The 72,089-nt window shown below is 38.3% G+C and overlaps 1 protein-coding gene and 1 long non-coding RNA gene across 4 annotated transcripts; one reads left to right on the top strand and one right to left on the bottom strand.

Moving 5' to 3' along the window:
* Positions 1 to 25,146: 25,146 nt before the first annotated feature.
* On the bottom strand, positions 25,147 to 37,880 carry sall3a (spalt-like transcription factor 3a). Its single transcript, XM_086079433.1, has 4 exons — positions 37,645 to 37,880; positions 28,183 to 31,296; positions 27,283 to 27,623; positions 25,147 to 26,793 (listed from the first exon to the last, which is right to left on the bottom strand). The coding sequence occupies exons 1-4, from the start codon at positions 37,724 to 37,726 to the stop codon at positions 26,362 to 26,364; spliced, it is 3,969 nt and encodes a 1,322-aa protein (XP_085935559.1). The 5' UTR covers positions 37,727 to 37,880; the 3' UTR covers positions 25,147 to 26,361.
* Positions 37,881 to 40,358: 2,478 nt separating this feature from the next.
* On the top strand, positions 40,359 to 53,451 carry LOC147171870 (uncharacterized). Of its 3 annotated transcripts, none has more exons than XR_015095424.1 (3): positions 40,359 to 40,622; positions 51,172 to 51,264; positions 53,078 to 53,451. It is a non-coding gene; the product is annotated as an uncharacterized LOC147171870 (long non-coding RNA). The 3 variants fall into 3 exon arrangements; XR_015095422.1 differs by having other exon boundaries at positions 52,978 to 53,451; XR_015095423.1 differs by having other exon boundaries at positions 50,995 to 51,264; positions 52,978 to 53,451.
* The last annotated feature ends 18,638 nt before the right edge of the window (positions 53,452 to 72,089 follow it).

Raw genomic sequence — 72,089 nt, 5'->3', positions numbered from 1 at the left:
GTAAACGTCTATTTCCTTCGTATACAGTACATTTCCAATACTTCCAGATGTCCATGAAGTAGTGGTTGACTTTCTTTCGGGGTTTTTTTTGCTTTTTGTTTTGGGGATTTACGTCGTAAGTCTCCTGGCACCCTGGCAGCACATGAGGATGACAATGACAAAACTGGGCTAAATACCTATATTCAAGTTTTTCTTTTTAATCTTAAAATGGCTTACCTTAACCGGAAACCAGGTTACAAATGGCCACAAATGAAGATCGAAGGATGAATCCGCAATAAATGAACAACAACGTTCAGAGTTGAAATCCAAATGTTTGATACTGTAGAAAGGCATGTGTTTGTTTATTATTGTAGTTTGCGTTGGTAAACAACTGCACAACATAATTTAGCTCAATAATGAAACAAAAAAATATTCAAAGGAAATGTACATAAATGCAGCCTTTTACACAACTGTGAACTGAAGTCACAACAATAAGCATATTGTTAAATTATTACATTAACCCGCCACCACTAACCACCCAAGCCCCAGCTCCCACTGTTTAGGGGAGCCAAATAGATTTTAGGTAGTGAGAATTAGTATTTTGTGATGAAACTAGACTGCACATCATCAGGAAGAAACTTTTTATGACAAAATTCTGACATGACGAGTCTAATGTAACATTTATTAGGATGTCTTTGGATTTCTATCACAGTGTTGCCACATGGCGGATTTTAATTTCTACTGACTGCAAATTGTTTTCTTCTCATGCTTTGACACATACCCACAGTTTCAAACATGAAGCGCACGCCAGGTTATACGATTGAAGCCACTGCTGTAATCCAGTAGTCATTACAGAGGCCTATCATTGCACCATCAAGCCCTCCTTCCAATGACAGTGCTGACGTTTTTCCCGTTGGCCCGAGCCTCCTTCTGACAGCAGAGCCACGATTGCCCCCTCCCCCACCTCCACCCCCACCCCAGATCTTCCTCCTTGTGGAGTTTGTCATTAGATGAAATAGCACAGTGCTGTAATGAAATCTACAGGCTGTATTGATAGTGTTTTACTGTTGCCAGTTTGCTTTGCTCTATGCTTTTCTAAATTTGTTGTATGGTGTTCAGTACAGCAGTACCAGTAATGTTTGCACTTGACTGCCGTGTGATGATGATCATACTGATAACATCAACTCTGATCTTCACAAATGATTTACATTAAATAAGCATTTCCACAGTTTTCATCATTTTTGATCACTTCAGTAATTCCATATTTGTGATGAAAATCATCACTTGTGTTACGCTGCACAGGATCTCTACAGCCTCGACTGACATTAAGAATTAATATGTGAGAAGAATGTTGACGTTTTAAATGTATGAATTTAGACTAAAGCAATAATTGTCAAGTTATTGTAATCATGTGGAGCTTCACCACTTCAAAGAGATTGAATCCACCAAATAATTAATTTGGCTTTCCTTCAATCACCAAGCAACATTTCCTTTTTTCTTCTTCTAGTTTGGCACTCAATTTGACAGTTCATCGAAAAGGTGCATTCCTCTTAGTACTTACTGACCTTAAAAGTACTTCGTCAAATTCGATTTAGTTTTAGGATTGGGCAAAAAACACAAGAAAGTATTCCATAGTAAATAACTGCAAGTACACCAGCCCAAGATTTACTCATTTCACCTTTCTCCACACAAATATAAATAAGCTATTACAGCTATTTTACCTGTGTATTTTTACATCAAACAATGTACATGCTTTTATCGCCCTTTCATATGATAAAAAAATTTTTTTTTGATCCATTCAAATTAATTGTTCAACCATGACATCATTTTAATATAACTTTTTTGCTGACCACATATACTATTTAAAGAGCAACTAACATCATGCATTTATAAATATACTGCAACCAACAATACTAATTAAGCAACCTGGACACTCAATAGTTAATCCAAAGCACTGTGAGTAACTCAGACAGCCACAGTGAACAATCTCCCATATTTAACCACTCTCTTGATTATAAAGCAGCGTCTTACCAGCTGTCTCCTTTAACTCATGCAGATGACTCAATCCTGTACAATCTGTTCCACTGCAGCAGTAGGCCAACCTATGCAGAGCCTCTTTGTTCCACTATATTTGATAGCTGTGTTTGTTTACCTCTGCTTTGCCGTCAGCTGTGGATGGGGGTGTCGTCTTTTATGCTCCGGGCAGGAACACTGATGGAAAACGACTTCACCCTGCTCCTCTTTGCTTTTTTTAATTAATCATTTATATTAATTTTAATTATCTCCTCTCTCATTTCCACATAGCAATTGCTTTGAAGCAAAGACAACTTTATTAATGTTGTTTTATGAGATGTTTGGGGGCCCTGGAAATCTCAAGGCTCCAGGCAATTGCCAGTTTTTACCTAATGGTAGGTCCACCCCCCAACTGCAGTTAATGGCAAGTTAACTAGGAGAGGTTCTGTCACCTTTGTGTAGTCTTGTAATTAGGTAGCAGAGGTTGAAGAAACAGCCAACAGGAACCACAGTAGACATGCTTTGTGGCAAAATAACCATTCACTCACTGTGACCATTTCCTCAGACGGGTGTCAAAAACACCTCTGGTCTGCCTCTCATCAAGCCCCCTGTGCAGAAATTGGAAGTGAGATTCTGACCGGAAATATTAAAGTTTTATTTTTTGAATGCAAACACTGTTGGCAGCTGGACGTGCCCTAAAGATAAACTTTATCCGGTCTCATGCAAAACTTTGCTGGGGTCATTTATAATTTTTAAAAGTTAAGGTGCTTTGTATTTAAGACAAGAACAGAAGTTGGACCACTCCAGGGTGGCCTGCTGCTGTATCATTGTGAGCAAGCAAGAGAGAGAGACTTGTTTTTTCTTGACGTCGTGTCGGACACGCGGCCTGTTTAAAAGGGTTCACGGACGAAAGGAGGAAGTAAGTGGCGACCGGTATTTACGGTTTGGAACATACTTGCCTTCCTGAAGCACTGATTTATCTTTAACAAAGAAAAAGTTTCAGCTGAGAGTCGATCCTGCAGCATGCTATGCTGAACTTCTTGCTAGCTGCCGCTACATTATAATGTTAGTTACCTAGTGGTGACCCAAATATAAATAAATTCACATTTGTATCTGCTACGCCAAGCCCATTGAAGGGATCCAGTTGAAAATTTGTCAGAAAAGCTTGAAGATGTTGATCATCAAACTGAATATTGTGATTTTTCCGCAAAGGGCGTGACCATTACAGTGCTGAATAATTTAATGATTCACCTTGAAAGTAAAAGATGCTGTAACTTGACCCAGATGATTCCGTCTTCACAAAATTTTACATATTTGATGACAGTTCAGGCCAAAGACATCTACAAACGTATTTTTTATCGTAGTGGTAGTGCCACCTACTGGCACAAGGAAATACATGTTTTTTCTTTGACGATTTTCTTCTAGCGGGTTCACCAGGACAACACCATATTAGCTCAGACCAGTGTTTAGCTCTTCATGATGTTGAAATAAAAACTTTGTGTTTTTTCATGATATGCTGTTGCCGTGACAATGCATTGTTCGGGGAAAAAAGCTGATTTTGAAGGTCTTAAGATGGACAAAAACTCACAAAACTCTGCACACTCATCACACCTGGCAAACAAATTAATAAAACCCATATGTAAATGTTTATTGTGCCAGTTTCAAAAATTCTAATTCCAATGGGCCTGTACCCCAACATGCAAGTACCCCAAAGTGGATTATTGACCATTTGTACCTACGTCACGTGATCATGCGACTCACCAGTGCGGACGGCGGAAGTAAATGAATGTTGAATTGAAGTGGATGGGACACGGAGCGACTTAGGGACTGTTATTATACCAATTATAAGTTATTATTTCCCATCTTGCCATGACATCTTCTAGTTTGACTGAAGTTCGCCTGTCGGTGTTCATTTAGTCGGGGCTCATTTAGTCGGAGCTCATAGAGCGTGGTATTTACAGAAGTTCGAGATTTGAAAACAGACCCTTACCTTCTACCGCCTGCTGTGTCCACTGATTTAATAAAATTGCAGACTTTTCCAAAATTCGCACGACCTATATAATGTAGTCAATGCCTTATCCCATTACACTGGAGCTAATTTAAAAGTTTAAAAAGCCTGGACTCGTACCAGTTTTTTGCTTTGTTTAGTTTTGTCGCAGGCTGGGTCTCCAGGATGAGATATTACGCTCAAACCAGGGAGACAAAATACTTTGTAATGGCGAAGGTAAAACTTGTTTATCATGTAACTGACATATTTTTATATTATATTTTAATTTTATTTTTTACACATTCAGTCCTATATTGAACTCATATGGAACTAAGCAAAGTCTGTGTGTGTGCAGTTGGAGTGGACGGTAATTATCTGGCTCGTTAATGTGATTTGAAACATCCATCCATTTCCCGAACTACTCATTCATCACAAGAGTCGCGGGGGTGCTGGAGCCTAACTGTCTTCGGGCAGTAGGCGGGGTACACCCTGAACTGGTTGCCAGCCAATCGCAGTGATTTGAAATACGTTAGTGTAATTTGACACCTCCGTTACAATCTTTTGTTAGTAAAATATATGAGCAGTGATCTACTAACCCCGTAAATAATGATAGCTGAAAATTCGTGAATAGGCCTACTTTGAGGGGTGCCAGTACTTTCGGTTGATCGCCGTCTTCTATCTTCACCAGCGGGTATCTGATAAAAAGCCAAGTTTGGAACACCCTTGTCTATTAGTACAAATTACTGCATGGCAAGATATGACCATTTTAGAAGCTAATCAATTATGAGATATAGGCCTCTAGCTTTACGAGTTGTCAATGGTTTTGAGTTTCAAGTGATGTGTGTATCAGTATTGTGGTATTGCAACACAATATTTGAATCGATTCTATTTTAGCTATATTTATTTTAACCTCCAAAATCAACACACCCACAAACAGTCTTGCATTATCATTGATTCACTAAAGTGTTGGTCTTCTTCACTGGCATCCTCAATCGTTCTTTTGTCTGCCTCAAAGGACAATGGATTTAAAAATTACAATCTTCCCTGTATGCTGCATTCTTGTAACAGAGCTTATCAAATAGCTCTGAAATGTATAGCATGTTGGGGTTAATAATTAAAAAAGAAAAGAAAAGAGGGGGGAGCACTTATTTACCAGTAAAGAGTACTCCAACAGCTTTCAACACCAAGCCAAACATGTAAGATAAAGAAAATCATGTATAATCATAATTCATGTACCATATGTTACTACATGTGGGTCATTACAGAATTGGAGGACGGTTTTTGTCCCTCTGAACAAATTTTATGTAACCCACATACAAAATACTAAAACATGCAATATCTGAGTAAATGTACTTGTTCTGAGACCAAATCTTAAACAAAAAAAAAACCTAACAAACGAATGCTTGCAAATAGTGTTAAAAATGCCAAATAAGTCTGAAGTCCACGCCGAGACGGACCAAACTGAATCTCACCTAAAACAGATACAATGTTTAGCACCCTGCTATTTTCTATTTTATAGTCTATATTGTAAAGTTCACTTAAGTTATAATATGAATAATTATAGTAATATTTCATTGCTTCATTATAGAGAAAAGAGTTCATGTTAAACGACACTGTAATTTCCCATATTTGAGTGGGAGCTTGAATGCCTCAGTGAAGTGTTTTTTTCCTCACTCGTGCATTCATTTGAGCAAGTGTCTTCGATGGACAGTCAATCAGAGTAAAGTGTGGTGATGAACACTGACCTGCGGTCATGAAAAGCAAACCGTTTGGCTTTTTCTATGTATTTAAATTATTTATTTCATTTCAGAAAGCCTACACTATCTACAGGTTTAAAAGTGACAACATTTGGTGATTTTCATACCTCAATTAAAAATTACTAATTACTTCGTCTGGCCTGCAGGCAAAAATGCTGCAAAAATTATCCTCCTGAAGGCACACCACTACTATGCTTTTCCCAGCCCTGACCGCGTAGCAACGTGTGTTCGCGCATGCGTAGTCAGTTTCCCAGTAGAAGTCCTTTTCGCAAATAGGCAGATCGCTACGCAGCCTTTTTACGTCGCTGTATTATTCCAATGCGAACGTACGTACAGTGCATTCGTGAATTCAAAACAGTGCACAGCAAAGCGGTAAGATGACGCCACTCAGGAGAATATAAAACTATTTCCACGCCTTTCTTTTGAGGGAAAACGCCATCTTTTGAAGGATGGGAGACCAACGCCTTAGCTTTACTTTTCACAAAGAATGATGCAAAAGGAAAGATTGGCTTTGTGGATGTTCTTCGATTAACTGGCTGTTTCACTTTACATGGCGTTTGGCATTACGATTGCTAGCTTGATTTTGTGAGGAATTAGGCTGTTTTACAGGGAGATATTAACTTTATAAAAAAAATTCCAGGCATCCGGGCGGGTTTGAAATTGTCCATTTTTCGTTGTGCGGCAAATGGGAGGAAGAGTACACGTTTACTGTGGCTGGCAGACTGCGCACTGGCTGACGGAGGCCCAGAACTTTAGCTGAGTGGGCAAGCGTGGCGATGGCTACGAACCCCACTCGAAGTATAAAAAAAAAAGATTGTGGAGCAAAATTTTTTTTATGTTTTTTTGTTTTATGTTCTACCCATACAGAGGAGGCATATGTTAAAATAGTTTAAATGTATGGCATCTTGTATCTGTGTATTAAGTATCTCAAGGTCAGGTTGAGTGTCTTCAGTTTTCGGAAATGAAAATATGGTCACCCTAGGATACGTTGTACACTCGCCTACCAACACACTAATTTGTAATTGGTGTGTGCGTCTCAGTTTGCGACAGCCTGCCTATCTAAACCTTGAGCTCACTGCACGTCACTGGTGATGAATATTAGCCAATCAGATTACTGTTGGGGTGGACCGTGGGACCTAAAAGAACAAGAGGGAAAGAAAAAAGTACGAGGGACACAGGAATCAGAATTACCAAGAATTACGGAGTGAGGAAGGAAGAGTGATAGAGAGTTTTGTCCCCATAGTTAAGTTCTACTGGTCAACAGGGCAGACGCTAGTCTTTCATTGACAAAGAAGTTTGCTGCTGACTGGACAAGGGAGTCCATCTCCTGCAGGCTGGACACAAGATGCCTAAAATGCTGAGACCATCAGCTGCCTCTCCGATGGCGCTGTTCGCCTCCTGGACTGCCAGGAGAGCCCACACCGCAACCTCGTTTGCTCAACTACGAGCTGCTAAGTATGGCCAGGCGGCAAGAGGGTTAAAAAGCCAGTCTTGGTGGACAAGAAAAAGCAAGATGCCTTGTTTTGTTATTAGCCAGTAACAGGCTACCACAGTTAGGTTTATGCTCAGTGACTGTTGTTTTGTAATTAGCCATTAGCCGCGGACTCACAGTTAGCTTAGTGTACGGTGTACCTGTGTGTTTCTGCTTTAAGTTGTGCGTCAGAGCGTGTGTTTCGCAACATCAAGGCTCATTTGCAACCCAAGAAGGGCAAGACTTACCCAGGAGCACATTGACATGCTTGTCTTTATTGTAAACAAAAAAAAAATCTTCCAACTGCAAAGAAATCCTTGTATGTTTTAATTGTATTTTTTTTTTTTTTTTTTTGCACTCACTCACACAAACACACACCCATACAAACATGGTCTCCCAGGCGGGGAAGCAAACCCATGCCAACCTGCATCGCAGGCAAGTGACTCCACCACCTGGAGCCCCCATGTATCCCTTAATAGATATTTGCACTTTTCAATTTTAGCATTTAAAAAAAGGTGTGGCTGAGTGCAACTGCACCATATGATGTTCATTTTTACTCATTGTTTATTTTTCGTGTAATTACCAGAGGTGTGGACTCGAGTCATGTGACTTGGACTCGAGTCAGATCGACTTGGACTTAACTCCGCATGGGCGAACACACATCGCTACGCGGACAGGGCTGAGAAAAGCACAGTAGCGGTGTGCCTTCAGGTATGAAAATCACCAAATGTTGACACTTTTAAACCTATAGGTAGTGTAGGCTTTCTGAAATGAAAGAAATAATAAAAATAAATTGAAAAAGCCAAAAGGTTTCAACTTTCATTACAGCCTGGGGCAGGCAGTGCCTACCTTGTCTTGCTGCCCTGACCGCACGTCACTGCTCTACAGCGGGCAGGCCGTAGATGGCGGGGCTTGCGGGATCTCCACGCCCTGCCACGGACCGGAGCCCCGGTGTGGGAAGGTGGCCGGCGGTCGGTCAGTGGCGACAGAGCGGTGACGCACCGAGCAGTGTGCCAGTGGTTCCCGCCGGCGGCGATGGCGTTTGGTCAGGGCGGCCCGGCCGACTCGGAACCCTACCTGCAGCCGTCGAGTACGCAACTCTCCCTGGGCGATGTTAAAGGCTGAACCCTGTGTTGTTGTGCGCCCACTAAATGGGCCGTGTGGTAACAGAAAAGCTATGAACTATGCCGCATGGCTCTTTTTGCGGCGCACATGAGCGGAAATAACCGGTGTTGATGAACGGCTGCGGTTATTTAATCCTGACGTTTAAAATCCACAGTAAATCGTAAAACACAGCGCAAGTCGCACCGTCTCCGCTTTACACATTAAAGATGATAATCATCTACTTTTAAATACCTCTGCGAAATTTCCTTGTTTAGCCCCGCTGCTCAATGGCATTATGCAAATAGTGTCACTATAGCAAAGTGACGCAATGCCGCACGCTAATGTGGAAAAATTAAGTCTCACTCTGTGCCACCGCGCAACTCCAGATCTAATAAAAAAAAGTTATAAAAAAAACCCTCATATTTATCCAAGTCCTGAATGGTAGACAACGTCTGATTCCGATCGAGTCAGCAACCACGTGATCGGGCCCGATTTCCGATCACGTGATCGGATCGGGACATCCCTACAACCTAATGTTGTTTTACTTTAGGAAGAAGAAGTACAGTATTATATGTGCGTGAAACAAGGCTGCATTTGAAGAACAAGCAAGCATAATGAATTTAATCTTACCATGCGCCGGGCTCCCTTCAAAGGGCGTCCAGAGTAGGGCTGCACTATATATGGAAAAAATACTGTCATCGCGATGATCGCGCGTGGAATATATTCATCGCAATGACGTGTGATAAATTCATACTTTGTTATGGTACTCTATGCTTCATTCCACACACTGGCGTTTATCCAAGTTCGACCAATCAGATGCGACCTTAAATACGCATGCCGCAATCACCTCCCTAGATACTGCTATCCTATTGGCTAGAGCGGACCACAGGCGTCCTGTAAGACATGGACCGGTTCATACAAGTCCACAACTTTCGTGGACCGGCAACCCAGTAGATTGAGGGGATGCTTGATTGTTCTTGGTTGTAGAAGACCCAGGATTTGTTATCTTTATGGAGCATTTCGAACCCTGATTTGCAAAAGTTACTGTACTTAAGTAGTTTTTTCAGGTATCTGCACTTTACTTGAGTATTTTTTAATCTGGTGACTTTTTACTTTTACTTTTGACTTTTCAAACGCAAATATCTGTACTTTTACTTCTTACATTTTGAAAATGGGGTTGTTACTTTTGGGGTGTGCGGCGACACAATGTAAGCCACGCAAAGCTCACCGCGCCATGCACCGGAAACCAGACGAGTCGCTAGTCAACAAGCACACGCATCTTTGTCAATATTGAGGAAAGTGAGATCCCTAATGCCGCCAGTCTTGAAGCATCTCACACGGAATGGATCCTCAAAGGGAATGGATCAGGAAGTGGTGATCGTGTTCACTGGAGGTCTTAACAACATTTACAAAGCGTGTGAGCTGTTAGTCATCCCGACTGCTAATGTTTTATCATCTGGGAGCTAGTAGCAGTGGGCTAAAGTAAGTAAATGTTTTACTATCCCGTCTTAAGTCAACTTGTCACTGGGAATAAAAAAGAAAAAAAAACTTTTCTGTCGCGGTTGACACATATCGTTTTTGTAAAAAAAAAAAAAATGTAGAAGTAAAGTTAAAATACCACTGATTGTCACACCCACCTAACCGTATACAATTTGCGTGTGGGATCGTCATGGAGGTTAACACAAAATGCAAAGGTTGCCTTCATTAGCATAAAGGGTCAATAACGTGAACATTTTGACTTTTTGGAGCTTTTAGCCATGTTAATATGGCAATTCCTCATCAAAAACGCCGCCAAAGTGGTGTTTTCGTCCATTCGCCCCTCTTTGAGAAATTCTAAGTCATTCTGCTCTCTAAGCACCAGCCCCTCCCAACCTGAGAAAATGAGCGGGTACTCAATCTTTGATGTCATCAGTTGTGTACCCACCCCCGCACCGCCTCTGCGTCCAAACACACGCCCGCTTTCTGTGAGACCTCCATGCTCGCAGGATAGTGAAGTAGCCTTATAAACGTTACAGTATGTCCAAGTGAATTCAAAGCAATCAATTATCCTTCACATTTGCAATGCCAACGTTCAATGACAATTGGCCATCTTAAATTCCCAGAAATTTTCTGCTGCAGCTAGCGCTTGTGTAAACTACAAGAAAAAACTTTGCGCCGTTGACCTTGTATGAACGGATGGTGTAGTGTTAGTGTGCTCACCCTGTAAGCAGCATGTCCCAGGTTCGCATCCCATGCAGCGCTACTTTTTTTTTCTTCTTCACCCCTCTTTCTCTACTACGATCTCTTGCAGTAATAATATACGACCTATTATTTATGAATATCAGGCAGAAAATAAGAAAAGTGAAGGTTTATTTTTAAACAATTTTGAAGCTCATATGTCTTCCAATTCTGGAATGACCCATATATCATGTTTTCTGATTTCAATGGTATGGTCTTTGTTGACCACTTGTAGGGTTACCAAAATAAAATTTAAAAGTGCACTTTATAATCTAAACATGCTTTTTATTCACTATTCTAACCCATTTAATCACGCCCTAGTAGATGCATAGATACTGTGTGCTTACATGTGCATTTAAACATATGTAACACGCCCAGTCATTCCAAGCTCTGGTGCCAAGTTGCCATCTGGTCAGAACATGATCATCATATGCAATCTACCCACACTAGCTGGCACTGATTCACTAGACTAGACCAACACTCCAATTACCCTCATCATGCCAACAGTAGAGCACAAATCCAAACAGGCTACACACCACAGTGAGACCCACTGGTGCAGTGCGTAGGTGGAGCAATCACAAGATAAATGTGTCAGTGTAATGAAGCTCTATAGTTAGATGCATTTTATAAACATAGCCCATGGCTTGACATAACAATTGCTTTTATGTCACAGTAGGCAGAACTCAAATCATATGGTGAAAGGTTGGCCTCACCTTACCCCAAATCATGTCAACATTATCATATTGATTAGGGTTGTAAGTTCATGACCTTTTAAATGATCAATAGGCAAAACTAGCCAATGGCCTCTTAGAATAGATCCATAGCTGCTCATAGAAACATTAAAGAAAACTAAAAACACCGGCATGATTGATGGTTTCCTAAATTGAGCAAAAGTTTCCAAATCCTGTCTCATGATTCTGACTTTTATTTCATCAGTGAATCTGTGACCATTGCTCCTGTGGCCTCTATTAGGTATAAGCCCACTGGCTCAACATTGATCCATCTCCCTGCTCATTTGCCTTTTCACCATTTTAATTTTGCCATTCTTACTCTTGCAAATTTGGCCTCTCTGCTGTATGATCCATGAACCGGAGGCCTCAGCACTGCCGGGTGCCAGGAAGGGTCACTGTCAATTATATCCATTTAATACCTACTTATGTCTGAAACGACGTCTTCTTACTGAGGTCACACGGACTTCGCCCTGCACTTTATCCAATAATCTCACAGAATATACGCTTGGATATTTCTACGGATCAATGTCATTAACAAGGGGGCACAAAATGCATTTGATTATAGATGTAATTAGTACAGGCTTGAGGAGACTTACTCCTTTGCAAAAAGAGGCACAATCCACTTAGTATCAAAAATACCTCCTCTTGGAGATCATTTTTGCAACTGATGACCACCATAATATAATTAGTATCACTAATGATACAGATTTAGGGCTCATATACATAATACTCATGCCTAACTTTGACAAATCGAGAAGAGCATTAAGTGTGCCTGAATGCAAAGAGAGGGTTCATTCTCCCATCACGACCCACAGTGGCTCGTGCCAACCAATCTAGGTTTGTTCACGATGAATATACCTAGAGAAAAAAGTAGTATAGTTGGTTGAATGTCTTTGAGTAAAAGGGGATACTATGAATGCATTAAGAGGATGAGCTTTTAATAATTCCGCCACAAGGTCTAAGAATATCAGACATGGGTCATATTACGACCCATCTGATCATCTGGCCATGTCTCCATAGAACGGTTTCATTAAATCTCCCACGGTGCCATTATATTTTCTCCTACTTTAATTGAATTTTTATTCAAAGTGTTTTATATATATACAGTATAGCATCAAACATCAAAATTATGCATGCTACTAAATCTTTCAAATGATGGTTTGGGATTTTGAGTTAAATATTTACAAGAAACCACCATAAGCTTGTTGCACGTCCCTCTTTGCTGAGAGCAATCTTGGCCTCCTTTGGAAACCTGTTGCAAGAAATTTGGAAAGGGAAGAGACAAAATGACAGGACAGATGAGAGTTTCTGTTGCATGTATTGAATTGCATTGTCCTGAAACTCAAGCCTCAATTGTATCAGGGTACAACCACTTAAGATGGCAAGATAGCCATGTTGATGGACAGTTTAATTTTTTATATAATATCCACAGGTCATACTTTTACAACCCAGAGATGGAGCATATTGCTGCTGCTGTGACCAATACACTTTTGAAGTGTTTAATGTGGAATAGTTATTTATGGGATTATTCCCCAGTTTAAGTCATTTCAAATGGGTACATCAGTTAATGAGAAAGCAGGATGTGGCTAAGACCACAATGCATTTATTGGCACCAGTAAGAGTTAAAGGGGGGGGGGGGGCAGGAACAAATATGGGCTTGTGTACATGTGTACTTTGATCTGTACAAAACCCCTCTTACTTCCATCAAATGTCACATGACAATTATAGGTCAGTGTATCTGAAAGTTGTGTGTGTGTTGGGAGGGGGATGCCGTTGCTGCAAAAGGTCGATCTGAATTTCCCTTCTAGTACATCACAAAACCACAGTAAATGCACACATGCAAAAGCCTTCTGTTTCCCATCAATCTGCTGAGTAACAGCTATGTTAAATGTAGGTGGTAAGATCATATCCAATTATACAATAGCCAAACATTTTTTGTTAATGAAATAGAAGGAGTGTAAATGAAAACTTCAGTATTAAGTTTTTTTTTTTTAATGCAGCCCACCTTGTGTCAGGTATCAGAAAAATAATAGTTATATTATTACTCATCTGTACCTCCAATTTAGTAATATGTACCCTTACTTTAGTAACCCGTACCCTCCGTTTAATAATCTGTACCCTCTGTTTACCAATCTGTTCCATCCATTTAGTAATCTGTACCCTCTCTGTTTATTAAACTGTACCCTCAGTTTAGTAGTATGTACTTTGTTTACAAAAAAATACCATCAGTTTAATAAATTGTAACTTCAATTTAGTAATCTGTGCCCTTAATTTAGTAATATGTACCCTCAGTTTATTCATCTGTACATTCAATAGTAATATGCGTCTCTAGTTTGAACTGAGGGTATAGAAATAGTCAGCTGGCATCTATCCCAATTGACTATTGGCGAATGGTGGGTACACCCTGGACTGATTGCCAGCCAATCGCAGGGCACACTTAAAGGCCTCTAAATACACCAATCAGGCGTTTGCCAAATGTGACCAACGCCTAGAACCTGTGGCGTCGGCCTGGCCATCGGCACGTCGCATTGGAAAAATTACGGAAATACACACCGCACCGACCCAGACTATTAAATACATTCAGCGCATGCGTGAGAATTGGACAGCTTAAGTAAAGCTGCCAAGACATAAAAAGCCAAGCAAAAAAGGTTTGTCAGCCATGGTAACAATGTTTGTCACAACTCCCCTCTTTTTAGCCTTAGCTCAAATGAACGAAGTCCAAAAATATGGGATCACTGTGACTTCTATTTGCCGCTGTAACCCAAGAAGCCTCTTTATGAAATCATCTCTGTTGATTGGCTGTTTCTGCGCTGCGCAGCGTCTTATATGATTTCAAATGGTTACACATCAAAGCCATTTGTGTGAAGTAAAGGCAGTTTGCACTCATTTAATTAAATTACAGATGTTTATCAGCATCTTGCTGATTGACATGAGCAGACTGTTGTGAAAAAGATACTGTGGCTGTCATAGTCATTATGGATTTTTGTGCCCAAAGAACAGCTGTGAGAGAGGAGTGTATGGAGGTTGACTCTTAGGACAGTAAAGCTAGAAAAGCAGGCATATTATTTATGTTACTTTTACTTTTTCTTTTTAAGAATGATGAAAAATATATTTTTAGATGATTGACCATGCTAATTTCCATTGTAATTCCAATATAATAAATGATGGTGGACTATTTTAGTTTTAGTTTATAGTTAATTACCTTTTTGACCTTTGGGAACATGCACACTGCTAACCAAGTCTTTAATAATTCAGTTATCGTGTAGGATACAAGTTGGACTTTACTCATTTCATAGAGAAGGGATATAGTTTCATCCAGACAAAATATTTAAAGGGATACGTGACTCATTGAGCCATTTTCAGCAGTAAAAAAGTTAATATTTTGTCCAGAATTAATTTGATAACTTCATTATTTTTCATGTACAATTAATACCTTTAAAACCTTATTTTATTTCACTTGCTGTTGACTAAAGATGACATTACCTGTGCTGAGGAAGTAACGACCAATCACGACTCACCTGATTTCTGGGTTTGGTCAGCAAACTGAGAAATGATTGGTCTTTACGTACTTTCTCAGCACAGGTGATGTCATCTTCAGCCGACAGCAAGTGAAAAAGACAAATTATTTGGCAGTAGAATGTAAAGTACTTCCAAGGCTATGCTATCAAGTAAATCAAAATTATTTTCATGATTAGCAGAATATGTTAAAAATAATTTGTCTCCAATACATGTATTGCAGGATATGATGCATTGCTCGAAATGACAAAAACAATATTGCACATCTTGTTTCTGTACCTTAGCTGTGGGCACATTATGCACACTCTCCACTTTGCTGCTTAGCCACTTTGTCATAAAATTAGCATATTTAGCGTAGCCATGAACCACATGCTTGGAAGTAACTACAGGATATCTGGGTTTTGCCTCAACTGTCATTGTTTAGAATTTTCTTATTTTAAACGTACATTTTCAATGGGAGACAGGTGTGGACTGCGGCAGGCCAGTCCCACTCTTTTACTATGAAGTAAATGTGGCCTGGTATTTTCTTGCTGAAATAAGCAGGGACGTCCCTAGAAAAGACATTGCTTTGATGTCAGCATACTTGTGTTGATACAAAACTTGTATGTAGGATTCAACACTAATGGTGCCTTCAGAGAGTTGATCATGCCATGGGCACTAACAAATCCCCATAACGTCATTGATACTGGCTTTTGAACTGCACGGATTATAAGTCATTTGGTCCTTTCCTCTTTGGCCCAGAGGACATAAAGTCCATGATATCTATAAACAATTTGGAATGTGGACTCATCAGACCACAGACCACTTTTACACTTTGCGTCAGTACATCTCGGTTGAGCTTTGGCCCAGAGAAGCTACTTGCGTTTTTGGGTGTATATGACTTTCGCCTTGCATGGTTGAGTTTTAGCTTGTATTTGTAGGTGTAGCTATGAACTGTGTTAACTGACAATGGTTCTCGGAAGTGTTCCTGAGCCTACGTGGTAATATCCTTTACACATTGATGACAGTTTTTAAAGGGTCAGTAATGGACGCATCTGTCGAGGAAGGACGCATCTGTACTTGCTCCTGCACTCGCTCGTGACTTCTAACTATTTTGTTGACATTAGGATTTTTAACTACATCGCTGCAATATGCCTTGCAGAAAAAAAGCTAACGAAATTGAGGAGATAAAATCTCCTCTTACAAAACTTAAAGAAATGGTCACCGAAATACTTGATAGTTGGATTTCGACCTTGTTGCTTACATGCAGAGATTTTTCTAGCTACAAAGTATTTCATTAGGTTGTGGTCAGGCTCCTATGCAAGTTCTTCCAAACCTATATCACCCAAATCTGCCTATGTTGAATTTGTTTTGTGTACTGGGGAAAGTCATGCTGAAACAGAAAAAAGGCCTTTGCCCAACTGTTCCCATAAAATTGGAAGAATGCAATAGTCGAAAAAATCTCGAATGAAGTATTTAGGTTCAGAGTGATTTACATAAATTTAGATTGCATTATTCCTGGTTCATTAATTGGCTGCATACTTTGTCTACACAGTATTGTGGAATAACTTCATTATATGCACTATAAATTTATTAAAGGCAAAACATATGTCAAGGATTGGGGAAAGCCTACTTAGACATCTTGATTGTGATTGCAAAACCCTTTGCGATTGCTTCTGATTCTGTAGAGGTGATCAATACCCTTAGGTAATTTTAAGCGTGATCAGTTTGGATGGATTATTGCTTGGCAGGAAGGGTTTTTGCATTGATCCTTTCATCATGTCAATCACCTTCTGTGACAACTAAAATCTTCAAATTCCAGACCTCACAATGAATTACATACATTTAAGCTACATTCACACTGGAGGGCGTGATGCCCAATTTGGATTTTTTGTTAAATCCGATCTTTTTATGTATTCGTTCACATTACAAAAACAAATGTGACTTATATTGTTGAACACAATGTGCCCGTGATGTGACTCGCATGCGCAAAGACCATACGGCAAGTGACGTGCACCCAAAACAATGACGTCACGTTGCATTGTTCACGGAAGTAAACATGGTCCCAATTCGCAATGCTTTACCTCCAGCCAAGCCACCGACGGTGCCGAGGCAAGCGACTTTCAAAACTGCTATATATAATTTAGCTGTGCGTTGACTGGTGGACTCACAGACGTGTTAGAAGTTCTATTCATGTGTCTTGTCTGCATAAATTATGCGAATTCATCTGTGCCAACGCCTGCGCACCTGTTTGGTGGACTATTTTCACGCTCGTTCTTGGTTGGCTGCTGTCCTCGGCTTCCTCGAGTGTCATTTTTGAATGCGGTGTTTCCAAACAGTAACAGAAATCCGTCTGACTCATTTTTTTCATCTCATATCGCCAGAGTAACGAAGTTGGAAAGGTTAGAAATATTTTTGGGGAAATGAGGAGTCACTCCTCGACCTCCTCATTTCATTGAGACGTTTACGGAAGATGACGTCATGTCATCGCCGTGCGTGATGCAGGGCTGAATTTCTAATAAAAAAAGACAAATAAAAATGTAACACTGTTACTCAAAACATCTTTGTATATATTCACAGACGTGTCAGTTGTCTCCCTTCCAAGCACTCTCTCCCGCCCGCAAGAGCGCATATCAGGCTTTTGATGACGTATAGATCGGATGTGTGCGGATTAGCGTTCTCAGTGCAGACACATCGCATACATATCCAATTTATATTCACATACGAATGAGGCCCAGGTCGGGTGTGAAAAAAATCTGAATTGTACTGTTGACACTGAATGAAAAAAATCAGAATTGAGCTGCAGTGTGAACATAGCCTTAGGCAGCATCAAAATATTAAATGACTAGAGGGACCAAAGTGGCACCTTTTCTTAATTAAATGGTTTTGGTGTGCACTAATGTCATTCTGTCATTTTCCCAAAAAGATGATACTCTATTAGTGCAGCAATTAGCATAACATTAGCATTGTCCTTACCACATTGTAAAAACCTACGATCCAACCTACGTACAAATGTGGCACCACTTAAAGGGGACATTCCAACAGCGCAAAATGTATTACTAAGCATTTTTATTATATTGTAAAATCAATTACATTACGGTGTTCTCTAAAATATACAGAGACCAAATGATATTTTGCATATGTAATGCAATCATAATCCACATAATTCACAATTATAGAAGAGGTTAGGTGCTACAGTTGTGGTAACATCATGTCATTCATACTAAAGCTATGAGTTTGACTAAAATCAACAGAAAACAAAGACCCTTAGGTATCAGATTAGATTTAAAAAATGTGAGGCAGTAGTGATACCTTGAATTTCTGTAAACTGGAGTGGGCCAAAAGCATGTACAAAGTGATGAGTGGACTTTAAATATAAATATTTTATACTTGTGTTCTGATGTACATTTTCAGCACTTATAAAAAGTAAACAGATTTGACAGATTATGTGGAATGTAGAATGACATGATGGTATAATGCCACAAGATGATGTGCACAACTTGTTTAGCTTTTCTTTTCTTTTCAACATCACTGATCACAAATCTGTTGTTGTTTTTTGGATTGCACATAGCCATATGGCAAGCATGAGTATTAATAAATCAAAATGTTCATAGCACGTTTTAAAGTTGTCCGTTAGAGTAGAATTAGGCAATGTATATATCTGCATGATTCAGTTGGAAAACTTGATTTTCTCAGAATGGCCTGTGATAATGTGGAAGATCTCCACGTGAGTGAAGTGGCTCCTAATCACTGGACTGTTACAGTAAGTCATCACTGCTTGTTGGCGTGGAATTTCATAATGACACAGATCAATACCAGCCAGCCAGGAGGCTTTTGTCCTGGAGATTTGACACTTTGAATTAGTACCTCGGAGTGGAAGTGAGCATGGTGTTAAGAGGATTCAATTCCACCGTGGGCAATACCATGTTAACAAGAGTATAGGCATGACTGGCTAATAACAGATGGAGAGCCCTATGAAACACTCAAAATTATCTGCTTAGGGGAAAAAAACAAAATCAAAGTTCTAACAATTATTGCCCATATGATGTGAGAGGAAAACACTCCCCTATCCTTTGAGATGTATTTGCTGAGAATGATAAAGGGCTTGAAGGAGCAGGTTGTGAGATAAAAGGCCACATCACAATGATGATCTCTATCGATTTGCAACCTTGGGCACACAGAGGAGGTCCAGCATTTGTCACGTCGAGCTGGACCCAATAGCTGATCCATGCTGCACTCTGATGAATTGGCCCTGTTTGCCAAGTTTGTTTAATTGATGACTTGTTCTTCTTCAGGTAGACCACCGCTATCTTCCATGCATTTATTGATTCACCAAAACACCCCCACTTTCCTTGGGTAACCTTTCTCTCATTTTATGGACCCAAGATAAACTCACCCCTGCTTCTATGCCTCTACAAGCATGCCAACAATATGTCCTTCATTGCACCTCTTACTGATTAATTAGACTTCCAGAGCAGTCAGTACTTATACCTTCAATGTAAAGCAGTGAAGTTTCCTTCCTTTCATGTATCTTCAGAAATGTGGTCAGTTTGAATGTGTCCTATGTTCAAATGATGATATTTAGACGATAAAATAATTATTTGACGACAGTTTTCCCAAAGAAAATTACCAGTAAACTTGCTGGGCCCTATTTTCGAGCCCAGTTGTAGTGTGCTAACTGTGCGTATAGGTGGAGTTTTCACTCTTTTGGTATTTTCCTAGACTTTGTACTGGTAGAATTTGGCTTAAGGGAGTGTTTGCGCCATTGTGAGAAGGAACATAGCCGACTATATATATTTTAATCATAATTAATCGACTTCAATAATTAACACAATTAATCGCAAATTAATCACAAATTTTATATCTCAATTTAAATCAAAATTTACAATTAAATGTACAATTAAATTTTATTTAATTTTCATACATAACAAAAGTGGGAAGAAATGTTAACCTAATAGAAATATGGTTACAATAAAATGTACAATAACATATTTGTTTCTAATTTTTCATACTCTTGTTAAGATAAAAGTTTGATCAAACGTTAACCTTCGTTGCATTTGTTTAGTCATTGATACAGTAATTTCATAACAATTCATAAAATTGTTTTAACGTAAAAATATGTACTGTACTGTAAAAAAAAACGAGGGTGACATTGATTTGTGTTTTTTCTGTCACTAAATGACATAATGGAGTTTGTAAGACCATGGTGAGAGCTCAGTGCATTTTTCTTTTCATATTAAGAGCTGACTAATTTTTAAACTGAAGTAACTTGTGAAATTCTGCAAATTTTTCAAATTGTAAAAACAACAACTTGACCCCAGTCCCCACAAATATATGCATTGTTATTTAATTTATTACTGCTAAATTGTGTTATAATGACTTCTTTGCACAACGTTGAATGCTTTTATTTTGTTAAGTTCGATACGGATGCACATTGTAAAATGACGCAACTTTACTGCATATGAACCAGACAAGATCGTTGTGTTCTTTTCATATTAAGAGCTATCTATTTTTCTTTAACATGAATTAACTGGCAAACTTCTGCACATTTTTAAAATGGTAAAATCCAACTAAACGCCAGTCCTCACAAATATATGCATTATTATTTAATTTATTACTGCTAAATTGTGTTGTAGTAACTCCTTTGAACAACATTGAATGCTTTTATTTTGTTAAGTTCTTGGATGCATTGTAAAGTGACGCTCATGCTTTACTGATACGAACCAGTGACGCTGCTTTACTGCAACGAACAAGAAGACGATATCGATGTTACACTTAACGAGCTATTTTCTGGAGTTGCTGGATAAAATACGCCTTACGTGAAAAGGTCAAATGGCTTGGAGTCACTCCAAGTGACAAAAAGGCATCCAATCGGCTCTTGGTTCTCAGAGGGGTTGAGATTGGACACCTCTTGGAGAGCTGTAGCAACCTAGCTCTGTGCTAATCGCTAACACTGGCGCTTACCGAGTGCGTTCTGTCAAAGCAGGGAATCGGTGGAAGTGCTACACAGTCCAAATGGCTCCTCCACTTAAACATTGTGAATTGTAGCTCAAGTGCAAAACAGTGCATTTCTATTGGGTAATTTTGACGTGAACCTTTCTGCTGCATCGCGACTGGAATTCCCTTACCAGTAGAGGCTTTCTAAATAATCGGGGGTTTAAAAAAATGGTGCCGTTTAAGTAACTTTAAGTTAACACGAAGTGTGTGTGTGTATATATATATATGTATATATATGTATATATGTATATATATATATATATATATATATATATATATATATATATATATATATATATATATATATATATATATATATATATATATATATATATATGTATATATATGTATATATATATATACACACAGTGGTACCTCGGAGTTATATAATTAATATAACATAATTCGTTCCTGCAAAGTGTTCAAAGTCCGAATTGTTCAATCTCTGAATATATTTTTCCCATAGGAAATAATGTAAACGCAATGAATCCGTTCCCAAGCTCCAAAAACAGAAAATTCCTATTCTAATTTATATTTATGTTTTTTACATTTACACCCTGTACAGTATTTAAACAATAAAAAATACCTAACCTTTTTTGTTGTGGTGTGATGGCATCAGTGGATGATAAATGATATGTTAATGTTTGCTTTAGTTCAGTGCTGAGTTTGTGTATTTTACTTTGGGAATATTGTTAGACTACTAAGTGGTCCATGTGTGCGTTGTTTAACGTCAGGCACGTTGTTGAACAGCTAAGGGGGGTCCTCCTGCCAGTATTTACAGACGTATTTCACGGTACTTACAACGGCGCGATTATCTCCTTCCTAATTCCACTATGGTTCTTAGCACTGTATGTTTTTCTTTGCTTTCACTGGCACTGCTGTCTTTCTTTGAGCCCATAGCGAAGAAAATTGTTGTGGAAAAATCAAAATGCACTCGCGAGTATGGAGCACCTCCGGGAGTATTCACGATCTGACTGGAAATGAGCAGTGCAGCGTCTCAACTACCGCAACGTGACCATTCGGCATTGCTCGGCTTCGCTCGGCTTCACTCGGCTACCCGTTTTCAAGGTACGTTCAGCTTTGCTTGCTTTTGCTTGGGTGTTCGAACTCCGAAAATGAGCTCTCAGAACTCAAAGACATTTTTTACTGGTTGAAGTTCAATTCAACCATTCATATATGTATATATATATATATATATATATATATATATATATATATATATATATATATATATATATATATATATATATATCATCACTACAATATTTTCAGATGCACATCAACGAACATAAGGCCCAATCGGTGCTCCTTTACAATGTACACAGTACAGTATAGACCTGGAAAAAACCTCTGCACATCCATGCAACACAATAACGACAAACATACAATAAATTACAAATTCCCAAGATTTGCACATGTGGGAGGAGGAGATGGAGCGGGGAGGGGGGGATGTAGCGGGGAGGGGGAGATGTAGCGGGGTGGGGGCATAACAACACAGACACCCTGATGCATCTGCGGCCTTTTCAAGCCAAGCACATCCTCAGCGCACCTTTGCCAAATTTTGTTTTATTTTTTAAAAGCTTAACTTGCGAGTTCAGAAAAGGAAACATTTCACTGAAAGCCAATGAAATTTTGTAACTGCTAAATGTTAACCAACTGGAGATCAAGGTATATCAGGTTTCACTCTTATGAGACTTTTGGAGAATATCTGTGTGAATCAAAACATATATTTCTGGCATCACAGGTCACTCATCATTATCTTGAATCAAGTATTGGATGGGGTTCAGGGCTCACATGTTACTTGCATGATTTTATGGACCTCACTTGGATTGAGAGATTTTTAAAGAACCATTGCAATTATTCCATTAAGTTCTAAAGTTTGAAGAATGGTCTGGAATTGTAATTTTTGAGTACTACAGTTATATTTATCTTCAAGATTGGTCAATTTTAAAGGACAAACTATTGGGTTCTCTAGTGTGTGTGTTTTTTTTCAGTATTCCATATATATTCAAAGACAAAATGTGATAAAAGCACATTAATCTATATTCATTCACGAGGAGTGCAGTGCATTGTTTTTAGACAAGCAGGTTTTAGTTTGGTAGTGGAGTTTGACAGTACGATCAACATGAGGCTGAATTTGTAGCATCCTCATCATAGACTTTCGAATTAAAACCAGCATAAAGAATAGCTCCTGAAGCGCCTCAGCAAGCTATTGACTCTAGAGCTGAGGCATGAGGTACAACACGAGAGAAGCAGCACCAACATGAAGGGAAATTCTGCAAAAAGACACACTTTTGGATTTAAAGCACCTATCTCAGATCCCAGAGCCTTGAGAATGGGATTGGATTACTGTCGGCTAGATTTACTCCTGTGGCTCTTTGCCACTACATCATCATAGGGCCCCCTGCCTCTGGATCAATGGGGATATTTACTGCACCTGTTTCAGAGAGACTTTCTCAGTCGGCAGGGCATTAAACAAACAGCCTGGACAGCCGAAAGCCCTGTCTCAGCCCTAGCTTGTCTGTTCACACTGTGCCATGCCCAAATGCAGCACACATTCACCTTCAACACAGTTCTCTCCCTCATTCACACAAACACGCACACACACACACACACACACACCAGAAAATACATTACATTAGGATTTTCCATGTCTAAAATTATAACGAATAATGAAATATTATCCATTTTCGGAACCGCTTATTCCTCACAAACGTCGCGGGGGGTCTTTAGCCTATCCCAGCTGGCTTCGGGCAGTAGGTGGGGATTCCAAAAAAAAATAAAAAATTTAAAGGAATATGTTTGTTCCCCCTTAGTTGCTCATTCAGATCAATGTTTACAATGGAATTAGAGAACATATGAATAAATTGAAGCTTTTGTTATGGAAATTGAAATTTTGATCATCATCTTCATTATGATAAAGATGTCTTTATGTGACAGTGAAGACCTCATAACTGAATCGCTTTAGGCCTCAACAGGACTCCTTTATGAACTATCCAAGTGCATCTCCAGTCTATTAAATTATATGATAAATTTGAGAACAATTGCCATTTAGATTGTGAGACAAAAGTCTGTACATAAACCTATACTGGCTGTCTCCATTCGCTAAATGCAAGCACATGAGTTGGAGAATGGGTGGAATGTATTTGGTTTCCTCTCAAATATGAGCTTGATTATGCCTGAATTGAGAATAACAGTCCCTATGAAATTTCTTCATTACTTGACTTGTGCCATTAGCTGACATGGCAGTGTCAAACAAAAGGGCCTCTAAAAGGCAACGCGTATTACCGTTTTTGCCTTGGGAGCGCACAATCACAGACCAGGTAGTCATCAGCAGGATTATCCATGGTTACAGTATGACTACTGAAGAACTGTATTGAAATATAATTTCAAATAAAAGTAAAAAGAAAAACTCCTGTTTAAATATTCAGTACTTCAATAACTGCCAATAGAATTTATTTTAATGTAACGGCAAACTTACATTGACATAGATACAGAAAATTTTGAAATATTTGTTCAGAGAACATATGTAGTCTTGATATTTCATTTTCAAATCAAGTTACATCATATTGTAAAGTGAGCGAGAGAGAGATTGTTACTTCAAGTACATTTCTATAATGTCATCAGCGCAGCCAGATCTATTTCAGCGTCTGTCATGAATGCATTCACACATCATATTCATGAGCATTTATTTTATATTTACATATGTCAAAATGTAATTCAACTCTACATTTGTGATTCAAAGGGGTGTTTTGTTTCTTACACAAAGCATTGAGTTTGTATGTGCTGTGTGTGTATGTCTAAATGTAATGCACAGTTGGGAGGAAGCCATCATCCTTCTACCACACACACAAAATGCACAATGACTTTAGTAATAGTGTGCATTCTGACATGGCAACATTAACTCAAAAAATAATCTCTGTGGCAATTTGTACATTGTCATCAACAATATAGTTTTTTTTTTTTTCAAATGCCCTTAATCATCTTTTTTTTGGGGGGGGGGGGGTATATGTATTTGTATCAGGATGCGTTTTTGGTTTTTGTTTTTCTATCAATTTGTAAACATTTAGTTTTTGGTGTGAGCATTAAAACACTTCTTGACAGGTGTAAATCAAGGCAGATTGACATGGCACACAGATTTTTGTTATGTCTTGTTTTGTCCTTACCTTGATGTAGTCCCAAAGAAATTAACAAGGGCAAAAAACGTTTCTCAAAAAGAGAACAACAAAAATGATATTTAAAACACACATACGCCTAGTGAATAAATTATTCAGCCAGTTAACAAATGTATACATTTACATTTTTAAGGACATTGACTTTGCCTTTTATTTTTGATGAACTCCAATTTAAACTGGCACTGTGATGCAAAGGATGAACAAACGTCAAAAGACACCATTGTGGTCATTATTTTATTTACGAAGATTTTTGATTGACTTATGGGTTTGCACTCCAAAGAGTAGCACTGATGCAATAACCAACTGCAAGTTGTAGGAGTGATAAGCCGAAAACAATGAAAACAGCACATATAGATAGCTCAGTCGAAAGGTTAACAGTATCACAGACAAAAAGTCTTATTTTTAAAAAGTGCATTCACAAACATGACAAATACTTTCAACTCATGATGTCTATCTTTGTTATACAAAATATGCATACCTGTTTTAGATTTGTTTGTATTTCTATACATAGATATTTCTTCAAAAGGATCACTTCTTTTTTCTCGCTTTTTTTATTTTTATTATTATTATTTTACAAAGGTTAAAAGCAGGGTTGTGGTCATAGCAGCTTTGGACTTCTCCAGCCTCATATAACATCACCTCATGTATTTTAGATACAGAGTTTTACCAGGTATCCAAATAAAAACCTCAGCGTATTCTCTGTTGTTAAACTCACATGACTTACTGTTTTTATTGAACAATATATTCATCAGTGAAGCCGGTAGATTGGAAAACAAAAACAATGGAATCAATAAAACGTGTGGGCCATTAAATATATTGTTGTATACCCGCTTTTGTGTGTGTGTGTTTTTGTTTTTTTGTCAATATCATAAATACTAAAGACACAGGACAATATTATAAGACAATGCTTGGAGACTAACTGTAAAGATTAAAATAGTTAAAACATTATTTTTTTCAAGTTTTCTAGTTCATGAGAAACAAAATCAGGCGAGCACAGAAACACTACACTGCAGTCTCTCCATGGCCCTTTATCAGTCTAAAAGAGCACTCGTAAAGGTCGACTGAATGCCTATGAACAAACATTCATTATTTTTTGTTTTAGTCCTGTCCAAGATGTTTGCCTGTTGTAAATAAGGCAAAATCCAGGTTTTAAAAGGAATTCATAAAAGCAGTCAAACATACAGATAAAAACTGTATCATGCAAATCTTGCAAGACATCATTCTGTATTCCCAAACAAGAGACAAAGTATCTTTAATAATATCAAGTGAACAGGGGATGGGTGGAAGGCAAAAACCTCTAATCAACACTAAATACAATATTTCCAAAAGCAAAAAATATTTCATCTGTACATTATATAGTAACACGAGTTTTAGACTGGATCAGCAGTTTCTTTTCATGTTAGACTTTTAGTCTTTGCTTCTAGACAGTATTTCTTTAATTGATCCCAATCTCTTTGTTTTCCTCCATATACCTGGAGAAGGGGCGGCTTGCCCTGACCTCCAGTGTAGCTTTTTCCATTCCGATCATAGGAGGGCTGCTGCCTGTGTGCAGACGGTCCATTGCACTAGGCATGGCGCGCAGTGAAGTTATTCCTGCACCACCGAGGCTGACGGGTAGCTGGGTGATACCTCCGTTTTGGATCACAGAGATTTCATTGTTCTTCATGGCCAAGCCATTGGTGATAGCAGCTGCATACTGGTTCCAAAAACCGGGGTCAACGTTCATGGCCCGAGCTGCCAGGTCCTTTTGGAACATTTCGCTGAACTTCATTGCATCCCCACCTAATAGGGCCATGGGATTTTCCACAGATAGTCGCCGCCCTCTGCGTGCTGGTGCATTGTTCCACATGTGTGTTCCCATGTGGACCTAAAATACGCAAACACATGACCAAAGTACAAATAATTATGATGCTCATAAAGTGTCAGAAACAGTTTAGACACAGAGTCATGGAAAACAGTTTACTTTACAGCAGGACTGGACTGGCGTACGGGGCACCTGCTCGGTAGGCCAGCCTCTTTTGGGGCAGATGCAGTGCTTTTTAATTATTATTTTCCTACTTTTTACCCCCAAGAGACTGGCCCACAACTTAGAGGGACCAGTCCGTTAATCAAGTTTGAATATAGATAGCAAACTGAAACATCATCAATAAACATCAGTGGCAGAACTATATGTTAGGCAGGAGTCAAGCTGGGCCGTCAAAATGCCAGGGTAGATTTTGTTGTGCCAGTCCAGCCCTGCTTTACAGTATACTTTTCTACTTGTTAATGTGGTTTAAGTGGAAAATGTAGAATGCACAACATTTCCTGTGTGTTTTATCCTGGTGACATGCTATAATCCAACAACTGTAGTATATACCTTTAGATTGCCTTTAGTGGTGAAAGCCCGTCCACAGATGGAACAGGCAAAAGGTTTTTCTCCAGTGTGTGTGCGCTCATGGATTTGCAGAGCACTGGCAGAAGAGAAATTCTTCCCACAAGAGTGGCAGTTGTGCTGCTTTGGTGTACGTCGTGGGGGTGGGGGAGCCAACATGGGGTTGGTGCCTGGGCTCAGGGTGGTCTGGGGAGCTGCAGCAGCGGGAACCTGGATGCCTACAGGCAGGTGGGAATTGTCGCTCATAGATATCGACTTGCTGTGCCCGTTCATTTCCATTTTGATCATATTTGATGCGGTGCTGGCCAAGTTAGGAGTGTTTAGACCTAATAGAAAAAAAGGCCAAATAATATTGAGAAATGGTTCACCAAATGAATCTTTAATTGCTTAAATCCATTCATCACACTTTATCCAGTCTGTTTTGAACCTTTTAATACATTTGTATTTGAGATAGAATTGTCAATCATTACAGGAATCAGGAGTTACTGTATATTAAACGCTGTAAGATAATACTGATATACAATAACAGAGGTGGGCACATCCGTCGGTCCGTCGTTGATGCCTACCTTTTTGGTGAGTGCTTCCAAAATTTCGTGAGTGCTTTATGACGCGAAGCTATGAAAAAAGATACGCCGTAGGACTGTCTGTACTGACCCGGATTGACGGACGTAAACCTGCTTCATTCGGTGCTCAGTCCGTGTATTTTTTCGAGGCTTTGCGTTATAAAACACTTGCCAAAAATGTGAAAGCACGTGCCAAAAAGGTGGTTATCCATCAACAACGTAATGACGGAGGTGCTCATCTCTGCATAGCAAAACATTTAATCTGCAATGATTTTGTTTTCATCTTCCATTGAAAGTATTTATTGTTCGGTTTCGTACGCACCTCGATCTCTATTTAGAAACAGCATACTGAAGTGGCTCTCCTCCTTGATAAAGTTTCTGCTCGGTTGAATGGCAGTCAGGTCCAGGGCCCCGTTGCCTTCTGTAGCAGGAAGTGGAGACGGGGTTTCGGATTTTTCAGACTTCACAGTTGCCAAGCCGGTTCCATTGTTCTCCTGGCTCTCGACTGCCATGGCACTGTTGTGATTATTTAGAGTAACAGGGGACTTGGATCGCTGATTCTCACAGTGGCTGTGAGCTGGAGAAAAATGTTGCAAAGAACCAGAGGACTCTGATAGAGCAGGACTGCCTATGCTTTGAGATTCTGCATCCCCAACTGCAGACATGGAATCACTAGGAAAACATTCATTCTCTCTTCCATAGCTGCAGAAATTTTGACTAGGCTTTTGACTAAATGGAATGATCATTTTTGCAGTGGAATCAATCATTTTCATCTGATTCTCCATAGCAGCAATGCTAGACATTATAGAAGTTGGTGGGGAGCTTCCAGGTGAATAAGGTTTTGATGGGTCCAGTTCACCATCTTTTAAATCAACTTCGTCATCTATAGCCTGCTCCATTTCATCCAGAAGATCGTCATCATAATTGCTCATTGCATCGATACTCGTTTCATCAAATGATAGGTCTGTGTCCATTTCCTGAAGGTTGTCAGTGACAGGAGTGTTTGGGATCTGGCCGCCCATGTGCATACGGATATGCTGTTGCAGAACAACAGCATTAGTGAACTTTTTCTGGCATATAGGACATGAGTGTTGGACTCGTAGTGGAGGTTTGGAGCGATGAACACCAAAATGAGTTTTTAGATTACCCTTGGTGGTGAATGCCCGCCCACATATCTTGCATTTAAAAGGTCGTTCGCCAGTATGGATGCGATAGTGCATCTTGAGAGCACTCTGACAGCTCAAAACACGGTGGCAAATGACACACTGGTTGGGGTCAGTCATTTTCTTGTCAATGTTTTCAACAAGCTGTTGTAACTTTGATGTCTCTGAAGTTTGCATAGAGTCTAGGAGGCCTCCAAAGGGAAATTTAGCCTTAAACTGATCAGAGAGCATGGGAAGGACAGGGTGGGACACTGGGTTTGGGCTGTTGATAGGTTCAGTAACCTGGGAACTAGTAGACATCGTTGTGGAGGTGATTGCAGTGGAGAGAACCACATGAGATACTGTTGTTGTGGTAGTGGTGTTTTCCCCTGGTCGACAGGTTGGGGGCAGGAGAATGCCTTCAGGGTTCATGACAGGAGGTACATCACTACCTGGTGTGGGCTTTGGGGATGTTGAAGTAGTGGCCATTCCAGAGTCAGTAACAACATTAGGAGACAAAGACGCACATTCGCTTGATGGTGGTGATGGCCTTTGAGGTGACCTATTTAGAGGAGTAAGGCTCGCAGAATCGCCAAACCCGCCCATCATACTTGGTAAGGTGGGAGGTAGTTGGAGCCCAATTGAGGTGGGAACAGTAGGGAGAACAGGTTTACTGTCAAGCCATGTGGTGACAGGCTTTTCTGGGGGCAGAGACATACCATATGGAATGCCTGAGCTTGTAGGAACATTGTCTAAGTACTCGGGAACTGGGTAGGGGTTCATTTGAACGTGAGGGTATTTTTCTTTGTGCCTCTGGAAATGGACTTTCAGATTTCCCTTGGTAGAGAATCGGTTACCACATATGTTGCATTTGTAGGGCCTCTCTCCAGTGTGGGAACGCAGGTGGATTTGTAGTGCACTGTCACTGCCAAATACCTTGGCACAGAACCTGCACTTGTGCTTGAAAAAAGGGTCTTCAGAGCTTGGCTTGGTGTCAAAAACAGACACATTTGGGGGCTTCCCCTTGCGATGTTTCATCAGGGCAGATAGGGGGTCGAGTGCATTGGCTGTTGCTGCTATACTAGCCAACGGGTTTGGGAATATAACGCTGCTTGATGAGCTGTGAGATATCAGCGGTAGATTGGAAGCTGAGCTCAGAAGGCTGTTGTGACTGATCGATGGCGGCGTGTTGGAGTTCCTGGGATGAGTGGAACTGCTGCTGATTCCACCGCTTCCTATCACACTATTGCTCATGGTTATGTTGGTGACTGATGATGAGCAGGATGGAAGTAGAGCTGACAATCCAGAGGCACTGGGTGGGGGAAACATTGAACTACTGGAGGATGTATTGGGCACCGAAGAATTAGATGGCTGACTTCTACTTGATGTCTGGGAGTGAGGCCCTTCTATTGCAGAGGTCAGAGGTGAAGAACCTTGGCTGTTGAGAGAGGCCGGCAACCTAACAGGCAGCTGATGGACGGGAGGAGTGATAAAGTTGTGCAGCTGAAGTTGACTTGCAACTGAGGGGGCACAAGCAGAAACCGGCCTGGGGTTTCCAGTCACTGTGTTGTGGTGGTTGAGAGTAGGCTGTGATGCAGACTGTCTGTTCATCAGAGCCACTTGGCTTCGTATTTGTTCTATCAACTGCAGCTGGTGTATTTGCTGCTGCTGAAGGGCCATCAGCTGGTCCAAGATCATAGGGATAGCCATGGTAGAAACTCCGCTTCCTGCCGCCGCCCTAATACTCTGAGAAAACTGGGCAACTGCTACCCGGGTGCTATGCAGAGTTTCTAGGGTAACATTAGTGCTTGGCATGGTATAGCTCGTAACACTTGGGGGGCTCACATCATCAAGCTGAGGTAGGGAGCCATCTGCTTCAGGTGATGCCACATCTGTTTCTTCAAGATCCATGTTTTTTTCAGAGGAGAGTTCCACCTCCATCTCCTCATCATCCTTTTCTAGGATCCTGACCTCATTTGACGTGATTATTTCTGGGACATCATCACCCTCACTAGCAGGCGTACGGTTGCCGTCCCTGGCATCATCGCTGTCAGCTTGCTCAGTAGCGCAACTGGGCACAGGGGAGGGCTCTGGGTACTCCTGGGAGGGTATAGGTGTTTCCTCATTGTCATTTACAATTAGCACCAGTGGGTTCTTGGTGCAGCTCGTTAAATGTTCACAGAAATCTGCCCACTTGAAGAACTCAGCACAACACTTTTCACACACATGAGTCTCTTCACTGCCACTGCGGCTTTCATTCCCGCTGTCGGCATCATCCAGCACATCACCTCGAGCTGAAGGGAGGAGGTCAGGGGTTTTAAAGGGAATACAGAAGGAGGGGGAAGAGGGGGAAAAATGAGAATTCATGAATAACAAAATCAATAAAGAAATCACATATATTTTGCAGTGCAGTGCTGAAAAGCTTTAACCTGAGATTTTTCTCTCTCTCTCTCTTTTAACATAAAAAAAGAAATCAATACATACATGTATATATTTTTTACTCCCCACAAATTGTCCCAGTTCACCAATTGTCAAGGCCCGAGTTTGTGCATTCACACCCTGTCTTGAGAGCCAGCTAATAATTTTCTTTGTGCAATCCATCAAATTATGAGGGCCTATCAATTGTGGATACTGCCGCTTAATGAAATTCCATAGAGCCCATCGATTCCCAATATTTCATACAATTCACAGCTGCCTCGTCTGTTGGGTACAAATCAGGACTTTGATGGCCCTATTAGGATTCCCCTCTGATATCAGGCTGCTGAATTTCCAGATGAATTTCAAATGCCTATGCCTGTTTATCGTGTGTTGCAGAGCAATGTATTTGGCCAAAGTTCTTCAAAATACAAACATATTGAAAACAATTAAATGAAGTGAACCTCAAAATAATAGCCAAAAAGAAATCTAGCATTTGCTTTTCTGTAAGACATTCACAGTAGTTTTGTCCCTCTCTCTCTCCCTCTCCCATGCTCTCTAAACCAGACTCAACAAATTACATGCTAGTGTGAAGGCAGCAAAGTCTCTGATTAGTTACACATGTTTAATCACAGTTACAGCAAGCCACTTCCTACTCCTCATGCGACCAGCCGAGTCCAACAAGCCAATTCATGCTTTGAACACTGACGTATTTAACACCTGATCAAAACCACTGGATTCTGTTATATTGTACCCATTATTAGTATCTGTTTATATTTGTTCTGTTATCAGTTTGTTAAATTTAACATCTAGTGGTGTAATGTACGCCATTATCCTGTATTTCTCTGCACGAAGGCATCCATTGCATCCTGCACAATTTCTGTGTTCTATTGAATGACCTCAACATTCGACAAGCACCCTCACTTCAATTTTAAAGCCAACCTTAAAACCTTTTTTTTATTGGCATTTGTGATAGCATAAGACTTTGTCCCTATTATGTGTTAGTTCGTATTTGTTGTATTGTTTTTTCCCCTTTGTTGTGAAATAATTTGTGTTTTTTAATTATGCTATGTTATATTATATTATATATTGTTTTTCAATTGTCTGTGTTATGTTCCATTTGTATGTATGCTCACCAGTGCACACTTTGTTTTAGCTGGGGTTGTTTTTAAAGCGCTCTTGAAATAAAATATATATTTGATAATTATTGATATATAAATATTAATAATTATATCAATAATTACAGCAGTTACAAATTTCACACTTTTAGTCAGAAACAATGGAAGTACCATACTGCTGTTTGCACACATTCCACATTATCATTGTGGAGTGAGGCAGACATGAAGCTTTTGATTAAACACACTAACACTAACTGCAATTTGTCGTTTCAGGGAGTGGATTTACGCCATACCTACCATTGAAATAGAATTGTAAAATGTCAGGTGCTGCATTTATATGCTCACAGGGTACAAGATTAATTGTTATGTATCTATATCTGTTTTAGTGTAGTCTGTAAATATACTAAATAAAACACCTAAAATAAATAACATTAAAACCCATTTTATCAAATGTGAATTCTTGAAGCAAGGTTTTCCAAATTTTAGAAAAATTATATATATATATATATGTATATATATATATATATATGTATATATATATATATATATATATATATATATATATAGGACAACATTGTGCGATACCAAGCAAAAATCAACAAGTAAAAAGGGACAAGTAGAAAAGACAGCGACACATGGTAGCAGGTTGAAAATCTCCTTAGCCCCTCAGCGGACAAAGAATCCATTTCCATAATTGAGGCTGAAAGGTCAACACAAATGAGTAGGCATTGTGTTTAGATGATTAGTTATTAGAATGGTATTACTGTCAATCTCTTTTACTCTTTCATACAATTGGAAGTGGAAACCTTTGTATTCCTGTAACCTCTCTCTTTCTCTCTCACACACACACGCACACACACACACCCCCACACACACACACACATCCCTTGTACTTGTATCACACACCTCATATTTATGCAATTTACCAACCTTTCACCAGCACTGTAGAAAGTACAAAAATTAAGGGGGGGACAGAAAAAAACAAAGCTTGCAATCTTTCATGTTGGCTAAATATGTTCTCTGCAATATTATCTGTATCCATGTTTTCATTTCACTGTGATTTTGATTTATTTCATACCATGCAAGACACCAGCTTTGTGCTTTAGCTCTCTAAAAAATAAGTTAAGCCATTGGCTCACAGTGTGAAGGCGACATTTTGTGGCTGCGCGTACAAGACTCCTTGTGCACATTTGTGTGTTAATGTATTGATTTTCCTATAGCATGAAAAAGCAAGGGCTGGGGGAAAAAAGGGCCGGAATACGTTTTACATTTGAGCTTTAGGAGTCTTCATTTACTCCCATGTAAATATTAAGCAGAACACAGTCAATAGGGTGATTGTGGACATTGAATATGTGTGTGTGTTATGCCCAAAAATCTTTGGCATGCTAAGTGAAACCACTAATCTGACATTTCAGATGAGGTATTCATGCTTTCCACTGATTCTGTGAAAAGCACAATGCTGTGCACTGAATGGAGCATTGGCATATTGAACAATTACAAATAATGCGATTATTAAACAGTCATAGATTCCCTTCATTAATATACACAGAAAAAATTACACTTGTAAATATGTGCTGCTTATTTAAGTAAAATTATGTACTCTAAATGTATATCATCAAATGGTTAGGGTTGGGTTTAGGGTTAGTTAACTTAACAAAAGGCACATGGAAATAATAATAATAATTTTTAATTATTCATGAAAGTGCCTCTCCCTTTTAGCATTTGAAACACGTTAATCGAAGACACCTGAGGATTTGTTAGTGGCATGAAAGACGTGCATCAGCGTTGGGTATTGTAGAGTAGTGGCCAGCTAAGCTAAGTTTCAAAATGAGATCTCGATAAGGAGAGTCTTTTCATTAACAAAAAACATTGTACATTCTGAATTGCTTTCCTGGCAGTTAATTGAGTAAATGACGGTATTTAATGTACTAAGATTTATCCCATATGTCATACATATTTGTGAAAATTCTTTTTTTGTTTTTTTGCATAATGACTGTCACTACAAATTCCCCACGACTTCATTATTTCTGCTCTTGCACACTTCTAGTCCGGTGACCTCTTGACTACATCGACACAAACAAAGCATCTCGCCGAACGAGTTCATACATCCTCAGACCCGCACAAGCTCAAGTGTGTGCCATTTGCCTGGTCAGCTCGAATGCAGAGTGGTACAGTCATATCTGCACTAACAGAGAGGCCTTTGTCATAGAGCCTGCAGATGCAGCGCAGCCAAAACATGAACAATTTGTTTATGGAAGCATGTAGCATCCAACATCTCTCTTCTGTCTCAGAAAAAGTTTTGAGATATGGAAGAAATAATGATCATGGATGATACTCCTCCGCAGGCCCAAAAAAATGATTTTGATGAGGCCTTTTATAAGAATGTAATCAGTAGCACTGTCATCAGCAAGCTAAATGTTAAAAGGATGAAAGCAACTCTTGTTGTTGAAAGGTGCATGTTGCTAGATTTTTAGATTTAGATTTTTCTTATTAATACTGTACGCGTTCTCTGTATGAAAAGGTAATTAAAACTGAGCTGTATTAAAGTGAGTCATATTTAAGTGCCTTCTTGAAGACATTATGGCACTCCGTGTGGGTGGTCCACCAGCCTGCACCCATCGGTGAGAGGAGATTAAAACAAAAGCCAAACAAAGCCTCACTGCAGGGGTGGGGGGCGGGATGGGGGGTTCATGCATGTTAACACTGTCAGCTGGGGGTCTTTTCACTACATTATACTGATTTTATCCCACAACTTCTTAAATATTTCATGTATTACAAAAGGTTTTCCCATATGGGAGATTTTTGTCACATAATGTGCAATGAAATGTGTTGCTATGCGCATAAAATGGCAAGTACAATATGATTTTCTATGGCCCTTTAAGCGCAATCTTGGATGTTGTGGCCATGTTTAACTTTATGGTGGTGATCACTTTCAGAAGTTTCCGAACAAGTGGGGTCAAAATGTGTTTGTATTCACCATCACACGCACATGCACGTTTTCAAATCCGCTGTCTGCACAGGAAGTAGCGACAAGATGAACAGCCTGTCACTGTTCACACTTTCTTGGACGCCGGCAGGCCGTGTGGCCAAGGTCAACGGCATCCATGTTCTAATTGTTTAAGGATCTTGACACCCAGCTGCAGGACCTGCTCGGCTGGGCCGGACAAAGGTTAAGTCAGCAAGCTTTTAAAAAAGCACTCCTGAGCACCCCCACCCCTCAATCCTAACACACACACAAAACCCCCAAGACCCCTGGGGTGGGGCGAATATCCAGAAGGCCCGAAGGCAAATAATATGCCACACGTGAGCTAGATGACACTTGATGGTTACTTTTGGAATGTTTGCTCAAGTTACAGATTGGCAATCCTGTAGCTGCATTCGTTACTTGTAGTCTTTGTCTCCATATAGGCAAAATACAAAAGACCAGATCAGATGTTTGACTTATTTTTTCAGTCACATGCCACCTGTAGGGTAGCTTCGGATTTTGTCCTGAGCTTTCTCTGTTTGCAGTGGGAGGAATAAATAAAAACGTTTGGGATTGTTTCTCTAAAATTTTTGAAAACAAGAGGACCATTAGTATTTAAATAAGGAGAGTGAGGAACATTCCACCGGCACTAAAAACAATGGCAGACTCTATTGGAGTGTGCATTTGTCCCCTTTTACAACCACAGATACACTACAGTGTCACACTAGGGTGTTAAGGTAGGAACAAGCCAGTAAAATACTTTTTTTTTCAGAATAGGGATATTTGCAATCTAAGTTAGATCGACTTGCTCTTTAATATCTGCAAAGAATATATTCAATGACTCCTTGTCGTCCTTACACATTTCAGACTTCCAAGGGCCACCATTGCACATTCAAAGAGAAGAAATGTTTCTGTTAGTAAAATATTCTGAAATCATAATCACTCGAGGGAGTAAAGCAGTGTGAGCACAATTACAAAACACACGCACACATGCAAAAGAGATTAGTTTTTGTATTGACTATAGCACACATTTGTACCCTAATTGAGAGTGTGAAAGGGTGCAGCACTTTAAAATGGTGAGAATTTACAACAAAACTGCTGTCTGTGTCTGTGTGTCTAATGTGCATACTTGACAATTTATTGGAAAATAGAATTCAAATCAGTTTTAAGTGGACTTTTTTTTTTATAGCTTCATTAGATAAATATTATGGTATAGTTGAAAATGAAAAAAATATAAATATAAGTTAATCATATATGCTTTAAATTTGACACATTTTATGTTATAACACATGGGAGTATATATGTGGACGATTTTTTTAGAATTTCTGTCATTTACAGACGTTTTTACAGTTCGTTTAAAACGTGATTGTCAATTTCCCCCCCAGGCAAGCTGTAATGCCGAGTGAGAGAAATGGAGACAAATCAAGTGTGCTAAATTTCTGTGAGGGGGGTAAACAAAAAACATTTACATGACAAAACAAGACTTCAACCTGCACCGGAATTAGCGGTAGTTTTTTTGTTTTTGTTTTTTTGGCGCAGTCCTTGTGAAGACAGAGAGCCGCAGAGGGACATCACACTCTCTCATGCATCACATTTTAAAAGAGTAATTATTAAATGGCGGTTTTATTAGTTCTTGGTAAAACATTGAAGTGCAAAATAGTGTCACAAATATGTTGCCATCTATTACTCATGCACGTGTATTTTAATGTGCATGTGTATGCTTATATCATCAAATCAATATTTTAACAAAATACAATTTACTCAATATTACATCACTTTAGAATCGTTCGGTGAAATCACAGACAATTGTTTTAGTTCTATTGTATTTCAAAAGGCCTTTTAAAAGGCCCGTCGAAGTGCAAGATTGTGTAAACTGTATTATTTAACAATTATCTCAAAACTTCATCAAAGTAATGTATAGTAAAACTATTTGAAAATGAATAAAATAAATTAATCCGACGCGACGCGTGTCACGTCTCGGAGAAAGGGTTTCAATTTACAAACATCCTATACTGGACTTTTCTTGAATTGTTTCAATCAGCACTTTCAGAAAAAAAATATTAAGTCCCCTGAAGGGAGGAAAAAAACAAACAAAAACAAAAACAGGCATACTTTTGGACTGGGGAGGTCCAATTTGGACTCACCATGTTGAGAAATGATCCCGCTCATTGGCGCTTCGTCTTCCGACTTGAGGTGCTGCGGCTTGGCTTGCTTGCGCCGGGACATGCTGCTGCTGCTGCTGGTGGTTCTGGTCGTGGTGCTGGCACTGTCGTCCGTCCCGGCGTTGGTTCCGCCGTTGCTTCTGCTCTGGGGCTCCCGAGGCTGTGCGTGCGCGCGCGGCTCAGACACATCAGCGCAGCGCGCACCGGTCGCTCGACTTGCCAAAGTTCTTCTCCAAAAAGAGAGTGCAGGCGGAGTGCAGGGGCAAACAGTGGAATTAGCCGCTCTCGTGCGTTGGATTGCGCATGTCGGTATAATAATTATGATAGTGAATAATGCTTGGAGATGAGTGGCACCGTGTGAAGGTGGGGAGGATTGGCTGGAGTCCAGCGGACGCGCATTGGATATGCTAATGAGGGAGCGACTGAGCAATTAGCCGCCTCACTCTCGGACTTTATCCGTCTCTTTTCTCTTTACCTCCCCCTCAACAACACAACACAACACACAAATCTCTTGTTATGCCCAGCACTTTGGGATGGAGGGAGGGGGGTCTTCTGCATGGGCTGCTCTTCCTCGTCTTCTTTCCTCGAAGCGCACTGACACACAAGTGCTCCTAAGATGTTTTCTTCATTTTCATCACTTTGACATCTTTGGTTCACACTTGTTTTTGGCTATACTTTTCTCTTAGCAAGTTGATTTTTCGTGCGCAGCTGGAACTTCTTATTTCAAGCGAGTTAATATTGGAACACATGCTTATAGGCGAGTAAAGTTATTGACAAGTTGTTACCATAGTTGTCCAAAGTTCCCAATTTAAGAGGGGGGAAAAGTCCCACGATGCTCCCTTGAGAGTGACCGGAACGCTTTTGTCCCAGCAAAAAAAAGGAGAGAAGTTCGATCAGAATGGTTTCGAAGACAGCGCACCCTCCTCCTTCTCCACTCCAAGTGTTTTGCTCCCTTTTTTCGCTTCTCCCAAAAAATTCAAGTCTCTTTCATTTGCCGGGCCTCTAATTTGCCACCCCCAAGATAAAGCGTCACCGTCGGAGACTTTCCGCGTCGAGGCCCGTTGAAAAGTTGTTTCGGAGCGGCCCACCGGTCTTGCGGAGGGTCGCGCGGGCGGGCTCCGTGTGTGTGAGTGGGGACAAGCGGCGAGAGTGAGTGTTTAACCCCCACCAAGGCAGCAGGCTCAGCCCATTGCTTCCCGCCGCCGCTAGGATGTACCACCACGTTGCTGTTGAATGGAGCGTCCTCACCCTCCCGTGTCAACACCCACATTTGATTTGACCTCCCATCCCATGACGCCCCGGCACATTCTACCAGTCAACGCCTGTCAAGCTGTCATACAAATTCTAGATTGAATAGTATTTATTTTTTGATGTGATCATTTTTGGTGGCTTATCACATGTTCACATGACTAATAAGTGCACATATCTTGCATGTGCTTACGCTTGCTTTTGTCCTATAATTAATTGCATTGATAATAGAAACACATTTTCAAATTACATTATTATTATTATTATTGTTGTTGTTGTTAAAGGCCTATTGGTAGAAAATATGAGTTTGAATTATAAATTGGATACTAGATACTTTTAATTAACAGGAATAAATGGTCAGTTTTAATTCATTTACCGTGAACAAAAAGATAATTTAATATACCATTACTATCACCATTATTATTATTATTATTATTATTGCCACTGGTCACGTATGATTAAAGCATTCTCAAAAAATGTCAGCGTTTGAGCGTTTTCATTGAGAAGGGCTCAGCTGTATGCCCCCTTCCTTGTTTGTTTGACTGCCCCTGCATGTCTCCACCTCATACGAGAGACAAATCTGCTGGCAACAAGGTCGTCCGGAGCAAACTTTTCTTTCTGCACTCATTCGATCATCCCTGTAAGTTATGTCCAAAAGTCCGTTATTATCTGGTATTAATAGATGCAGCCCCAGGAAGACAAAATCAGCTATTGATAATTGCAAAGAGTCCACGGCGGCTACTGTATCGATCGGCTTGTCCTCCTCTCCCCTGCTACCGAGAGATAAGGAGACACACTCTTTAGAGCAATATAATTTCTTTTGACCTATCTGCTTGCTACAGACTTATGATGAATAGCCGGAGTGGCTGAAGTCCTTTATCACCAAAGTTACCCCCTTGATATAGTATCGATTCTTTATAACTAGCTCGCCACACAAAAATCAAACTGTCCACTTGGCCATCATCATCATCAATATCATCACAAAGGCGGGAGGAATGAAGATCCTTTTTTTCTCTTTTACAATCTTCTCCGCGGGCCTAATCGTGAGTCGGCTGATGATGAAAGGAGAGGGGAAGTTGCCATTCAAGACGAGGTGCCATTTAATCTCGGGGTGGGCTACACGCACGCGCACGTCGAGCAGCGTAAAAGGAGCGTGAGAGGAGGGTGCATGGAGAACATGCGCTGGGGATGTACATGATTTGGAAAATAAAGTTTGATTACATTTTTCCAAGCTATAACGTGTCGTATAGGGTTTTATTTTGCGTAATACACGCACCCAAATAAATAAATAAATAGATAAATAAAAATAAAATAGCAATAATAATTTGTGGTTTACACAGAAATCCATATTCCAAACCTTTAAGCAGACTGCAGCATAAACGGAGCCCCATCACGGAAGCTGCACTCCGGTAAGGTGGGGGTTGGAAAGTAGGATGGAGTAGTGGAAGGAGAGAGAGAGAGGGAGCAGAGGAAAACGTGTAATCACGCAAACAAACATTTTACCCATTTTCACCCGCTTTGGAAGCGTAGAGTTTGTTAAAACGCTCTGCTTTGATTGTGCAGACCCTCGCTTTCCACCTGAAAATGCACCGGCTCACTTCTCTTGAGTCGCCTCTTCTCTCTCCGGCGCAGTCGTTTGCGTCAGCTTGTCTCTCCTCCACCGAGGATACAGACCGAGGTGGGAGGCCGGGACAGTGAAGAAGACACCAAAGGTAAATGATAGACTGTTTTCTTTTATTATTTTTTTATTACCTCTGTCAGAGATTAGAGAGCATAAAAGTTTGACGGTTCCATGTACGCGCTTGAGACGTATTCGCGCAACTAGTGCATGACACTTGCACACACACGCGCGCGCACACACGCAGGCACGCACACCTCCCCTCCCCCACTGTTGCAGCCTATAGCAGCTCCAGACAGTGCTGAGTCAACACCAGCACCAATCAGAGAGCAGAGTCAATTTTGGAATCAATATGACATATAGCTTCTTAGTTTCATCACTATATATATATATGAAACCACCAGGCCAGGGGAAAAACAACCAATCAGAATGCGGAGTAAAAAGCGGCAAATCTTCATTTTCAATTCTAGTTTAACGTGTTTCTGAATTTGGCACACCATGCTACGCCTCGCTGGGTGTTCCAACAGACTGAAGTTTGGTCGTTTTCTATTATACGACCCTGGCACACCTGGCAATTTGGAGACAAAAGGTAGACTAGATTTTCGACCAGGTAAAGCCAGATTTAAGTTGTGGCGCTTGTGGTGAAACACAATTTTGGTAGATTAGATCCAGGCGCAGGCAGACCGATTCTGCGCTCCACTGATGTGTGTGGTGTATGTCATTGTATTTCATAAAAAATTATGTCAGCATCCATCAAACCGTCTGAAATCATTGGAGAAATCAATCCATCCAATGCATTATTATTATTATTTTATTTTTTATTATTTTTATTCTTCTTCTTCTTATTATTTTAATTATTATTATTATTATTATTGTTGTTGTTATCACCTTTAATATATATATTGTGGCACAAGTAGTGTGTGTGTGTGTGGGGGGGGGGTGCGTGCGCATGCGCATGCGCGTGTGTGTGGGTGTGGGTGTGCGTGGGTGTGAGTGTGTGTGCTGGGGGGCTTGTCACACACGAAAGCACAATTGGGGGTTGAAGGTGGTCTCCAAGTGCCCACTTCGCAGTGCCCAACTTTACATCATCCACAAGTGGAAGTCTTCTTCACTCCCTTATAAACATAATTTACGCACTGCGATCTCCTGTATGGATTCCATCGAGTCCCTTATGCTTCCGTCATGTCGGCCACACGCCTCACGACTCACGTGCTCTGAATTTCAAAGGAAAACCACTTGGGTTGACTGAGAGTGAAGACAGTTTCCCACAAAGTGCAAACACTCATCTACCAAAATGCCAAAAGAAAGAAGAAAACGCCATCCATGCGCACAGTTGGACTTGACTTGGTGCTACACTCAGCACAAAAATAGAGCCCCTAAATGTTAGCTATTTTAAGTTTTGTTTTCTTTGAGGTTGTGGGAGTGTGCCCGCTATATGAGTGCCCGCATATGTGTGACAAATAATTGCCACATCTTCTGTCTCTGATTGGTTGTTTTTTATCGGGTGCAGCGGTTTCTTGTACATCAAAGTAGAGGAATAAGATGCAACCAGAGACAGCTGCTTTTTATTTTATTTTTTTAACAGATCAGATTTATTTATGTACTACTGTCACAATTATACATTTTTCCAACTTTTAAGTGTTATGTTTCAAACAGAAGAGTGGTTTAATAGAAAACTAGCGTAATTATGTGTAAATAAGCAAATAAATATGTCTGATAGTGTAGTAAAATCATTTGTGTGTGTCTGTCAAGTGGCGTAGAACTGTCAGCCTTTCAAACAGCTGACTGTGCTTGACCTCAAACTGTCATTTTGTCATTGGTCAATGGGGCAATAAAGATTGAGCTAAATAAACTTTGCCTGGTAACAAGTTCTAATTCTGCAGCTCTACATGATTGTTCATCGATCACTAAATTATGTTTAATTAGGGGTAGCAGGCAATTAAAATGTTTTAATCGTAATTAATTACATGACCTCAATCATTAACTCACGATTTATCACAAATTTTATATCTGTTCTAAATCTAATTGTAAATAAAATGCACAATAACATATTTTATTCTAAGTTTTCATACTCTTGTTAATATAGAAGTGGAAATTTTTTTAAACTAATAGAAATATGACTGCATCTTTTAGTCATTGAAACAGTAATTTCATAAAAAATCATAAAATTGAATTAAAATTAAAAAGATGTACTGTACGATACAAAATGAGTGTGATATTGATTTGTGTTGGTAATTTTTCTGTCAGTAGATGGTGAGAGCTCACTAAATTTTTCTTTAGAGCTATCTAATCTTTAACATGAAGTAACTTGTGAAATTCTGCACATTTTTAAAATTGTAAAACACAACTTGACCCCAGCATCTACAAATATATACATTATTATTATATTTATTACTGCAAAATTTAGATGTGTATGTGTCTGCTGCCTTGCGACTAATTCCCCCAGTACAGGTTTTCCATGTAAGGGCCGGTCATTAATCGTGCGTTAAAAAAAATAGTGGCGTTAAAGGAACTTTAAATTAACTCAAAATTAACACACTAATGTTGTCATCCCTAGTTTTAACATTTGGAGTAAAATAATTAAATGGACATTGAATACATTTAAATTAATGAAATGAAAGTATCATTTACCAGTCCAAGGCATACCCTCCCAAGGTACGAAAAGGATTTATACCAATACTAAATTGGAAGGAAAACAAGCACATTATACAGTAAGTTTTCTGTACTTTTCCTGGTCTGTAGCCTTCCTCAGAGGTTGGTGTTCTTCCCTTTCTCATATATAAAGAAGTAAAAGTTCTTCATGTTTAAAAGTGTTTTAACTTACAGTAGTATTATTTGTACAGATGAAGCCCTTGTCTTTATAAAGATTGTAGTGTGCTGTTTGTGACATAAAGGAACAGAAAACATAGTCACCAGTGCTTACATACTGCGCATAGTGGACATGATGAACTAGTTCTACTTTACCAGTTGTATCAGTTGCCCTGAAGGTTGTGTGTGGTCTTTAAAGATGCAAAGGATGTGTCAAAGATCAGGAGGTGTAATATCATCTGCTCGTGTCTCCTCCGTGAACATTGGATTTCGGACACATTTATTATTTCAGTGGAAATAAAAGGTGACGGATAGCTCCCACCTTGAGATGAGCAAAATTTGATCTGACTGGTCCAATCTGAACTAATTGAAATGAATTGAATCAACCTATTTCTTCTGCTACTGTAATTAAATTAGAAGCTGGAGCGTAATTGGACATCGAGTTGGCACTCGAGAGGCGATGACAAAATCCTCATTGTTGCCACCAAAGGCCCGAGTGTCAAATTTAGTGTGAAATGCAGTGCACCAAATGCTGCCTGACACACTGACAAGCCTGCTACTTAGCAAAAAGGTGATCATCCGGACCATCTCAAATTCTGTAATGATCTCTAAATAAGCTGTCAGCATCAAGCACTCAGTGCCAACTCACAGCAGCATTTATCTTTTGTGTACTTGCATATTCATTTATTAATTTTAGTTTTTTTTGGGGGGGGGGGGGGCATTTACGATGAGAAGAGGAAAAACTATTGATGACCAATAAATTAAAAGTAATTAAATGACTAAATAAATGAATAATAGTGGGGAAAAAAACAAATTAAAAAATATAATTCAAAAGTTAAATCCAAAAAATAAATATAAATGGAAATCAAAGCAACAATATATATCCCTAAATAAAAAAAAATAAAAAAATAAAAAGTAGAAATAAATAAAAACATAAAAAAACAAGATCCCAAAAATAAAAAAATATATAAAAATAAATACAAAATTAAATACATGAGTAGAATTAAATATCAACCAATAAAAAAAACGCTCTGCTCTCACATTTGTTTATTTTTTTTTGCTGTGGAGCCCAACCCAAGACAAGCTCATTTGAATGACATTTCGACCTGACAGAGTGTCCGTTTTAATTTTCACTTTTAGTCATTCCTTTATTTATTTAGTCATTTATTTATTTATAATTTCGGCAGTTTTGGTTCTCCATACAAAACTGGGTTTTGACGGGAGGGAGGGACAGAACCAATTGGCTACCCGCACTACTGATATGCTCAAAATATAATGAACTCATTTGTAGGCCCATAGAATAGTTATGACAATTTAATGTTTGAATGGGGTATTCTTTATATTAAATAGATCTGCAACATGGGAGAGGAAAGTGTTTTACTACTCCGAGGCCTCGGTCATCTGCAGCTTTAATGCCATTTCCAAGAGCAACGAGAGAAAAAAAGGACTAAAGCCACACTGATGACACTTAATCTCATTGGAATTCCTTGTCAGGTTTGACCTTGGAAAGATATTCGCCACTAGACAAGTGACTGAGTGTGTTTCCATAGTTGTGTGTGTTGAGGGAGTGTTGCCTACCTGTGTCTACCTGCAATTATGTGATTGGACGAATATACATGTGTGTTGCAAAAACTTCAGGTTCACATTAGGGCTGAACATATATGCACATACATGCGTATGCAAAAGCCTCTGTGTGTATTGTGTATGTTCTTGAAAGCAGTTCAAAGAGTGGACTGCTGGCTTCTGTGGCCCTCTGATACTGTATGTGTCTGTTCAATAGAAGCCTTTGCATTTTTAAACAGCATCAGTTACTTTATACTGTCATTGTTTTTGGCACCGTTTGCCTTTCTTAATCCCAGTAAGTGCATAGCTCAGTGACAGTGTTGAACTCTGCTTGTGTAAGTGTAAGGATGCCGGGCATGCATTATATGATCGGTGTGCTGAATCTTGGAAATGTAAGATTTTTGTGATGGTTTAAACAGTTGCTACTACTGAATAGCCTAATTGTTTGTATTGTTACTGTGTCAGCCAGAATGGGCTAGATGGGTAGCAGTTGTTCTTGATGCATGTTTGTGTAAGTGTTGTGTGATGTGTTTGGCACCTACTTATACTGAATAACTTAATTTATAATAATGCTTTGCATATATTCTCAAAGCTAAATATTTTGGGGTCTTATTTCATCTCACCAGCTTGATCATACTTGTATAACCTATAGAGATTCAATGTAAAAGCTATATTGCGCTATTTTTGCATTGTGTTGTTCTGTGAATTTACAATATGTTTTTGCACTTTTGAGCAGCTAAAATTACAAACATGAACATGATGAATATGAAAAAAAAGCTGAATCAAATGTTCGCATAATTTTATAGTGGCTTAAACTTTCTTATTTTTTTAAAATCCAGTACAGTCTGTTTGTTGAGTACAGCTAAGTTGTATTTAACTTAAAATACATTTGCATTAAATACATTTGCATTCAATCTTTTACAATGGTGTCAAAGTCTGGTCCTCGAGGGCCATGCTTTAGAGGTTTCCCACGTTCAACACAGCTGATTCATATTTAAGATCACCAGTAAGCTCTGCAGGGGCCTGGAAATGATCCTGATCATTGAATCAGGTGTGTTGGAGTAGAGAAACCTTGAAAACATGCAGGACTCAGGCCCTCGAGGACCGGATCTTGACACACGTGTTTTAAAGCCATTTGTTTTCAAACATGTTTTAGATACAAGTTGTATTTAACTTCCACATGCATTACATTAGATTTGAATCATTATTGAAGTTCAGTTTCCCCCGCTATATTTAAGTGTTGTGTTAATGTTTGTCCTGTACATAATGTCATATAATAATATCAAATATACTGTTATCGGAATAAAACCTTTGCCTTGTTTCTGATGAAGGTAAACTCTCATGAAAGTTAGGACCTGATTTCAAAGTAGCATTTCAAATTAAAACCATACCTGTTACCAGTGTGATTTTTATTTTGTGTAATTTTTGGACCATGTCTAAATGCTGGCACAATTGGTCTAACGTGATTATGGTGAATTTGACTGGTGTATGGGCAGACAGATGAGCATGTATGTGGATGTCATCATAGTTCAATCATAAAGATGTTAAAAGCAAACCCTCTAAATCAGGGGTGTCCAAACTAAGGCCCAGGGGCCATTTGCAAATGCTACATTTGCTACAATAATTTGCTACTAATAAAATTGTTTTTTTTACTATAGAACTTTTCTACATATGTAAAAAATGCAAATAATCAAACCAGTAAAATAATTTCTCTTCATAACACTGTATTGAATAAAAGGCAATTAATTTTTGCATGTAAAACTGGTTTCCTCCACTTTTTGTCAAGGTACAAATTGTGAACATATCACATGACTGATTAAGTAACTGCAGATTGCTCCTGTTTTGGTTCTCAATCTAGAATTCAGATTCTGTTTAGTGCAGGGGCTGATATTTTCTGGTGAGTTACGTGCTCTTCTATATCTCAAACAAATTTTCAGACTTTTGAAAATGTAGAAGTTTTTTTTCTTCTTAATCTTATAAAATAGACCATCCTTTTACATTTCTAACAAAATGTTCAGGGAGCTCCCAAGGTAATCACTACATCTTAAAAAATTAAATGTAAACATAAACAAGTACATTCATAGCTTTCTAGAGTTTAATACAGTAAATATTTTTTCCCAAAATTAAAAAACTTTTACTTTTAAACTTTCACATTACTTTGTTTTAATGTCAAACAAAATCAAAAGGTTCCCTGAGATAAAAATGGTTTTAGATTTACCTTTTATCGTCCGTCAGATAAAAAAAAAAAAAGGCCGATACCGTTATTCGTCAAAATTCCCAATAGGGTCTATCCCTAGTTTGAGCGATAAACATATCTGCATGCATTAAAGTAGAGCATTTAATAAATGTTTGTGTATGACATTCAGTATATTTGTTCACGTCAAAATATTGGGGTCATTTTTTTTAGTTATTAACTAGTTAGAAAAATAGTAGGATGAGAGTGTGCAGTGGATCAAAAAAATGTTAAAGGCGTCCTCATAACATTAAATGTCGAAAAAATTAACATATAACAGTCCATCCATCCATTGTCTTTACCGCTTGTCCTCACAAGTGTCGCAGGGGTGCGCTGGAGCCTATCCCAGCTGGCTTCGGGCAGTAGGTGGGGTACATCCTGAACTGGTTGCCAGCCAATCGCAGAACACGATTGGCTACATATAACAACATATAACAGGTGCTCTTTAAATGTTGATTAAAAAAAAAAAGTGTTTTTAATTAAGCAATTAATCGTGATTAATCAAAATTCTAAGATGTAATCAATCTGATTAAAAAAGTATATCGTTTGACAGCTATAATACAAATTAAAGTTTAATGCATTAGTTAAAGCATCACACCATATTATAGCAATTCCCAAATACCATGCAAATATGCCCGGCATGTGTTTATACTTAGAATATGACTTCACTGGACGCTTAGTAAGTGCTATGATATTCTGGTAATGTCATGGATGGCAGCATTGGAAAAAGTCTGAGAAAAGTGAAGGTAACAGGTGTTTCATCTTAATGCATGATAACAATTATGGTTGTTATAACTATTACTGTTTAAGCTGTACGGAAGCCCTCTCATCTCAAGCAGAAATATTTGCTTCTTCGTCATTACCCCTACAGTGACTTTTCTTGGTAACCAATCAAGCAATCAATGCTACCCATGATGTGTTTTGCCTTGTTAATGTCTTACGTCGCTTCCAGTCTGTTGTGTGTTTTGGAGCAGCGCCAAATAGCGAGAGAAGAGCACCTACACGTGGTAATTGTGACACAGGAGCCTGTGATTGCCAGTATCTTTCACTTTGAGCGGCCCGACTCCCTATTCGCTTGCGCCGACATCCTGATTACAAATCATCTTATTGATTTGATGAGTGCAAGATGTTTGCTAATAACTGTTCTCATGCCATCTGTTAATCTTTGTTGTGATTAAAGAGGTAATCCCAGAAGCCATTATTCCCAGTGACAAGAGTAGTATCGTTCTGGCTGGGTCGGGGCTGGAAGGGGGCTGGAAGGGGGCTCAAGGGGGAGAAATACCAAGGATATCAGTGATCTCCGAATACAATCTACTGCACCCAAACATAACAAGCGCAATTAAAAAGAAAAAAAAAAGCAACACAAAACAAACAAAGAGAAAGAATTACACCCCTTGCTAAAAATCAATTGCTCTGTATAATCACACAAAATGATTTTTCTTAAATATGATAATAAATCACAGGCTGGATCAATAGCCTGTGGACCGACTGCTATGCCCTGATAACGTATCGATCAATATTTAGTATTTTAATTAATACCTCAGCGGAGTATCGAGCCTCTTAACAATGAGTGAAATATAATCCGAGATAAAAATGAAGCAAAATAAAGGCAATGTAGTTCTGTTAGAATTCCACAGCTGTTCCTCATATCTGTCATTGATCAGTCAATATCTTAGGTGTGATTAAAGACCCTTTCAAAATGAAGCTCACTCCTGCGTGTCTTTCTGTGTGTGTGTGTGTGTGTGTGTGTGTGTTTGTGCATGAGTGTCTGTTCATGTGTGTGTTTACATGGCAACACACTCATCGATCATGTGTAATAGCTTCAGAATCAACTGCTGTAAACTGTGCATACTTGGCCATGTAAAAGTCATGTGCCAGTTGGTTATAAACTAGAAGAATTATAACAAAGGAATTTTATTTCCAACAATGTTCGCTTGTTTGTTTTGCCTCTCATCTGATTGTTTATCTGAAGTTTAAGTAGACTAAGCCTAATCTTCACACTTGTGTTTAAAGGTTGCTCGCCTGTACTGTTGCTCGTCTTTCGGCGGTTTATGGCTGCTTCCCTGAACTGCTCGGCACCATATTGTAAAGACCTGCAATTAATTGGCCGCTGTGTAACTCTGACAGAAACACTTAGGCAAATAGTTCCAGAGTGATGCTTTTAAGTCAATGCATTCCGAATATGCACGCGATGGCCCATCTGTAATCTTTTCTTAAGGTTTTAAACACGAGACTGCCAACTGTTTTCCAATTGGATTGACTCTTGCCCTTTGTAATTGGAATCCTTTTGGTTTCTTTCCAATGAGATTAAAATATATATACATATTGAAACAGACAAGCATAGTTTGGTCAATGTCTATCTATCTATCTATCTATATATCTATTTATCTATCTATCATGGTTATACTTGCTTTAAGGCCGGAACATAATGGAACACACTGCCCGTGTTACGGATGATTTTAAATGTCTCAAGGCTGTCTGGGTGTCTTACCCAGGTCAATGGCATATTAGGGCACACCATGGTCCAGCCCAGGTGGTGAGTTTCTTATAAGCTGATCCATGACACATGAACGCTTGCACATACACACACTCACGCACAACACACACACGCACCCCCCCCCCCCCCACACAGTATCAATTGGTATTTTAACAACACAGTATATTCGGTGCAGCATACAGTATATGAAGCAACATGAACTGCGTCACGGTCATCTTGATTTTAGACTGCTTTGCATTAAGTAGCATATTGTCTCTGTCATTGGCATGGCAACCCACCTACTTTAGTGGTCCATCTTTTAGTGGGCCAAGACTTGGGCTCTATTTTTGTGTCCAGTGTAAGTCGGCGTGCTGTGTCATCTGCGCAGGGGCAGGCTAGACTAAGTTTTGGTATTTTCTAAGGATAGGCAAGTACCAATGCAGGTATCGGGCCGATATTAGGACACATTTCATGGTATCATCACTCGCGACGGGTATCGATACTGGTATCGGTCAGGAACTAAAGGCAGAAATGGTTATTTTGCATTTACTGACTGCCACAGGGGGCACCGGTAAGAGAGCACATAAGTCTTCAGTTGTACTCAACAATTTAATTAGCTCTGAAGTATAGATAGATCTTTGTATATTATATAGTATATTGTCATTGACTACTGCACTGGTATGAGATGAATGACGAATGGAGAACGTGAAACAGGAAACGGAAATACAGAGCAGCCTTCCAAATCAAAAGCATGGATTTCAAAACAAAATATAATTAAACATCACACACTAAACATCTTGAGGAATTCTTAACATGGTAGATTTTACTAAATTACTTGAAGCACTATTGTATTGAATTTAATTATTTGTACTTCACTGTATTCCTTAAAAATAAGTTGGACAACCCCATATTTTGATTGGGACTTTTTTTCCCCTGGCCACTGGATTATTAGTTTCATTTTATTTATAATTTTTTTTAAATAAATTTTATTGTGTGTTCTATGTAAATTACTTTTATGAGCTAATTGAAAAAATATAATTGCCATTCATTTCAAGCAATTTGAAGGAAATTTGTTATTATTGGGATGTATATGTCTTTAAAAAAATGTATCTGTCATTTTTATGGGGGGACATTTTATGTAACATAAGTACTAATGTGTCGGCACTTGGTATCGGTATCGGTGAGTAGTGAAGATTTGAGTATCGGTATTATATTGGTCTAAAAAAAAAGTGGTATTGAACATCCCTAGTATTTCCATAACCCGTTCAAGCCGATGCTGTGTGGCACATTTCAAATGCGTTTTGCGGCGCTGTGGGTATGAACACAGCCGACTTGTTTTACCGCCAATCGAAGTGACTCCTTTTATTTCCTTTAAATGCTGCACAGATCTCCATGTTGGATGATGTTAAGTTGACTATAGGGAGATCGCAGACCTGTGAAGTCTACACTTGGATTGTACGTGTTCTTTTCAAAAGTATGAATTCTATACTGTACATTCTGTTGTAGGCATTTGTCAGTTAATTGTCCACCCATACATTTTCTGTAACACTTATTCCTCATTAGCGTCACAGGTGTGCTGGACTCTATCCTCGCTGACACAGGGCAAGAGTTACACCATGGACCGGATGCCGGACAATGACAAAGGGCACATATACGGTAGATAAACAACCAATCTTAGTCATGCCTATGGACAATTTATGGACATGCATGCTTTTGAAATGTGGTGGAAAGCCGGAACCAAAATAACACAGGAAGGTCGCACCCGAGATTGGAACCCTCAACCTCAGAGCCATGATGCAAAAATATTAACCACCACACAATCCACTGCAATCAGTAAACCAGTGTATTTAAATTGTTCATTTATTAAATTTTTTTATTTTTATTATTTGCTTTTCAATACTTATTTTGTAATATATTATAAAGTAATAACCTTAGAAAAGCATATTCTTATAATTTCAACAATTCCTTCCTCATCACATTGCCATCACCAAAATGCAGTTGTTTGTGTTGAGTCAATGTATCACATCAACTCTATGGTACTGCTCACACACCACAAATCTGGATTTCAAATGCCAATCCCAATTAATCCCTGAGGTTAAAGAGGTGCCAAGAGGCCCGGTGTGGGGCTGGCATGGGCTGTGTTAGCTGAGTGGGTCATCTGCTGCTGGAATTACTGTAATTGAATTAATGTGTGTGAGGTTGGGCACGCGATAGGTGAAGACCTCATCAAGGATCCAGTTCACGAGAAACTCAGGGAAAGGTTTATAGCATTTGTGTAAACCAGTTACAAAGATGTATACACACACACACACACACACACGCACACCCCCACACACACACATATATATATATATATATATATATATATATATATATATATATATATATATATAATACCAAATTAATCGCCCATTTCATGTCTCAAATTATATCTACATTTATAATAATGTGTACAATATTTTCCCCTTATTTTTCATACTCTTGTTAACATAAAAGTGGGAAGAAATTTTGTCACAGTAATTTCATAACATTTTTTTTTAAATAGTTATTGTACTGTAAAAAAAAAATGAGTGTGACATTGATTTATGTTGGTCATTTTTCTGTCACTACATGGCATACTTGCGTTTGTAAGACAATGTTGACAGCTCAGTGCATTTTTCTTTTCATATTAAGAGCTGACAAATTTTTATTATGAGGTAACTTGTGAAATTCTGCACATTTATAAAAACTGTAAAATACAACTTGACCTCAGTCTCCACAAATATATGCATTGTTATTTAATTTATTACTGCTAAATTGTGTTACAGCCACTCCTTTGCACAACGTTGAATGCTTTTACTTTGTTAAACTCAATACGGATACACATTGTAAAATGACTCAACTTTGCTGGAAACAAAACATAAAATATCTTTTCATATTAACAGCCATTTCATTTTTAACAGGAAGTAACTTGCGAACTTCTGCACATTCTTAAATTTGTAAAATACAACTTAAGGCCAGTCCCCACAAATATATGCATTATTATTTAATTTATTACTGCAAAATTGTGTTATAGTGACTCCTTTGAACGATGTTGAATGCTGTTATTTTGTTAAGTTCTCGGATACGCATTGATATTAAAGTGACGCAGCTTTACTGCAAGCCAGAGCCATATATATATATATATATATATATATATATATTTTTTTTTAGAATTGGTTATTTGGTGGAGGATGATGGACAGTTGTGGCGACAGACTTGTTAGTTTGTATAGGCGACTGGAATTTTTTTGATCGCCTAAATTTACTCTATTCAGAATTGTAGCTCTCTCGGCGTTACACTTTTATCAAGCCCTGTGAGCCCGTATTGATTTTTTTATTTTCTTCTCAGGATAAGAAGACAGAGAGTTAGGGAGCTCTGGTGAATGGAGAACTTCCCTCAGATTGCTGCTATTCTCCAGCTTATTGCATCCTGTCGTTTGCACTTTCAGATGATGTCCAGTACGCCGCCGCTGCTGCAGCCAATAAACGAGGTGACTAACAATAGAGGAGAGGCAGGGCTGAAAGGGGGAGACAGGATAACCACCACAGCGTGCACATAAAACTAAAGGGGAAAATATTACAAGTTGCTTTTGTTATGCAGCAGCAGGAATACCAAGAAATGCATTTAATTGTTTAACCACACTTCAGTATAATTATTTGATTGACGCAATCACGTTATTAATGTATTTTCAAATTGCTCAAACAATATGAGCCAATTTTATATTACAGCTTGTGTTAATTGACCTATATGAAATCAGACACTAAGATATACTGTGATGTATTTGAATTTGTATTTTTTTAATAAAAAGAGGCTTGCAATCTGGCTTGTTTTCAGTTTGTGATGAATTATTTGTCACATTCTCTGTCCCACCATGTATTTTACAAGAGTTACCATGACAAGATGGAAGGCAAAAGTACCATTTTAACATTTTGAAATGTGCTTGTTGAGGATGTGTCCCTCTCCCCCATTGTATGTGTTACCCTGAGCCAAATTAATTATTAAATTTACCCTTAGGAAATGCAATCAAAAATTTAATGAAACGGGACAATGGTTTTGTCTCATTGCTTTTTGATAATGTGTAACAGACAAATTGTTGTTGTATTCCATAAGAGCTTTTTGCCCTTCTTTTTTGCGCAATAGAGTTTCAGGTCATTACCATAACGTGTGTTTTTGAATGTTGATCAGGGAAGAAAGATGAGTGACAATTTGATAAAACGATCTCTTTCAACCACTAATTAAAATTGAATAGCCACGGTAATACAAAACCGCATACTTTTTCAGGGTGAAGCTGTTTTGATACTTTTCTTCAATAGTTTGCTCCCTTTTGTTTTATTTGTATTTTTCTCTGTTGTACCTGTATTGAAAAAATACAGGTACTCAAAATCTCCTCACCCAAGGTGTTTCTTTTTCTTCTCTCCTTTGCTCTCTCTCTTTAAAATAAAATCTCTTCTATCATTAATTAAAAACTAAATCAATTTAAACTGTGTCAATGCAGAACAGTCATTTACCATGAACAAATAGAACAAAAAAAATTGAACTCTTCAAATTCTACAACATTCCCTCTTAATTTATAATCTTAACTGCCCTGATAAATATTTACATCAGGACAAATACTAATAACTTTGAACATAAGCTTACTTATGTTCAGTTAAAGGAGATATTCAACTTTAAAACAAAAAAAGTTTACAGGTGTCTTAACAACGCGTCTGCGGCATGTTTACAACAAAACTATGATGATTTTTGACATATTTCCACAGCGTCTTTCTTGCCATGGTGAAATCAGATTTTTTTTTTTTTTGATTTTTTTTTTTAGGGGTGGCTGTCTCATTTGGTGTGCCAGCCTTCATCCCGCCCACATACTGCTTGGCCAATGGCAAGCCTGCCGTTTGCCAGTATGACAACCAGTGATCTGGATTGGGCCGATGCCTTCCTTGTTCACTTCCCACCTCATTTGCATATGATCTATTAGTCAGAAGCGAATGCACTGCAAGCTAACCGTAATCTCTGCTAACACTGTTTTTTTATGTTAATTTGAGGAAGTGCCAAACAACTCACTCATAGACAAATGTTCAGAAAATACTAGATTCACTTTGGTAGCTTATTTTCAAACTTGATTGGTGGGCAAGCACCCTGAAGATCCGACTATTTGTATACAAACATTACACAGTAACATTTCTGCAATATGTCTCTTTTTAAGCAAAGAGAATTTGTATTAGGTAAATGTGTACGTCTTCATGCTTCAAATGAAACACTTCCGTAAAATTTGATAAAATGTGCAAACTTTTGTTTTTTTAACAAAACGTAAAAAAATAATTATTTACTATACAAGCATTGCCAGTGTTCTTAATTCCTAGCTAATTTGAATTCTCTGGATTATGCTGATTTTACCAGAATGCTTTCGAATGTTGCAAACTGTCTTCTTGCCAGCAAGACACTTTCACTCCGGGCATGTATGATTTAGAGCTCGTGTTTATTTCTGGTTTGCTTTATGAGTAAAATGAGAAGAGTGATGGCTCTGTAATGCAGAAAACCGCAGATCTGAACTGTATTGTGGCTGGGGTCACACTTTCACTTCCTACTGTCTAGGATTTGTAGTCTGCTTGACCATGTGACCTCAATTTTTTTTTAGGTCTGCACGATTACAAGGAAACACACGCGCACACACAATTTGTGCTAAAACAACTTTTCTTTTCTTTCTTTCTTTCTTACTTTATTTATTTATTTATTTATTTATTTATTTCATTTCTCCCATACACAGCTGGTTGAGATTTGGACTGAGACTGGAACAGTTAAATTCTCAAAAATGTATTTTCAAATTGAAATGTGTCTTTCATGTGTGGTAAATACAGCATATCTCTATACATACATTTAGTCATTTTTTCCATTTTATTTTATTAACCATCATCAGAGGGCATGTTGGAAAGCAGTATTTTTAAAAAGGCCTACATGCTACAAAAAGAGCTACTGTCTCCGTCAGCTTTTCAAAAAGGAAGTCAACGCACTGCAAATTGCACAAATTATCAAGGAAATGAGATCAAATCTATGACAACCGAATAGAACATGTGGAACTGGTCTTGCAGATTTGCATCACAGTGACATGTTGTGGGTTTAAATCTCTGATCAGACCTTTCGATATGGCATTTGTGAGTTAATGGTTGTCTATCAATCTGATGATTGGAAATAGAATAGAATAGAAAATGGTTGGATGGATTTAATTTCATTTAATTGTTTATTTGAAATGGACAATGCACATTGATGAACTGGTACAACACCTGTGTAAATGCGCCAAATTTAGCATACAGCTAACTTACATTTGTAGTGCGTTGACAGAAAAAGTAGACACTACATATCAGCAAGTAATAAAAATCCTACAATAATTCATAACCCACACATTTAATCAACATTCTGAAGGCCTTAAAAGCCAGTGGTAAAGTGCATTCCATATTTTAAAAGTTTCTACTATTTACAAATGAATAAACGACGGTTGAATTTTATAAGAAAGTCCAAATGTGTTGCCGCTGGGGCATGAAAAAGACATGAGGACCTGCCGAAATTAAAATTATATATATATATAATACTACTGCTGTTCTGGGAATGGTTGACAAAACATACATACATATATATATATATATATATATATATATGTAAATGAAAACCCTACTATATGCAATTGAGAGCTTTATTGATTATATTACATGGTAAGCACATTCAATGCAAGCATGCATACATATATGTACACATGCATTGCTGGACGACTGAGTAAAAACGTGCAGCAGTTCGGTGACATGTGGCATGTGACATGAAGTCTGAACTGATTGGAAGTCAGTTGATGAGTTTCAAAAGTATGATAAGTGGGTGATTCTCTTTATTTATGAGGATTTTTATTCCGGATGCTACAGCCCGAAGTGAGACGACAGACAAAAGTGCAAAAGTGCCCTGTCTGAAGGAGCCCTCACAGTCACTTCTAAACATGGTGCTGGTAGTTCTGCCATTAGTGGGCTACAGGATGCATGAATTAGTAAAAATGAAGCTACAGTCTAAGTGTAATTGAGAAAAAAAACTACAATATTATGCAGTCGTGTTAGCTGTCAGGAAGTCATATTTATTGAACCTTCCTCAAAGCTCACACTATAATCATTTTTACATGGAGAAAAAAAAGAGGAAATTGCCTTGGCTAAAGCTAGCGTTTAGACATGAGGATATGGTCAATTTGGTACACTACCAAAGTCGTGCTCATGAGTCATTTTACTGTATGTATGTTTTGTCAACCATTCCCAGAACAGCAGTTGAATCATACCGTAAAATAAATAATCCCCGGCATAGGTCTCTTGTAGCCTCTGTTAGTTATCAACAACTTGTCATGTTCATTGTTATTTTTATCATCATTTTGGTGGATTTTTGCTTTACTATTTTGATTGAGGGGAAGAAACTTGTGTTTACTGGACTGAATAAGTGCTGTGAGCCTGCATGAGGACATGTAGGCCCTTAGCAGCATTATTGATGCTGTATGGCTCACATTATGATGTATATGTTGGAGGAAGCCCGCCACAAGATTAAGGAGCCCTCAGAGATCAAGTTAATAAAGTGCAGGTACTTCCCACTTGACAACACACCATCTTTGTTTAGCTCCACTTGATGCACACAAACGTGCTTTCTCGTCCTGTGGGAGAATTACATTTTTCTGTTGAGTTTATACAATATACCGAAATAAATCCTGTCCACCACAATAGGTTTTTGGACAACAGAAAAGCATCCTTTCTGTTTGCGATATGGAACCAGGGACACATCTCTTCAACAAGAAGTTTGTTTGAAGGGTGTGTGTGTGTGCGTGCGCGACAGCAATCTTTATTTTAGGACTGAGGTTGCAAAAGACTTCCCATCTAATCTAGCTGTCTTCTGTCAGGAGTTTAGAGATTTCTCTTCAGCTTGTTTTCCTCTAAAATGATAAACATCTCTTCCCACTTGTTGTATTTTCAGTTCCCACAATTACAGTTTTTTCCCCCCTTGCCATTATAAGACAATTATATGACTGCTATTCATTCTCACCACTTCCAGCTGACGTCACATCTAAATAGATCTCATAAAGTTTGATTCCCACAATGCACGTCAGGCCTATATGTGTTTGAATATATCCCTACTGTGGAGGAGAACAGAGGTGACTTGTCATTCAGCTGACCCTTAAAGTGGCCGGATGAAGAAGGGAGGGGAGGGGTGTGGGTGGGGGTGGAAGTGGGGGTGCAGGGCTTGAAGGAGGACTTGGGCCAAGGTCAAGAAAGCTAATTTGTTTCCTGCTGAGGCGGACCACACACTGGCTGCACAAGAGGAGCTTTGATGTTGTTAAGGGGGCATAACCTGAAGCTGAGTTCATCAGCCACTGGGTTCAATGCATCATACAAGAAGAAAATTCAGTTTATTATTCTTTCATTTGTTCTTTTTGCTGCAAATAGTTAGAGAAAATAAATGCACAATGTTTATGCATGTCAAGCCACATTCCCAGTCAACATGTCCCAGTGGGCCCATACAGTAAAAATGGAACCTCTAAAAGTGAACACACTGTGTTCTGGATGGATTTATTCAATTTTGTTTTTTAATGAATTAAATCAGATTCACTTTTTTCATCTTCTAGAAACTTAATTTGCAGACAAAGCGGCAGCCAGCACAGAACCAAAACACAGCACAACCAATCACGTAATTCATGGCATAATTACAATTAAAACAAAAAATTATTAAAATAGTAGGCCTAAAATAGGCTAATTGAATAATTAATTTACAAAGAATAATATTGGGAATATAATTAATTAACAAGTCTTTTTTCTCCCTGTCATAAAACCTGGACAAACATGTCTCTTTTCATGGACAGTAGCATATACATTAGAGATTTTTGATAGTACTTTTTCAGACGGATACCTGTATGACTACTCAACTCTTGAGTAGTCACTGATACCGATACCACCAGTACTTTTGATAAATACAACCCCACCCCCAACCCAATAACAGATAATTTTAGATGGATACTTGACTCCTTGAGCCCTTTTCAGCAGTAAAAAGTTAACATTTTGTCCAGAATTAATTTGTTAGCTTCATTATTTTTCATGTACAATTAACTCATTCAAACCCAAAAACGTATAAATACGTCATTCACTCCCAAAAACTTAGTTATATGTTTTTCTTTGTTGTTGTTTTTTAATGCTAGAGCATACAGAAGGCTTGATACAACAACAAGCTGTTTTTGCCAATTTTTACAGCAGGTTTGTGAATAATGATAAAACTTAGCTATATTCTAATGCTAATTGCTGCAAAACGGAAATAGATACAATATATGTTTTTTTTCCTGATGAAAGAAAATACTTTAGTCTTTCTTTTTGTAGGTTCCATGTTTTTATAGCAGTAGAACAGAATATTCTGTGGACCTTGCAAAATCAGTCAAAATTAAGTAAAACAGCCGGGAGCGAAGGGGGTTGCTTCAGTGAAAATGGCAGGCAGTGAATAATTTATTACTTTTAAAAACACATTTTTCCACTTTCCCCACACACTGTCGACTAAATATGTCATCACGCGTGCGGAGGAAATAAACCGTGGAATGCCTAAAAGCATTGTTTTTGGCAGTAAAATGCAATAGCTATTTATGTAAAAACTTGAAGTGATTATGGTCATTATCAAGAAAACTTTGGAAAATTAAACTCTCAAGAGCTGTTTCTTACAGATGGGTGAGCCGATACCGCACGACGGTTACCGATACAGATATTGGCTACCCTGTTGTGGTTCTTTTATGAAATGAGAAATTTGCATAGAAAGTATAGAAAATTGCCATTAATTTCATGCAATTTGAAGAAAAAACGCTATATTGGAATATTTGTTTCAAATTAGCTGTCATTGCTTTTAGTTGGAAATTTTATGCATCAAAAGTACTCGTGGTATCAGTACTTGGTATTTGTATCGTTGACTATTTAAGAGTTGAGTACTTGTATTGGTATAGAGCATCCTCAATTTTCATACACTGTAACAAATTTCTGTAAAACCTACAGTAAAAAATACAGCATTACCTTGTTTTTTTATTTTACAGTATTTAACTGTATACTGCAGTGCATTATGGGTAAAACAAAGTGCATTACTGACAATTTTACAGCAAATATGTTTTGGCATGTATTTATGTGTGTTACAGCCCGCTCAAAGCTGCAACAAAGGAGGGGGAGACGAGACTGGGTAAAGTACACAAATAAAGAGATTTATTACAAAAAGATAAAAAGTAAAGAAACAAACTAAAGATTACCTAAACCAATGGTTCAAACAAAAAATGAAGTCCTGAACCCCATGGCAGGCAGATGGTGTGCGTAGGAGCACACAGGAGACCAAAGGAGCCAGAGTCGAGGGAGCCACGCAGGCTTTTATGTTCTGGCTGCAGGCTGAATACTAACCAGGCGCACCTGTGTAGAGGAAGGCAGAGAGGAGCGGCCGCCACAGCCAATGGGCCCACCCCCTTAAAGGCCCAGGGCCCTAACAATGTGGATTACATGTAAATACTGTAAAGATTGTCCGATTTTGGCGGGGAGAACTCTCGAGAGGAGAGGAGGCAAATAGCGGACCCTGTATTGTTCCCGGAGCAAGTAAGTAGTAAATTATTGTTATAAAATAACATTAATCCAACGGCTATAACAATAATGTTAATCAAACCTCTAATTAATGCTGGCCAATTTACTAGCTCATAGCATGGAGCCATATTAGCCACTTGTTGACATACTGTAATTGTGAATTAGTTTTTCCACCAAAAAGATGAGAGCAAATTTTATGTGAACTAGTTTTAGATCCGAAATGTTCAACATTATCTATTGAAAAAAAAAATATTTATATATATATATATATATATATATATATATATATATATATATACAGGGGTAAAGTGATTGATTGTTCTGACTAAAACTAGACTAAAATGTTGACAGTTTTTTTTTACTAAAACTAGAAGAATAAAAGTATGTTTTCTTGGACTAAAAGTTCCTAGATTTATAGTCGACTAAGAATCGACTGAATAAAAATGGGATGAGATTAAATATGATAAAAACTAAGAAGCGTGATTGAAACTTGAGTAAAACTGAGTCCAAAATTAAAAATGGCTGATAAAATGAACACTAGCACACGCACACACAACACCAACACGATAAGGGGAGAGAGATGTTATTTCAAGTACTAATCTTAACAAATCCGGGCGTCCGTCTTCTGTAAAAATCATGAGCACCTCCTACAGAACTGCAAGATCTCGCAAGACGGGACATTACGGGAATTGTGCCTCAGAAGCGAAACGCTCTTGAATGGAAACACCTACCAAGTCGAAATTGTACTTTATCAAAATAGTACAATATTGCTTTTATCTTTACGAAAAACCATAATGGAAACGCAGCTACAGTCAAAGAGTAAATGAATGTATTTGCCACCTCAAGCGCACACATGGCAGGTTTGTGTATCCTGTAAAGCAGTGGTTAATCACTGTCTGCATAAACCTTGTAGCCTTGAGTGGGGAAAAGCCATCAGCCAGAGAGGAAAACGTTTATGCTACCAAGCTTATACTTTAAAAATGCCAGAACCAGTCATTCACAGCATGTACTGTACAGCACAATAGGGTAAATATCTACAACATGAGAAAATGCCACGGTTCTGAAGATGAACACTGTCTAAACAATAATAGACTAAAAGTGACACCACTGTTTTTTTTGTTTGTTTCTTTTTAATTAGCACCTGTGAGTTGTTTTCCATTAGCACTGTTAATATCGCTCTGCTTTTGCTAATTAAGTAAAGTGAAAATAAATTAGACAGCTTCTTAGAACAAAGGTCAGCGATGGCACTCTGTCTCGACCCTCTGTTTGTTTGTATGAACGGCCCCAGCAGAGAGAGAGAGAGAGAGGCCACCTCGTCTCACTTTACACTGTTTGCTTTATGCAGATGCTTTTTCCTACGCATTTCCGCTTGATTTTTCACAATGTGATCAATAGCAACTTTGTGTTTCTCTTTTCCATACGCAACAGCACAGGTGAGAGAGAGGATGCATAACTTTAGCTTTCTGAGGATATTATAACAAATCACATGACATGCGAATGTCAGATTAAAGCTGAACTGCTGAAAGATAGGCATCAATGAGCGACCTTTGGAGAGACGCTGCAAGGCATGCCGTGGTTGTCAAGAAGGAGGAATAAGGTGACTCATCCCTCTCTAATCTCCCTTTCCTGGCCAATTGATCGCACTTTCATATCCATTAGGCTGGCTTGGGAAATGCTGTGATGAATGGCCGATTGCAGACATACCTCTTCAAGGCCAAAGTGGACAAAAATGAAATAAAATAGACACACAATACCAGGGATGTTCGATACCAGTATGAGTATTCCCTCTTTGAGCACTCATCGATACGGAGTACTGACACCTCTTGTACTTTTGACACATACAATTTCTCAACCAAACAAATACAGATAAATTAAATTAAATACCTATATATATATCCCAGTTTTCACTTAAAATTATTTAAAAAATTTAATAAATATAATTTCACTCAAAACAATTTGAACAAAGGCCATTCTTTCTGAAGCAGGTGATGATTCACCACTGAGGAGGGCTTACTGGATGTCACATTTTGTTTGAATGAAGTATCGGTGGCTGTTATCGGCAGCCACCATGAGTACTGATACCTTAAAATAACGCTGGTATTGGTACTCGCCAGTCCCTACTCAATACGATATACTCAACACCGCTATAGGTGAGATTTGAGTATTTTGACGATTGTGAAACCAAATAAAAAATTTTAACGCCTTCTAATTAATGGAAAAGGTGGGCACATTTATTAAATAAAGTTCTCCTCTTAAATATACTCAATATGATGTTGATATTTTCAAAGAAACAAGTGTCGACATGTTTTTTTTTTTTTTTAGAATATGCATGTTAAATCCGAACCGAAGTTGATTAAACACATCTGTTTTATCATACATTTTTGTTGAATTTTGCTGCTAACAAATTCTAACCCGTCCCTTAAGTCCATAACAATAGCCTATTTGTTTATATGGATGTAACTAAAAAAATAGCATCCATTATTATTATTATCTAATGCTGATATTAAACTGAGAATAAGATGTTCAGAAAATATCACTGGCAATCTCTTGACCAGTGTTGAGCACTCAACAACCAGTCCATTTCTCCCTGATCAGAAGTCGAACCCAAAAGATCAGTAATATTTCACTACTTTCCACCAATGATGCTTTTGACGCAAATATGTTTAAACCTCACTGAATCCATGGTTGCTTCATTCACTGGGTGCACTTAAAAGCTGCAATACAGGCAGCGTGCAGGCTGTTACATTTACCAGACAAAAAAATTGGCTTGGCTAATAATAAAGATCGAAGTGAAGTATCAGTAAAAAAACAAAATATCAGCCTATTTTTTCCAAACCAGTAAACCAAATTTAAGAAAAAGGTAGTAAGTAAGAGGTAATTTCATCTGTGTTACCTTTTGATTAAACATAAAGAAAGCCTTTGCTGATGGAAATCAGTTTCAGGAAACTGTCCCGATTTCCACCGTTAACTTACAGATGATAAAAACGGAAATGACAAGAATTCAGATGTTCAGTAAATATTGTAAAAGTACAAGAAGAGACTGACTAAAAAGTTTTCTACTGTTTAAAAAACTGCGGACATAGTCAGAGTAGTCTGTTTGCTGCATTTGGGACGCAATTCTGCCTCCCTCTTTTGCCCACTGACGAGCAGCACTCAATGCTCCATAAGCGTTCAGACTTCAGCCCGATGACGTGTGCCATGACTCCATTCGTCAATAATCATCCTGAATTTGTGGGGTTATACTGTCATTTATAACCAGGCATAGCGTAGACTTGTATATATATTTTTTTTAACTTTGTGGATTACTTCATCTTGATTTTTTTCAGTTTATTACATCACTGTGCAAGTGGTAGTTGTCATTAAACAGCAGGATCAGCAAATGCATTACAGTCATTTTATCACATCTCAAGCATGGCGCATATTGCCCATTGTGAGCACATCCTAATTACAGAGCTTCGAGACAGCTATCCCATTGAAGAGATTCATTGAAAGAGTCATTCATGTGAATTCATAAATGCATTTCTCTTTTCTTTCCATATTTTGTATGTCAATTAACATTTAGTTTTTATGAATTCTTTATCTAATGAGGACATGAATGTACATATTAAAAAACAGACAACAAAAGAATAATAGCATAAAAATGGTTGGAGGCTTTGAAAAATGTATATGAAGATTTTATTCAACAAAAATGTTTAGACATGCAGTAAGATGATAACCTTCATTGTTTTTCCACAATATAAAGATACTGCCACTCTGTGGGTAGCCATGCCCTCCTTAAAATTTACAACAGTGATTTTCAGTTGGACTCAAATTGGTTTACTGTTGTATGATTATTACCCAAACATTCTTTCCGCTTGAGCACCCGCGACCACACCTCTTTAAAATAAAGAGAAAAAAGTGTGTGCTACGCATGAGAACAAGCTGACAAAAGGAAGCAAACATAAAGGAAAGAAACGACAGAATTTAAAAAAGTTCAATAAGGCAGAAAGGATTGCACAAGCGGTGAATAGCGACTTGACTTTCTTCTCCTTTACAACTTCTGCCTACTTAAACACGTTTACATGTGCCCCATTATCTGGGCCTGCATTCTCAGGCCAAGGAATCACTTGACAGACAGAGACACACTCTCTCTGTTTATTTTATTTTATTTTTTTAAATGTTGACCAAGAATGGCCACCATCTGTGCAAACTGTCTGACTCTCCTGCTTCTCCAGCCATCAGTGTATGCATCATGTCTAACATATCACCTCATGCATTGTCTTTCTTTAGCCTTACGTTATAAAAATGACACTGAAGATAGACCGATACAGATACAATTAGTAGTCAAGGAGGCTGATAACCAATAATTGGAGGCAATATTCATTTTCAGTATAAGGGGAAAAAATATTGGCATAATAATTAAAAAAATAATAATAATGCTAATATTAATTAGTTAATTAATAAATTTTTGATATGTTAGACAACATGCGTCTTTGTTTTAAAGTGCTAACAAAAAGTTCAGAGAGCTCTCAGCTCATCAGCATGTCTTAAAAAAGTTACATGCAAACTTCAACAAATAAATAGCTCCCAATAGTTTCCGAGTAAATAAAGTTTTCCAAAATCTCAAAATATCTGAAATGTAAAATTTTCATTTATCCCAGTGTTAATTGCAAAACAAAAACACAATGTGCAGAGAATTCTCAGGGTTAGCAGCATCTCTTATGAAGCTAACTGAAAATTGAAATAAATAGTTCCTTGAGGTTAACACAGTATTAAATTGATCTTTTATCAGTTGTCAGATTTTTTTAAAATATAAAGGCCAAAATTGATATTCGGCGAAACGCCAAATATCGGTCAATACCCGGTCAATAATCTGTCTGTCTCTAATTGACACTGTAAATTTGTAGTAAACTGTCAAAAATTATTCTAATCATCATGTGGCATCAAGTGTTTTTGTTGTTCTTATTGTCATGCATTTCATGAATTCATCCGACATTTGTCTTTATCTTGGGTTAAATACATACGTTGCCAAAAGCCTTTCACTAAGATCAACACAAAAAGGGAGCAGTGAAAAAGGTTTGGATGATGTTGTTTTACTGATATGGTGTAATATATGCCTAAAAACACAAGTGTTGAATGTTGTCCCGTCACGAAGCCATTTTGCACCACTAACAAAAAGTTGATGATCCCCCAGCAGAAATACATTTATGAGCAGACAAGTGTATTCATCAAACCGGCAGGGGTGCCCATTAAAATAGAGAATGAACACAACAATTGTGATTTTCAAATAAACCCACTTCCAAATGGGGTTCCTGCTGAGGAATTGTTGAAAAAGCTATAATTTTCTGCGAAAACATGACACACTCACAAGGGCACTTGCTAATCAACTCAAGTGTGCGCGCGCATCTCTTCTGTGTTGGAAGATAAATGATTGCAAATGTATTCTGTGAGTCACTTTGTTTACAAAACAAGTTTTCTAGTCATTTGAGTCATATTGTCCAAATAGGTGACAAATTACCTTTTTGTGAGAAAATCAAAAGTCATTTGTTAAATGTAAATATTGAGTACACAGTGCCATATTTAGGTAAGGCTGGTGGTATCTAATAACTGATGCTGCCGTGGTTTACTCATCTGATTTCCTTGTTAGCAACATAAGATATGTAAGTTCTCACTCAGAGGCAGAGTGAATGTGAGTCTGTCTTTATTGTTGCTGTGTGATTGATTGACTGGTAGCCAGTCAAGGGTTTTGGCTGCCTTTCACCTGAAGCAGGCCAGAGCGGGTAATCTGGGCAACCGGGCAATTTCGCGGGGGGCCGGGACTCCATCCCAGACATTAATTTCCTGCTACTCGCGGATCTGTTTGTAAATCAGCAAATAAAGTGTGTTCGCAACATTTCATTCTATTCCCGCCATTTCGTACAAATGTACTACTAACACATTAATTGGTACCAGTAGGCCATTATATTACGTATATATAGCACTGTCTGCACAAACCTTTGTGACTGAGGGGGTCACCAAGTCGCAATAATTTATTACCAAATGGAGCAATAATTTAAAACATGACTAAAAACAACACCACTCTAACTATATTAAACATTGTCTGTACAAAATAACATTAAGGCCCTGTTCACACCAAAGCAAAGCCAAAAATAATCTTGTACACACAGAAATGTTTTAGGATATGCGTGTGTTGAAAAGAAGACGCTGATGGGTAAGCCTCCTACCATTCTCTAAAACAGTACCTGATGCTGTCTGGCGACCGTAAAGTTAGTCCACTAACTAGTGTAACAGAAATGGTGTGAATTGGTTTCAAATAAGAACGCTAACAGGAAGGGCGGTGTTAGCTGACTAAATGTTGCTGGCTTACCTCCGCATTTCGCAATTTGAACTGAAACTGTGATCTTGTAACCACATTCAATTGTAATTTTGATTTTTAACCAAATACAATATGATATAATGAATAAATCAATCAATTGACCAACACTGATCTCCTATTTGATTCGGGGAATGTCAGATGACATTTAGGCATCAGCATGCTGGTAAGATTCCGCACTTTTTCTTTGGGAGGGAAGACATTCTTTGGTGCTTTGGCTAAGTAATAAAATGTCTAGACACCAACTAACATGAATTTCCCTTAAGAATTAGTGTCATCAGTGTGAGAGCTCGACTTTGTACTCTTGGGTGCTGTTTGAAATAGCGTTGTTTAAATCAATGCTCACTTCTCCACTGTTTCTTTAATTGAGCTTGGTGGCATACAGTCAAGACCTTTTGTCTTTTTAAGGAAACAGGAAAGAGTTAAGTGCATAAAGTTGAGAACTAAATGTATGCTCATTCCTTTATTTTGCCTGTACTTCTGATAGAAAAACAGCACACATTTTGATTATGCTGCTTCATAGTTTGGATAATAGTACATGTGTGACTGAAGATTTGAAGGCGCACGCATGAAATCTGACGTCCAATACAAAATAACAAATTCCCCTTTGTGAAAATAATTATGTTAATTGACATGCTTGTGCTTTTTTTTGTTGTAATTTATTGACTTTTACTAATGCTGAAATGTTTGTAAATATTATCATTCAAAGCCCAAGTGAAACAATTGAAAATCTATTACATGAAGGTCTTTTAAAGTGATGTGCTTTTTATGCACAATCCTGTGAGACTTTAAATAGGTTTTTGAAGCCTCATAAAAGGAAAACAAAGTAACTCCCACGACTCACACAAAACACATCTCAATATTTACTGAATATTTTTCAACTTTTCTCTCCTTCTTTGCTGGTAAGACTGTACACTGCATTTATCATTCTGTTATTGACAAAGTCAATTAAAGGCAACAATCATCAGGCTGCTGATTGATTTGATGACTACAAACTACTTATTACAGCTATGCACAGTATCAGTATAAAAGGAGCATCCCCGAAAGGCTCAGTTGGTCACAAGCAAGGATGGGGCGAGCTTCCCCACTTTTGTCAACAACTATCTTCAACTAGCGGCAAGGTGGTAAATTATCACTGAATACCCGTGGCCTTTGATCCCTCAGATAGCACTGCATAAATAAAAAAAACACCATCAAAAAGTAAAGTATACTGTATCGTGGGGTCAATAACACTTCACAAAACCATTTTCAGTTGACACAGTTCGTCACTACAGCTACAAATTGAAAAACTAAAACTAAAACTCTCCCATGCAAAGCGAAAACCATATACAGTACTGTACTGCACAGGTGTTAAACTCAAGGCAATGGAGATGATTTAGGCAAAAATAATAAAAATGTTGCAAAAAAAATGACATAGGCAATTATTTTAACTCTTTTACCGTCCAAAACGTCAATTGATATTAAGGACACACCCACTGTATAACGGCAATTGACGTCAACTACATTTTTTTTTCTCAGTTGACAGTGCAACATCTTGTCCAGTGCTGCTTCGTGATTGGGGTTGTGAAAATCCAAAAATACTCACCGACTATGGCCAGCTGATGGCAGCATTGTATCTCTTTTCAATGGGCTCCCAGGGTATCAAATTACATGAGAACATGACGGATCTTAGGAAATAGAACGTTTTCAAGGATGACGTGAATGATAAAAAGCGTTTGTCACATTAGATCGAATTCACGCCACTAAACAAAAAATATTAGTGTCAATGTCAGTGTTGTGGAGAATTTTTTTTTCACAAAAAGCTTGTTTTCTCCTTATTTTTTCCATTTTCGCTTGATGTCACAACATTTTTTATTTTCAAATGGTGATTACTAAAGAACGGAATAAGGTAGAAACATACTTTTTTTCTAATGAAAGAATGGAATCCAATCTTTCATATCATATCCACTGTGTTTATGTGGTCATAAAACACAATATTCTGTTTGCCTTGAAAGATGAGTGAAAATGCTCAAAATCGGCTGGCACTGTAGGGGTTGTTTTTTGGATAATGTTTGACAGTAAAAGAGTTAAGAGTGTGTCGATATGTAATAACGCTTAAAACATTATTTTCACCATTATAACGGCCATCTGAGGAAAGCCGCAAATACAAAGTGGCCCGAGACAAAGTTGCGATTGACACCCCTGCTGTACTGTATCAACAACACCCACAAACACGAAGGTAATCATTTTTTTCTTTTAAAAAAGTCAAAAGGTTTGTATCTGGAACGGACTACTATATTTAACAAGGCTGACATTTTAGGATTGCTCCACTCAGAGAGCATGTGGCATGAAGGTGCGTGACTTAAATTGATGGGATGGGAGAATCTATGCAGATTCTGCCAAAAAACAAACAAACAAACAAACTTGCCTTTATCCTCTTTAATTATTAATTTTTTCAAGAAAAGAACAGTGAACTATCTACACTCACACAAACAATATTTTACAACTCTCATAACCAAATAACTATGATTTGGTAGATTTGTTTTTGTTTGTTTTGCATTGTACGGTACCTATTGTTGGAGTCATTGGTCTAAATGTCAACTGTAATATTGTTCAAGAAATAATGGAACATTTATTAATTTCTTGTGAGTAGACAAGTTTGCAAAAAATCTCATCCCTATACATGGCAATAGGTACATAAAATAGCATTTTGTATGAAACTGATACAATTTAATTGTAATCAAACATAAGACCCAAATTATGTTCTCAGAATATTGACAATTTTGTCTTGTTTTTGCATGCTGAGGCTTTATTTTTCTTTCAAGTGGAAATAAAGGAAGGTGCTATACTCAAATACTGGTACGTTTATGTCAGTGGCTGGATTCTCTAAATGGCATGGCCAACTGCTCCGGTTACCATGGCTATGTGAGGGTTCAAGCACACATGAATCACAAGGATTTAGGTTTCTCTCTGCTGTTTTATTTTTCAAAAAGACACTGAATCTCCCAGACATCCTTTATGAAGCTGATTTATGATCTTTAATATATTTGTGTGTAGATCACGGGCAGTTCCCCCTGAAAGGTAAGAGTTTATGAGCGGGCAAGAGCGCATGTTGTAGTCTCTATCAGCAGTTTATGTGTGTTTGTATCCAGTGAATGCTTAAGGAAGAAAACACCAAAGTCCGCCAGTGTAAAGAATTTAACATGTGGCACAACAACAGTGAAATGTCTCACTTGCATGTAACAAACTGTTGTACATTGGTGTTTGTTAGCAATAAAGCATTGAAAAGTCTGTTGTCATAATGAAAGAATTACTGACTGGCTGAAGAAAAACAAACACATTTTAGATACTGTAAATAGTTTGCATTAAATTGTCTGTTTGTTTGTTTGATTTTTGTTACAAAGGTTATATTTAGCACCTTACAATTACAATATGTTTTAAAATTTTGCAGTCCAATTGCAAACTGCTGATCAAAAATAGAATCAGGATATGTTTGTTTTCCTTTTTGTTATTGATCTGTCACATCAGATTGATAATGATGTGACGGGGTCATTCTGTGATATAACTTGATGGTAGTAAATCAGTGGCAATTTCGCTTTATTCAACAATATTCTGATGTTAAGCCATCAGTTGGCAGGAGGTTGTTTCTGCCAAAGAATAGTTAAGATGGCAATGCATGATGAGAAAAACAGTGATCAGAGAATAAGTACGATTCTCCAACAGACTTTTAATGTATAAACACTATGATTCCATTCTAACCATGGTATCTACTGCATTTCAAAACAAATAAAACACATAGCAAAACAAGAATTTAATAGCCTTGAAGAGACAGCTGTGTCGTGAGTGCACTTCAGCTACTTCGAGTGTGTGTGCGTGTGTATGTCTGTACGCTTTTATGGCCTCTCTATAAGTTTGAGCTGGCTGATTGGCTATGACTTGTGATCACAATGCAAATGTCCATTTCACCATTTTTAACTACAACTGCAAACCTCCCAGAACAATTGAACAAACATACCGTAAAATCCTGTGAACACGCACACATGTATAAGACGCCCCCAAACATCACCCTTAAAAAAACATTTTCTTTCTCTTTACTTGTGTATAATTCAGTCCCCCAATTTGTTGGTATCCTTTATTAGCAGATTGAATAATATGAATGAATAATAATAATAAAAAATACAAATAAAGTGTTAAAAACTACAGTATACTCTTTTCCCATACTTATGATTAAGGTCTTTTAATTTTTTTAAATATTTTTTTTCCGAAAATTTTGTTCTTGCACTGTAAGCTCTTTCAATCATTTTACTAAGCTTTTTTTTTTTTATGTATTTCTTTTCTTTGCTTGTAAATATCTATGTTTGTAACTGCTTTTAAAGTGTACGTAGTAACTTTTCAAGGTATTGATGGGGAAACGAAGCATATATTTTAAAGTTTGGTAAATATCCGGTGCTCCCATTTTTGTGTGCAGTCTTGTTTTTGCCAAAATAAGTCAGCTCATTGATTTTAATGCTCGTTGCCATGTTTGGGGCGGATGTGACTTCACGTCATTGACAGGCCATCACTCACACTCATTAGTTACTATTGAGTGAGACACCAGATCGCTAGCCTTTGGATGTAAGTCTGTCATCCAGACTAGATTATTTAGTATTATTTATTTAAACAGAAAGAATATAATCTGACCCGGCTTCTGGTTTTCATATAGCGGGAGAATACTTACCGTATTTTCACAACCATAAGGCTCGCCGTATTAAAAAGCGCAGTCTCAGTTACATGTGCTATTTATAAGGTTGGGGACAGGCATGGTAAAACATACGCTAGCTTTAAACATACGGTAGCATGCTTTCACGCTTAACACATATGCTAGCATGCATGCTAGCATATGTTTTTAAAAAGGCAATGGGAGCAACCTCCTCCTGTGTCACCTCGTTCATCAGCAAACATGCATCGCCCGTCACGAATTGATGGACCTTCTCTGAGTATTGACTCTGGACAGTTGCGAGAATGACTCAGATTCGTCAAAATCGAGGAAGACAATTGAGGTGGGACGGCATTCAACGGAGTGAAGTCACGGCTTTGGTTCCTCGCCGGCGAGTAGCCTATGGCTGCGAGCAGAAGCTGTCATGACAAATACGTTCCGGAAGCTATTACAAGCTTGCTTTAATGCAACCTGTGAAACGTTTGGATGCAGTTTTTCTTAATAAACCATATATAGTATATTTCTCCTTCTGAGCCAGCAAAGGTACACTTTCAATGTTGCAGATTTAGTTTCAGTATATGAAGCATATTGAGTTATGTATAAATCTGTTGTTTATAATAATAATAATTATTATTATTATTATTATTTTATTTTTACAACCCCTAGGTACTGCTAAATGTCTAAACAAAAATACAAAAATGATATATATTTTTCTTTTTCTTTTAGTAAGCACCCTTGATTTGGTATAATTTCTTCTTCTTTTTTTTTTAATAGACTGTTATTCACGGGATTTTACATAATTCAAATCAGCATATAGATTTAGCCATAGCAATGGGGGTAAATG

Source organism: Leptonotus elevatus, chromosome 6 (assembly GCF_054856555.1).
Source record: "Leptonotus elevatus isolate MCC_2025b chromosome 6, RoL_Lele_1.0, whole genome shotgun sequence".
Classification (NCBI taxonomy): domain Eukaryota; kingdom Metazoa; phylum Chordata; class Actinopteri; order Syngnathiformes; family Syngnathidae; genus Leptonotus; species Leptonotus elevatus.
This window is presented reverse-complemented; position numbering and strand designations above follow the sequence as displayed.

Bases quoted from the DNA above. Each gene is read 5' to 3' on its own strand.
- sall3a (XM_086079433.1), bottom strand. From the start codon at position 37,726: ATGTCCCGGCGCAAGCAAGCCAAGCCGCAGCACCTCAAGTCGGAAGAC. The intron at 31,297-37,644 runs GTGAGTCCAAAT...TCCTCCCTTCAG, and splicing joins CGGGATCATTTCTCAACATG to CTCGAGGTGATGTGCTGGAT. The intron at 26,794-27,282 runs GTATATACTACA...TGCGTATTTTAG, and splicing joins CCACTAAAGGCAATCTAAAG to GTCCACATGGGAACACACAT.